Consider the following 60,049-nt stretch of genomic DNA (forward strand, 5'->3'; position numbering starts at 1 on the left):
GGTTCAGTATTTGGGTTATTTAACTGATACCAGAGGGGAGAAATGACTCCAGGATTGTAGAAATCTTGTGAGGCACGAGTTGTTTGGTGGGACCGCAGTTAAAACAGATCCACAATGACAGTGAAGGGTCTGGAGTCACAGACGGCCATACAGCTGTTGCACATTGTGGAAACTGCAAACGTGTGAGCCTCAGTAGAATGACAGGGCCGGTTCAAAGCAAATCACACCAATATGGTTTTAATAATGAGAAATCGCCAAAAGAGGATGTGATAGAACCACAATGTGGGCAACAGCGGTCTGCTGTCTTACCATGTGACAAGGATAAATCAAAGTCCTTTAGCTGTTTCCGTGGAAGAGATAGAGACTAAAAGAATTCAGGACATTTGGAGGAACAAATCTGCTGTAAAGGACTCGGTAAACAGACCCAAATATTTACAGCCTCAGAGCGAACATTCCTGCTGACACTCGCCTGTGTGAGTTTCTGCTTCTTGCTCTGAGACAAATTAGTTTCAACTGGAAAGACACTCTTACCTCCCACCTGCAGATCACACTTTGAAACTTTAAGTACCTACAGTATGTTGGTATGATTCTCTTTCTGCTCCCTCTTTACCTCGACTGAAATGTTTGTTTGAACTTTTCTTTCTCTCAGGGAATATTTTTCTCCTAATCTTTAGCCATATTTGACATTTCTTTAAAAACTTAAAACATTCCACAACAACATAACTTGCTGCCCTATCAGCTGCAATCAATGATGTAACCCCAAACACAGCCAAAACCTTTCATGTTATTTCCTCATATTTATAAGTATCCTTTACAAGAATCTCTCATTTATATCTGATCAATCGTCTGATCAATCTTGAGGAAACAGGCCAAACTGTTTTTACTATTCATAACGTAGAATTTATCAATTCAAAATTCTGCCTTTACAAACATGGTTCTTAAAGTGGAATTTGCAGAAAGACATTGGTAAATATGGACCAATTTGATCTTTACAAACAATATAGAAAATAGTGTAATGTAAAGCTGCAATAAGTCATTTTGTAATGTCTTGGACAGCGCATAACAAGCTGAAAATACAACATGAACAAAAATAAGTTAAAAGGAAATGTTAGTTAGCGTAAGTTGCTAATTTTCTCAACCTCTAGTTAGGAGCAACATTAGCATCTTTATGTGGTCGTGTTGGTGGCCACCTAATAAATGTTTCACCAATTTTCACTTTCCTTTTAGCGCTAGTTTGGTCTTCTTAAACTCTGGAGGAAAAATGTCTGCCTCTTTAGCTTGCTAGCTTCTCTGCTACGTCAAACAGCTAGTCGCTAACTGTGAGCTAGCTGTGGATATTTTTAGCTCTTTTGCTAAGCGCAACTGCTTACATTGTCAATAATAAGTGTTTTACTAAGTATCATTTTCATTTGCCCCTTGGAATGGAATCTTACTAACACAACAAACTAAAATGTCCTTCAAGTCACCCGAAAATCTCCCAGTTGAAAAATGTAAAGCATGCTACTCTGATAATCATGTTCTTTTCCTCTTGTATCCAAGTAAACAGATCCATGATCCACAGAGTCAGGGCTGAGGGGCACCTGAGTCCTGCATGGAATGTTCTGGAATGTTCCGGAATGTTATCACCACAGTTCTCTGCTCCAGAGAACTCACAATGGACCCGCCTACGGCTACAAGGTGGTTGCCAGGTAACGAAGAAGCCTTGATAACGGCCACAGAGTGGTGTGTGTTAACTAAAGAGTGGAATCCAGGCAATGTGTGTGTTTGTACGCACATGCGTGCATTTGTTTGTGCATTTGTGGGTGTTTGGGTGTGTTTTCATTTACCCCAGCTCCCCCAACACAACAAAAAGCATTCATGCCAGTGAGTTACAACCAGGCTGGAAAGTAGTTGTTTAGATGAGTTCAGTATAGGTGTTTATTTGAGTGTTTCTCTTTGTATTCCGTCCTTTTATTGAGTTAATCAGCTCTGTAATTTGTGGCTCAAGATGTTTTCATCCTGAAGCAACAGGAGATGAACCAGATGCAGCTTTAACCACAGCGCTGAGAGGCTGCCAGGTCTCTCTCCACTATGCTGTTAGCGTCAGATGCTAATCCTCACAGTAACATGCAGTATTCATTTGGTGACACTGCTCACCAACAACACACAACAGCAGTGTTAATAATCACTGTCAGACTCCCGCTGTAGGCTTTTCCAAGGCTCAATGCTAAACAACTTGTCCTTGAACAAAGACAAACAATGTCATCTTTTTCAGCCAGACACACCATGCCAAAAAAATTATTTAGGTTCTTAACAAAGGCGGAGATGTCAGTGCATGTGTGGAGCTGCTACTGCATTCCCTCAGTGAAATTAAAGCACTTTTTCACAGCTCACCTCTTCCCTGCAGAAATCTTCAACAGGGCTTTTTTAATAGTCGTAACTCTGCCAGAGAGTGCAAGTGAATAAGAAGCTGAGCGGCCAAATACTGGGAGGTTTTTATGGAAATGAAAAACATGGTAGAAGGAAGAGAACGTGGCTCCTCTCGCTGCATTCTTTCCTTTATCAGGAATTCACTGAGGTTTGGCCATGCGCTTTTTACTGGAGCCTTTTCCTGTTCGCCTGGGAATAACAAGGCCATCCATTTGTTGTCCCTGTGAGCTTTTTAAACAGAAGAGCCGCAGACTGGCCTTCAGAGCCTTCCAAGTGCTTAGGGCAACTGCACACTCACAGTTTAATCCTTTAAACGCTGCATATAACACAGAAACAAAGCGAGCCCCCACTCCCAGAGTCTGAAACCGACCCCTGAAAGCCGTGGAGCTCATTTTCCTGACAATAATCTTTATGCATATCAGCCACAAGCTCGGGTTGAGGGTTTTGTCCCCTTGACTGGTTCTCTTTTCAGCTGTGGACAGATTGATGAAGCTACGACGCTCATAACTGAACTCCTGCACGGCACATCTCAGCTCTGTGCTCAGCTGGAGCTTATTGTTTTTCACCGGCATTTAATCCATGGCTGATTGGGGTCTATAAATTCAACAGACAGGAGATGGGACAGAGATTTACAGCTCCAAACACACATCAGGGCTGTGACAAAACATTCCAGCGACAAGTGTTTAATTGTAGACTTCTATCTAAAGGTTATCCACAGCCAGAAAAACAAAACCCCGGAGGGCAGGAGTGCCTGAGAATCTTGGATAATCACAAAAGCTTTGCAAACGCATGTCTGTTTATAATAAGCCGTAGAATCCAAAATACCACATGCAAAGCCAAAGAAAACTTGGAGAAAACATCAACTGTGTCTGACACCAGGGATCCAGTTAGAGGAGACTCAGAAAGAGACGTCCTGTACCAGCAAAACCAGTACAAACAGTTCATAAAAGTCTTGGCCTTCTCCTTTCCTCAACTGAAAAAGACACATTAACGTCTGCTTTTACTGTCCTCTCCCAACTCACTCATTAACTTGTTAGTGACATAATGATTATGTAACCTTGATAAAAATTACAACCAGTTATAATCACTTCACAGAGTCAAAGCATCTGTCATCAATTGTTCCTGTTTTTCCCCGAAGCAGGAATGTCTGGTGGCTCAGTGCAGGCAGCAGGACGGTGATAACAGTCTGTTATCACACCGAGAAAAGGAGGGGGAACATGAGGCGTCTGAGGCGGCCAAGGTCTGATCTCAGTACAGAAGAGGCTGAGCTGCTGAGCTGCAGCTGTGTGTCCTCATGCTCAACTCCCATCTACATCCAGATTAGTAACACAGTAACTCAGCCAAGACCTGCTCCCACTGATACTGTGACATAAGTACATGGGATAATACAATAACACAAGGTGGAGCTTTTTATCAATCCATCTTTTAAATCAGTCGTTCTCAAAGTGCGGTCCTGGAACCCTTTGGGGTCTGCGAACTATAGCTGGGGGTCTGCGATATAATTATAATGATTTCATAATACATTATAAAATTGTGCTGTATCATCAAAAACTGCATGTCTACAGATGAGGACCATTTAGGACCACAGTATAAATGCTGCTACAAGAATTTTGGATAAAATGGATGGATGTTTTAAAGTGTATTAGTGGTATTAGCATGATTCAGTTTGAAATGTTTGTCTGTTTATCACTATGAAACAGGTCTGAAGTATATAGGTTTTACAATACAAATAGTTCCAATGGCATCTAAGAGTGCAAATAATTGTAAGCATGCTTTATCTGTGTTACGATTATGAAGGGGTCCTTGGAAAATGTTCTCTCCTGTTAGGGGTCCTTGGCCCCTAAAAGGTTGAGAATCCCTGTTTTAAATGATACACCTACAGTTTATCTATTCACTATGCATAAACAGCTGTATTAACTGACCATGTGTTTGCTAATGCGGGTCACAAAGAGTCAAATTGAGACTGATTATAATTGGCTAAAACTCTCCAAACTACATTTGTAAGTACCTTAATTAGCTGGTAAAGTTTGTGTTTCAATCATAGACTGTATAAAAAGATGGACGACATGACAGCTCCCTAAAAGTGAAGCCAAAACATTTCGCAGCTGACTGGCTGCAGTATAGGTGATAAAGCCCGCCTCCTCCATGTTAACAGGTGGGACATGAGTCAACTATAAAATCAAAATACACATCCAATTAATTTTTCTCAAACATGGTTTCTGTCATTATAGCTAGTTATTATCATGCTGATTTACGTCCAATTGTTCATTTTTCTTACAAGTTTATTTTTAATTAGTTATTTGATGCTGTCAAAATGATGATTGACAGCTCTGTTGACTAATTAGGCTCCTGCAGCCAATCAGTTCCGGGTGAGCAGAGCGGAGGACGATCCGTGAGTAGAACCGTAACTAAAACAATCACTACAGTCATTGAAGTTTCCATACCTGTGAACGTTAACCTCAGACCAACACAGAGAAGCTGTTCTGCTGTTAAACACGCCGGCGTGCGGGATCCTTGCTGATTTTCAGTAAGTTCAGTGTTTGTTTTGGTTAGCCGAAGTGGCTACGGCCGCTTCACTCGCCGATCTCCACTGCGCAGTCCCTGACTCCATATATCACAGGGACCATTTTGGCATCAATTTCGTACAATGTGTGAAGGGTTTTGTCTGTTTTAAATACGAATAATAATTCTCTGCAATATGATTCAGCTTGATTTGAATGTGTCAGTTAAAGATATTTCAATTACTTGACTTTTCGGGTTCCTAAGCGCCTCCTACTGGCGATTATTGGTAATTACAACAGCACTCCTTCGTTATTCAAGCAGACGTCAACGGCTGGCTCCCTTTGTCATGGTTCTAACATCTTGCTTTTCCTGTTTGCCTTCATCTGAGCGTCGAATTTGTTTATCTTTCTTTGGATTTTGGCTTATTTTTGAAGTTGTATCTGCAGTCATCGAGCTTCTCTTTGATTACCGTTTCCTCGCAATGCTTACAGAAACCGGAAGTGCAGCCACTTAGCTCCGCCTACACTGTCTGGCAGACCAACCACTGCTGGGTGATGGAAAAGGCATCACTAACTTTGCACCACTTGTTTTTTCCCCCCGCGAATGTCGCCACAGACATCCAGCCCATAAAAATACGATATACTGTAAATGCAAAGGCTTTTCATCAGTGGGCCATAGGCTCAATCACCATTGTGTTACCTCATTCGGTGATAGATAGAGACTTAACAGACATTTATTTACATGAAAAACTTTGAGATTGTTATTTTAAGTCTTTGTGGTAAAAACTATAGCAGGGTGTCTTTACTTAATTCTGTTTTCTTAATGTTTGACATCACATAAAGGCCACTGTATTTATGTCTGCTAGCTTCGGTCCTGTTCACAGTATGTCTCAGTCACTCTCTCCTCTTATGCAGGGGCCATGTCACCACAAGGTGCTGATGAATTATGAGCCGGTGACTTGGCAGGGTGTTGAATGACTGTCAGCTTAAAGAGCGCCCGTTCATGAACTCCACCGCAGATTCAAAGGAACTCCACTCAGCTGCTAAGTCCCAGATGCCCTCTAGTCACCCACAACAAACACCCTGAGGACACATGGAAACCTCAGAGGGTGTAACCTGAGCTGGTCTGTCATTAGTCTCCCTAATAGTTAGATTTTTTTATTGCTTTGCACTAAAAGATTGCATAACCAGTTATGCATTTTGCACGAAATCACCTCATAAAAACTTGACCATGAATGTGCGTTCTTTCCCAGCAGCCTGTTTCACAGTCGACGACAGCTGCCTGTTATGGCTCCCACGTGTACCAAGAAGCTTCACTGCAGCATGGCCTCAGTCAAGGTCATTTCACTCTTCCTTGTAATGACAAGGATACAAAGCAGCAACTTTAGCACCTCAACCTGGTCCTTTATGTAAGTATACCTGAAACGATTAGTTGATTAAGTGATTTATTCAACCACAGAAAATTGTTTGCTATTTTGATCGTGACTTCATTTTTGGGAATTTTTCACTTCCTTTGACATTTTATGAACAAACCCTAACCCATCTAAATCATATTTCTCTCATCTTGTCTATAAAACAAAGATATAGAAACAGTGAGCGAGTAAGGGCACCACAAACACTGTGAACCTGCTGCCCATAAATCAGAGACCTGACAGCTCTATAACAATGGACTCCACCTGACCTTGCGTTGTTACTGCTCTCAGCACCAGGGCTGCTGCTGCTCCACAGCAGAGCTGCAAGAGAGAGCGCCGCTGTTTCAACAACATACAGGAATCAAATCTAACTACATGCCGGAGTATGATTTATCACGTGGCTGTTTAAATTGTCGTTATTGTAGAGAGGATGCAGGGAAGCACTCCCCCAAGACATAAGACAGCAAAACAAACACAAACAAGGCGTTAGACGAAGAGGAGGAGGCTTTGGTGTTGATTTTGTGCGGTTACTGATCCGTGTTTCTTTTAAAGAGTCGCCCAGACGCCATGTGACAGACAGATGGAGCATTAAGTCTCACTCAGACACTTGGTTTAGCATCTAAGTGTTGGGCATGATGAAAGTTTAAAGAAGAGAGAACAGAGACCCAACAGAGACACTTCATAATTTTTATAATATCTCGATAAAAGGACTGTTTTTCTCCTCTCCCGCAGCTTTTCCTCACTCCTCTCTTTGTGAGGCCTCCACAAAAAGATGTGGGACTTTTTCCACCCTCATCTCTTTAATAATCCTCCAAGTTTTTTCACTCTGTCCTCTTTCTTCTTCTTTGGCTGTAACACAGGGAAACTCCAAAACATTTCCAACAATGTCTTTCTAAGTCAAGCAGGGTAGAAAGTTAACATTCAGCGCCGTCTCTCCGGACCTGAGTGGCTCCCAGATCTCCTTCATCTGATACTCTCTCATTGAGTTGCAGGCGGTGTCGGATTCAAACGGGTCAAGGCGTGGAAACACCGAAAAGCTGCAACTGTGCACAGAGAGTCTGAATATGAGATTCCTGACAATGTGCGTGTGAACATGTATAAATCAACATCCAAACACAGGTTTCTTTACAGGTTTATTTAAGTATCTAAGGATGTAAAGTTTGCTGCTGCAGTCTCAGCATGTGCAACATATTTTCTGCGCCCCACATGGTAAACGGCGCGTGGGAGCGAGGCCAGGTATCTTAATCCCCATCACCCTTGGGATTCCCCACCAAGAGATCCCATTAGTGAGGATAAAAGCTGTAATGTAGTCCGGAGAGGCTCGGTGGACTTGCGGTGCGATGCAACCCCCACAGGCCAGCGGTGACCTCCATCTGATCCCTCACTAACTGGAATTACAGCTCCGGCTCCAGCAGGCAGTGTAGAAGAGCAATGAACTGTAAAGCATTTTGATGTCTTAATGAACAACATACACACAGCAACAAGTCCAATAAAGGGCACCTATAAATCTGGAAAGAGCAGCAGCATTTACAGATGCTGTAAAAACCGCTTCAGAAACTGGCAGTGTGTGGGGGAAGAGGACTAACACTCAGAAAGAGTTTTAATAATAATGTCAGTTTTTTGGAACAAAGCCACGTGACACCAGTGTTATAAAATGTCATATATAGAAGCTCTGTTTTCCTAAATGTGTTTTAAAGAGAGGAAAACTTTGTCTCGCAAGTTGAAACCGAGGAATTTAATGGGAGAAAATGTGTCTTCATTCCTCTCAGACATAAAGTGCTGCACATAGCACTGGGTCAGCATCTGGTGTCACTGAGCAATAATCACACACAACATGAACACGTGAAATAATTCCACAACTGGATCCGGAGATCAGGAAATTGATTCACTTTAATGATGTCTGGGAGAGCGATCAGAGCGGGTGTCGGAGCGTGAAAGCGGAGAAATCAGAGACACCTGAACATAAATCGGAAACAAGGATGAAAAGAAACAGACTGATCACGTGACGGAGTCAGCTAATGATCCCTTTTCAGGTTGGTGTAATATAAAATAATAGCCTGAGATCTTCAGTAGAAAAACATTGATTACATTAAATATAATGATCGCTGCAATAAGGTCCAAGTTGTTACATCATCGCAGGTAAACAAACTAAACAGGTCTGTAATCAGTTGGAGTTTCTCTGTAATGACTCAATTTCTCTGGACTGCACTCACCACGCTTTGGCCTCCATTTTTTTGAGTAATTACTTTAGTATGTTTTCCTTCATAGTTTATTGTCTGCTTTTCCTTTTAAAGTTAAACTGGAGGACAAAAGCTCTTCAAGAGGCCACTCGTCCTAACTAAACACTGAAGAAACAGCCAGTATATTACAGAATAATGTGACTGTAAAAGAAAAGACATGTGAATGTTCAACATAAGTGAGCTTTGTGTCCAATCAGAAGTTACTTACAATCATTAAAGATTTACTGTTGTATTTATAATGATGTGTGTATTGTCAACTCAATATTTCAGTGCTGCTCTTGTTTAACCCTTTGGGCTCATGTTAGGCTTTCACTTGGATCATTATTTTTGTAAAATTTAAGATTTCAAAAGACACTAATTATTTAGTACATTCAGTACTAAAAATAAAGTACTTCAACTGTGACAAATACAGTATGAATCAGTGGAAGACAGTGGGGGGTTAGGGAATAAAGAGAGAATAAAAACATTGTAATTAAGATGACTTAAATAACACTCTTTAATTAGTCTGCATCTATCTAATTATAAAGAAGTACAGTAGTATTATTACTGGAAACAGGACAATGGGGGAAATGATATGGAACTATAATGAAGTAATTGATATGTGTGATTTATATTATAATTAAAAAGAAAGCATTAGCTTTAAGTGGTTAAGCTATTGCTAAAGGGTACTTCTGAGAACTGTAATGATTTATTAAGTTCTGGTTTATAAAGTTATGTGTAATAACAAAGTATTTACAATACAGTTTATCTCCAGCCAAACACCCTCCTCCCCTCTAAATGCAAAGTAATTATCCTCTTATTCCCTGTATTCTAGCCTCTGATATATGCTTAGTATCTAGTTTTGCGGTGAGATTAGGGCAGGCTCAACTTGGAAGTTGGAAGCTGAAAGTGGGGAGGGAAGGCTCAATTTGGAAGTTAGGGTTAGGGTTAGGGTTAACCCCAATCTTGGATCCCATCGGCTTCTGGGGACACCGGTGAACATGCCGGGCCGTAAGCCATAAACGACTTCCCGTCAAGACTTTCATCCGCGTGCTGCACTGTTACAGAAAGAGAACCCGTTTTCTTGTGATTTACTTGTTATTAACAGGTCTTACTTTTGCCGAAATTTCAACATCTTGATGCAGATTTGTAAGAAGTACAAATTCAATCTTTGTCAGGCCTGTCCTCAAGAGGAGAAGAAAACTTTTAAAATGCTCGTTTGTTGAACGGAGGTCCGATAGATATGATGCATTCGAGGAAGTCGGGAAATCTGAAAGCTCAATGGCTTTGGTGACACAGCGTCAAGGGAATTCACCTCAAGTAAAATCTTAGATCTAGCACAGATTGTTAGCTGAACTTACATGCAGATGTCTGTTTATAGAGATTAATAAGAAGCTAAATCGTCGTCAGATCACGCTGATGGGAGTCGGGATGTCATGACAGATACGTTCCGCCTGCTTTTGCTCTCCTCACGGACTGTTTTTCCTGCATACGCTGCAGCCTGCTGATACGTGATTGGTCAATATTACTCGGACTACAAGCGTAGTTCAAACACTTGCCGTCCCGGAAATTCAAAAATCTCATCCTCCATCCTTCGAACCGTCAAACACATCACTTACTGAGAATCTTTTATGTGGAAAATGTAAACAAAGGCATTTCTGGTTTGCACACTGTTAATTACTTTGTCTGAAATTGACCTGGTAGCAGAAGTGACAGGCATTAAAAATCACTACATAGAAATAATCTGTCTTATTCCTGATGGTCTCGTTTGCTCTTGTAGGTCATAAAGAGGCATCGGTATTAATTTCAGTATGTTTAATAACCAGGTGGAAACTCTCCAATATGTTTAACTGCTCCAAAGTATATACATTTTTCTTCATTTAGATATTAGATTTAGTGGCGATTAGGTAAATAAAGTATTGATCTTTCATGTCTACAATGTAAAAATACAGACACAAACAGAAATGCTGCAAAATATGTGTGTCTTCATCTTGTAAATGATTTCTGGACGTTTCTACATGTCTTTTGTGCCCAAATCTGATATTGTGGTCAAAGCTACACAAGCGGCAAATTACAAGGAACTGGGGACCATCAAATAAAGTGTCAAATAAAAATAGATGAATTGATCCTGCCTTCAGGCCTCTGTTACAACTTGGTTGTGGAAACACTTGTTCCTCCTGTACAAACAAACACACCTGGTCAAAAGTCCACGTCCTCTGCGTTCCCGGTTATGATCCCTTCATCCGGAAAGAAAGAGTGGCAGAAACCGGTGTCGTTTTTCCAATTAGGAGAAGAAAGGAGGTCTGGGGATGAAGAGAGACAGCAGCAGCTTCTGGAGTCAGCATGAAAGCTGCTCATTTGTGAAACGCCCTGCTGGGTTAATTCAACCCCTGCATGAGTGTGTATGTTTTCACACTGGCCTACTGAACTCTTTCATTTCAGGCCATTGCCGGACCTCTGGTGTGGACAAATAGACTCAAAGGGATGCACACATGATAACACATCACGACCACACATTCACACTCGACATGAACTCTGAGTGAAGACGCTCCTTTATAGCAACTTTCTGTTTTAGTTCAAATGTCCTGTAATGTCAAATGACAAGAGTCAGTGGTATTTGTAGCCTCCTTTCACTGCATGTGTGTGCTTTGTGTGTGTGTTCACAGCTGGTTTTAATAAAGGAGGAGCTGGCAGATAAGAATAAGGCCAGGAGCAGTGGAGGGAAAAGAGGATTTAGAGGCCATAAAAGAAAATAACACATATACCACCAACCCCCTGTTGACTCAAACATTCAAGTACTTTGCTATAATCAGTCTGACACATGAACCTGGTAAAGCAGAGAGAAGAGCAGCTGTGAAGCAGAAGAACATTTTAAAAGGCAACACTGAGGTTTAGTACACCCATCAGCTGGTTTCCATTCATCTCTGTACAGTAACAAAATCAATCAGGAGCTTTACTTTTGAAACCTGCTCCCTGAGTCATGAACAAACCACAATAAACATCAAATCTAGATTAATTTAGAGGTTTTGGGAAACACGTTTAAATGCTTTCTTGCAGAGTTACAAACAAATGGAAGAAAGTAATTGGTATATTTTCACGTGGAAAATGTCTCAATGTACAGTATGTTGAAATTTCAAGTTGGGAAATGATGCAATTTGATTTCTAACATTTAACAAAATGGTCTGCTCTGATGGAGACTTTTTCTGATTTACATTAAATGATTTAATAAATACAAATATACAAATGTACTTGATTAAAGATTTTAGTTTCTTGTACCTCAGTTGTCAGATCTCTACTGTATTAATTTGGGAGCTATTATAACTTACACAACACTTACAGATGCCAGGTTCGGATACAGGCTGAGCAGATGTTAAATTTAGATGATGTGATGTGTGGCTTAATATTTCAATAACAATGTACCATATAACTTAGCAGTAAAAGACCAGCTTTTATAACGCTCTTAAAGGGGATGTTCTAAATAATACATTAATAAAATCATTTTACACGAGTTATTTTAACAACATGAATACTTACTTTTACATTCTCACATCTTAGAAATCCGTGACCCAAACTCAGACCCCATAAGAGCTTTGGTTCTTGAGTAGGATTCTTTCTCTAAACGGTGGGACGTCCTGCTCCCGCATGCAGTGGGAGTTCATCTCTGTATCTGCATTACATGGTGGCTCGTCTGAGAGTGAAGACGTCTCTCCAGGGATGCTAGTTGGACCGCAGCACATTCAACAAACTGGCTACACGCGTGCTTTGAATCATGTCGACCGCAGAAAAGTAATCCATCCTGCGGCAGCTCTGACAGAGGTGGACTTAAGTAGCAAAGATTTCAACAGACGGCCTCCCCGGACACTCATGCAAACTGCTGATCACCTCTGTAGTCAGCTGCTGTTTAGACGTGACTTTCCAGTAAATTGTGGAAAATGAAGGGAGATATTGCATGACAAGTGGTTTCAACACAAACGCAGGTTTGTGTGAAGAGTATGTTGAGAATGATGTGGGTTGACTGCTCTTTTCCTAACGTACTCTGCCAGTGTAAACTGGAAACCTGGACTTCTTGCAGCTACACGTCAGGAGCAGATTCCTGAGGAGACGGGAGGAAAGCTGCTGAGAATCAACTCAACACAGAAATTATGACCCAATTAGAGCAACAGAAACACTCTTTCAGGTTCATTCACGTTGTCAGATGTCCAGACTGTTCTCATGTGTAGCTACTGTGTTTTTAATATGTCTCTGTCAGGTGCTTCAATCTGTGAATAACTGGAGGCTCATTTGAAAAAGTCGTTAACAAATTATTTACTTATTGTGCTACTGTCACATTGATCAATGCACAACAAGAATATTAATAAATGCCAACACATCCATCCACTCCATCAGCCTCACTCTTTAGGCCTCAGAGGAATGCCGCCACCCAGAGGTGAAGAGATAAAACTGCGTGCAGGGTGCAACCTGCTGTCATGTAACTAAAACTCAGTACTTCAGTCGTGTGGTAACAAATACATAATCTACATCACAACTGAGCAACTTCCAACCTGTGATAAAAGGACACGGGGCGTGGCTGAAAGCTCTTAAATATTAACATAAGAATGTTTTTAGTTTGTCTGCTGTGTCACAGTTAGAAGTGTGTTTACACTGGGACAAGTGTCAAAAGTTCCCCTTCAATACAGTCTAATAGGAACACTGTTGGCCGGCCACAGTTCACACAGTATAAGACAAAACAAAACGACAACACGGTGGAGGACACCCTGGTTGAAGCTGTGTGTTTGTTGTGTGTCGAGGATTTCATGATAATAACAGAGTGGGAAAGGAGATGTTCAAATTTAGACTTCACTGTCAGACTTTTTAAGCTGTCACAAGTTTTTAATCAGTAACTGAAGCTGCATTGGCTCATGTGTACAAAAACTTTCTGATGAATCAACGTACATTATAACCTCCAAGGTTCCCCTTCGGCTGGGAGGGTAGCTACATTATAATAGGAGCTAAAAAAGCTTCTGAAGGATGGTCTAACACTGCATTCATTATGCTTCAGAATTAGTTACGACAGGGAATGTTTTTGTGAAGGCTTCATCAAGTCGGAACAACCAAATCTGAGAAAATATGGGAACATGACTTAATGAGTCGACAGACTTGACATCATATTAGGCAGAAGCTTGACAGGCAGAAGCTAATGTTGGTTTGATGGGCAAAGCTTTTGTTTAATTCATGTATTGCATATCGATTTTTAGTTAGTACATAATTTGTAACATGGTTTAATGTGAATTTTAAGGCAACGTAAAGCTCATGAACACACCAAAGTCAGAAGAACGACTCTACAACTTGGGGAACAGGACCAATGGAGGAGCGTGTGAATGCAGAGTAAGAACTACAATCGTTTCAAGTAGTAGCAGAGCAAACAGGAGAGACGAGGCAGGATCCACCAGCTGTTCTGACAAGCGTGAAAACGTCTCTTCTTACTTCATATAAAAGTTTGATCCTCAGTGCAAAGTCCGCCACTCGAGTCTCTCTGTGTTTACCTTCAGAATTATGTTAAGACATGTAGGAGAGGATTTGTGACAACAAAGCTACCACAGTTCATTTACAGCAGGGCTCCAGAGCACGTGCTCAGAGAGGAGGAACCTGTAGTCCACAAATGTTCTGAAAATGTTCAGATTCTGTTTTGTTCAATAAAGGGGCAGTAGGTTAGATCCAATTTTATGACATTTGAGTGGGATAATTGTAACTTTATTGTGTCAAACGTTACCGTAATTATCACTCAAAATTGATTGTTTCATATGTCTGGAAGATTTAATCCACCGACAAAACGAGTAAAATAAAGAGTAAATAAAAGAAAACAAAACTAAGTATATTTTTGCTAAAACATATTGTTTCCCTTCGTGAAGTTTATCTCACATTGTTACTTAAGTATCACCGGTTATGGTTTTTGATTTAGGCTATATTAACTACAAAAAGGGTCAACTGTGGAATCTATTGTACTCTGTGAATATACACGACAGTTGGATATATTCGTTAATCAATTAGTTAGTTGACAAAAAATCAGTAACTATTTTGATTACATACTGATTATTAAAAGTAAAAAGACCTGGGGCGCTGGTTTAGCTCAGGAGTTAAATCACACGTCCCAAATACAGGGGCCCCGGGTCTAACTCCCCCCTCTGCCCTCTGCCGCCTGTCATCCCCTCTCTCTCCTCCCCTGCTTCCGACACGATCCACTGTCCCCTCTCTCTGAATAAAGGCTTTGTATTGAGTTCTTAATGACGGCGAATTAAATCTATTTGTGTTTTGGACTGCATGTCCTTGACCTCTGGGAGACTTTTTATATTCTGACAATTTTAGGACTAAAATTCGGTCAATCCTTAGTTGTAAATCTATCCATATCCTCCATCTTTTGCTGCCATGTGAGAAACATTGAAATGAATCAGAAGAAGTTGCCTTATTAAAGATTTATTAATTTATAATACAAGCTTTTATGTAGACCACATTGTATTTTAGTTTTTTACATTTATTCATACTGAGCTAAACTTCATAGCAGTGACATTGATTGACATAAACACAAAGGACACTCAATGGAAGGAATCAAAAGGTTTCCGACTGTTTCTGGAGAAACCGCAGCCCGTCAACACTCCCAGTGCACCAACTCTGTTTAAGACCACATGCCCTCACTAGTCCTCATTCAGTATGCCACGTGCATCACACACCCTCAGACACACTCATACACAAACTCACCCACACTAAAATTCAACAAATACCTATACACAAGATACAAATCGATATATTTATATTTCAATATTAATGATATTACTGAATTCCACAATAAAAGGCAAACAAGAAGTAAAGACAGCATCCAAATGAAAAAGGAGGTGAAACACCGCCCAAATTTTTCCTTTTCACTTCTCCATCCGAGCGGGAGAGACTCTCCCGCTGCCTCCTCCTCAGTGTCCAGTAGGGGGGTCTCACAGCGACAACGCTCCTCCCTCTCATCTTCAGCCGCTCCTCCTGTCTGCGTTTAACTGGCCTGCCGTGTTTCCTCCCTTTGTGAGGGAACATCCGACAGTCTAGTCCTTTAAAGTCAAAGCCGGAGACGCATGATTAATCCGCCGAATCCTCTGACTCCATCTTTACACACCTCGCTGGGAGTCTGTTCCTGTTTCTCGTGAACTCTGCACGTCCCCTCAGGTGTTTATGCAGCTCCTCCAAAATAAAAGTCCTTTCTCTATTGGTCCAGTTTCCAGGAACAAACAGCCTTTAAGGTCATGGCACAAACGCCACCGGTGATACAGACCGAACAGTTCAGTCAGTGAGAGGCAGATTCCGTCTCATGAGGACGATGGCACGTTTTCTACCACGTAAGAGAATTAAGGTCAGTTCCTCCGACCAAAAACAACAAAACAAAAGCCTTAGGGGAAAGGAAGATGAGGATGAAACACAGTAAACACTTCTGAATTAACAAACTGGTTAAGTGCAGAGAGGGTTAACACCATTCAGTAAGACCTGGGGAAACATCCATGTGACTTAGTAGGGAAGGGTAATAGCCCACATATCCTTTTTAACAATTCTGTGTCCATGAAGAGCGACGAGTTCCTGACAGCACGTAAAACGTGTCCAGGAGCAAACATGTCCGTGAGGGAGCGCAGGTTCTGCTTAACGTCATGATCTTCAAATAAAAAAAGGAATAACTGCAAATTCTGCCGAGACACTCAAAAGTTTTGGGGCAAGAAGTCAAAACATTGGCACAAAAAAAGCCTCAGTTAGGTGTTCAACCAAAGCGGGCGACACCCAAACCGGATTTCCTGTGATTTAATCCAAATCCAGAGCTGACAGGATGACAGGCAGGAGAGAACGGGTTGTATGTTACACGTGTATTATATGTGTCTGTGTGTTCTGAGTGTGTATATGTGTGCGTGTGTGTGTGTTTGTGTAAGGGGGAACTTGTGTTGCTTTACAAGAGGAGACAGCAGTTGCTCTCTGTGGTTTTTTCTCTGTTCCTTTGACCTGCAAACACAGAACCGCAGAGACGCAGAGGTGAGATAAACTCGAGCAGCTGCAACATGAAGAAAGCACAAATCGCTCTACTGAGTTTCTAATGTTCAGAAGTGAAAGTGAAGGTAATAAAAATAGCAGAGCATGAGAATGATCTATAAAATAACTTAATTTTGACCCACTACATAAGTTTGATGTTATTCTAACAGTAATTGTAGTGATAAAAAGAAAGATGCTCACCATGGGAGTTGGGCTCTGGAAGAGTCTCTCTGGCAACCAGGTGCATGACGGTGGTTCGGCCGGGAGGCAGCTTTAGAGCTTCAAACAAAGAAATCATTCATTGGTTTTTAGCTATGATATTATATTCACGGTATGATCCTTTATCGGCCAATCACATTTCACAGTTATAGTACAGCGACCCACAATATGAAGCCTGTTATGAAGGAGTCAGACTTTCCTGTTCAGATCTATGACACATTTGCTTCTGCTCACATTAAACCCTACCCAAACTACTTCCTGTCCCACCTTCATTTCACTAACAAATTTCCGTCTGAAAGCAGCTTCAGAAAAGACTGTTTGTTTGACAAAAAGTTGTTTGTTCACGAATCGCTGGCCCACTTTTGGGCCGATGATTCGATTTCCTCTTTTTTAAATGGGCCCTAATTGTACGTATTTTAGGATCCACATCACAAACAAGTACAAAAAGGTTTGTTTGTTTGCAGCAGCCGCACAAAAATAGAGCTGCAATGGGAGCAACCTAACCTTTGCAGTCAGATGTGCCTGATTATAATTTGTCCACTATCAGTGCCTGTTGTTGCCGCACACAGGCGCACATTATTCCAGATGAGCTACAACAAACTCCTCTTTCTAACTCTATCTTCTTCTTACTGCCGCATCTCAGAGGTTTGTAAAAAAAATAGATCCCAGGTTTAAAAATATTACATTTACCCTTTCATTTATTTTCTGCATACACTAGGCTGCTCATCTGTTAACTGTAAGAATAAGAAGACTGAGGTGAAAGGAAATAATTGACTCCACTTGCACCTGTCACCATGACAACAGATGTGTTCCTTTTGTCATGTCCTGAAAATGTGATGCTGATTAAGTCGTGATTTTGTGCCTGGAGTGAAGCTCTGTGAGTGCAGTCAGTGCTCCAGTGCAATTTAGACTTTCTCCATTCAGCATTTACTCTTCTATTTATTGATCACTTTATTTCCTCCAGTCCTGCAGCTGTACATGCAGCAGTGTTATAGCATTGTGGGCCGTTCGTCTGATGGCCGTGCGGGTATAAATGTACAAATGCAGATGTTATCTGTTTGTCTACTGAAGTGTTTTTATCAACATGTATACATGAAGTTGGCATAGACTGTGGTAAGACCATACACTTACCGGCCACTTCATTAGGTACACCTGTACAATCTAATGCAGTTCAATACAACAGCACTGCCATGGATTCTGCTTTTATCAAGTTTAGTTTTTGTTGACTTTTGTTTTGTTGAGAGTCAGAAGTGCGTAAATTTAATGATGTTTATTACTGAGGCCGTAGTTAAAGGTGATGTTGTACTGAAGTGGCTGGTGGGTGTATGTTGGTGTCTGTGTGCAGAGATGATCTTACCTCCCAGGGTAACGTTGCCATGAAGGAAGCGTCCCTGGAAGATGAGGCGCAGTATGCTGGGACTGCTCACTCTCTCCTCCTCCCATCCTGTCGCAGAGAAGACAAACAAGTGCATCACTTACTATGGTCCACCCAAACATGACTAATGATAGCTATATAGTGCTAAAACTTAATATCAGTGTATAATTACAGCTCATAGTGATCTTGAGTGCCTCCCACTGGCAATAATCAGTAATTGCGAGAGACGTCTACGTCTGGCTCTTTTTGTCATGGTTCTAACTCTTGATTTTCCTCGCTTTCGTTTGTTTCTTTTTCTTTGGATTGTGTTTTTGAAGTTGTATCTGTAGTTAACGATATTTTCTTCAGCCAGAGTAGATTACCGTTTCCTCGCAATGCTTACAAAAACTGGAAGTGCAGCCACTTAGCTCCACCTACCCTCTCTGACAGACCAACCACTGCTGGCTGATGGAAAACGCGTCACTAACTGGGCGCCACTTGTGATTTTTCTGTGAAAGTCGCCACAGACACCCAGTCCATAAAAATACGATATACTGCAAATGCAAAGGCTTTCATCAGTGGGCCATAGGCTCAATCACCATCATGTGAACTCATTTGGTGATAGATAGTGACTTAACACACATTTATTCAAATGAAAAAGTTCAAGATTGTTACTTTAACACAAAATAAATTAAAATCTTGACTCAAAATCACTTTGATTTGTTTGTTTTAAAAATTGATTTCAATCAAGATACAAAATGAGCAAATTTTTACAGTTAAAAAACAACTTTAAACTTTGAATGAGCTGTACCTCTGGCATAGTTTCCTATATGATTTCAAATATTGCAATTTTTTCTTACTTATGGACCAATACGGAGAGGCCAAGGTGTATGTAAGGTGCTCAGTGGAGGGAGAGAAAAACGTTTTTAATAATGCTTGAATTCTAAAAGAATTACGCATTTCTGCACATTTAATTTAAAACTAAATTGCAAGACAGAAAAATCACTCAGCCAAAAGCTACGAAAGTGAGGCGAATTAAACATCTTCCATTTACTGAACTGACTGACTCTCCTTTCACAGATAATACATGATAATACTTTTAGTACCCATCTGGTAGCTTAACACAAACTAGTTAATTATTGATATCAGATGAATATTACATTTAATGGTACCATTATTCATATGAACTAAATGCAGAAGCACCCAATAAAAACGTTGTGATAAAATAACATCTGTGAAATACAGAAACAAACCAAAAATAAACTGCTCAGTATTCAAACGTACCTGCGGGCCAGTTCTCAAACACGTGCTTTGCGATGTCTGTGGCCGAGTCATTCGGGGAGAAAGTGAAGTCTTGCGTTTTCCCACTGACCAGGATGAGGCGCAGGTGCACCTACAACGACAAACAAAAACAGATTATTGTCAGTCCGTAGAAACGTCGCCTCCGCCAACACAAACACCAAACCTCCATTAAAGTTGGTCTTAATTAGTTGTGGAGGAATCCCTCCACTTCCTCTAACCTCCTCAGACATGAGGTGACCTTCAGAGGGCTGTGAAGAGATGGGCATTCCAGTCTAATTAGATTTATCCACAGCAGATCTCCACCCTTTGACTGGGCGACTTCATTCACTGAGGGCTTACACTGAAGTGAGCCCCTGTTGCCAGAGACGACAACAGATAAGGGTGGGGCTGAGGGGGGAACACTGGCCCTTTAGTTTCAGGGCGCTGCGAGCGCCTCTCCGGGCTGTCGGCCTAATGCGATAACCCCAGGTGTCCCAGACAGCTCTGGGCCATGTTATTAAATTTACATGGCCAGTGCGTAGCCCCGAGGGGGACTGTGCATATGTGTGAGGGAGGGTCTTTCACAGCGGGGCTTCCTCCACATTTTATCCTCTAGGCAGCTACACAAACCAATCTGTTAAAAAAAACTGTTTCTTGTCCAAAATGCCTTAAAGGCCTAAAAATCACACTAACACCAGCAGCGGCACAACACCACGCTGTAGGAGCGCTGACACCAGTGAATGATTAAATGATTAACATAAAACTGGGACTATTCTGATAATTGTCATAAATTTTTCATGTAGAAATTTCCAAACAATACACCTGGTTCTAGCGTCTCAATTAGCATGATTTGCTGCTTTTCTTTGTCTAATGAGAAATATCTAATGTTGACTTTTGGAGAGAAAATTAAATACATTTTATACACCAAATAATTAGAGAAAATAATGTGCAGGATAATTAATACAGTCACAGTTTTTGGAAGCAAACAGTGGAAAGCTTCAGATCAAACAGCTGAAGATGGAGCAGCAGACTTCGCTGATGACAAGAATAGTGCCTGCTGCACATCGGCCTCATCCCAAGAATGTATTTAAACAGACAATACTACTGCCTGGACACGGGGATGGACATCCCACCCATCTAAAATACTGTACCAACAAGCTCATAGGCTCTATGATGGCGGGTATGGTTGACCATCCAACCTGCCCTATCATGATAAAGTCATTCACTGTTAGTGTATGGAAGAGACCAAATGAGATAAGATTTACTTTATTGATATCTAAAAGAATATTTGTTTGTTGCAGCAGCACAAGGGCAGAAATAAGTACAAATAAAAAGAGAAAGAATAAAAATATTCAGAGGTGATGAAAATATAAAAAAGATACAAAGGCAATTAAATAAATTACAGGGAAAGTGTGGGATGTAGTTAATAGCAGCAGCAGCAGCAGCAGCAGCAGCAGCAGCATACTTGTACATTTTATGAGTAAGTAATGATTATAATAAATAATGAGAAATACTTGACTGTGTGTATTAGTATGGAAATATAATATTCCTGGTAAACATTTTTTATTTCTTATCCTCATGTTCAGTTGTTTTATTTTTATTCTAATATAACAATTTCTGAAATCTGTGATGTACTTTTAATAAACGGGTTTAAGGCAGTGTGCATGCATAACTCTCAACACTGATGCTGATTTTCAGTTTAATTCAATTTAATTTAATTCATCAACTTGTCACACTGTATATCATCAGGTCGCAGTAAGGATTGAAATATCGCTCTGAACTGAATTATTGATCCATTTTGGACCTCAGTCATTTAATTTATGCTGCAGCAAGTACTGTTCCTTATTAATCCATTAATCCATCACCTCCAACCAATCACATAACTACTCCCAAAAATTACTTTGTGTGTAAATGAAACATCCCATCTAAATCTTTCTATCAGTTCATCTCTACTCTGGAGTCAGAATTGACAGATGGGATTAATTCCCAGCCCCCCCACATTTGCCCCTCTTAAAAAGGTGGCACATGAACTTTCTTTGGTTCACAAATCACAGAGGAGAGAACAAAGAGACTTAACCACGAGGTGTGACGTCAGGGAGGGACAGCCCCACTCTCTGATCTGTTTACAAATACAGTCCTCCCTTGGTGGTCCTCTGCCGTGCCCTCCCCCCCTTTGAACTGAATAACCTCAATGTGGGGTTACATACCCATGTCATCATTAACAGGCTTTGTCCCCATCCCCGTCCCCATCCCTTTCATCCCAACAATATAAAAACAAAGTCAAATCCGCTTGGTTTCACATCGCAGCATTCAGCGAGGAGCTCCTGTCCAAAGAAAGACATTAAATCCTTCAAAACTGTGAATCACCTGTTTTGAGGGTTAACTGAGCTACTGTAGGCTTATCCAGTCTTCATGTTGGTCAGGTATCCTAAAAACATTAAACCAACCACAAGCTTATGCTCTGGGGTAGCTGCCAAGAGAGATGATCCATTAAATCCCTCTCTACCTTGCTGAGGGCTTTCACCTGATGTTGGTGTTAAAGATAAAACCCTTGATTTTTATAATTAAATATTTATCTCTTTAATATTCTGACTCGAAGAATGTGTGCTACAAATACAAAGGTCCTTGTGTTTCATAGCATGCAACTAGTAATGCAACATTTCTGTCAATATGGAGAATACTCTGGTAATTGTTTTCTCAAATAGGGGAATGTTTGGTTTAAGAACTGTTTTTAAATATTTAAACATTTCCGAGAAGCAAAGGTGAGGTCTACAAAAAAGTTTGTCCAACCAACTGCTCAAAACCTGAAACAATTTGAACTACAATTATATAAAATAAAGCCAAGCTCCACATTGTGAGGTCATATCTAGCAAATATGAAATATCTGCATCAAGCAGCAACTTAACAAATAAAAGGTTTGCTAGCTTTTTTGTGAAATTTTACTACACAGTTATTTGCAAGTGAGTCAGCCAGGTATGACTTCTACTATCCTTTATGATCTGTTTCTAAATGAGTGTTGTCCATTCCTTTGGTGGGGGGAGGACTATGGCCAGGATTTATTAAGAGGGCACAATCAATTGGCGTCTAAACCTTGAAAGGAAAGTAGGGCAACGTTTTAACTGAGATTAGACAGATGGTGTTCACAGGAACAGCAGTCACTGTCCCAGCTAAGTGTTTGTGGACTGTGGCTAATCCATGACTCCCCCCTCCTACCCTCATCATCAAACCCTGAATTATTTTGACTTGGGTAAACATTAATGTAATGTTATCACCATGCTTATCAGAAATATAACTCATCTATCACCCAGCAGCAATAGTTGTAACAGACTACAATGCAGAGAACACCCATCAGCAAACAGGGATTAACACCTTATTAGCTTAGAGTTGCTGTTGGAAAATGACTTCAGAAAAGGTGGCAAACCGTCACTCACCATATCAAGATCCCTCTGGGTGGTCATGGCTCAGGAAGTGTGAAGGCCGTGGACGTGGATCAGAGAGGACAGGACTGGCGTGCTTCAGCTGCTGGAGACGGGGCCAGAGCCCTGACACAAACAACACAAACACTGTGAGGCTGCTTCCCACAGCCTGGCACCATAACTGCACTGCACATAATCCATTATCCTGCGAGCTAACATGTCGCTGAGGTTACAGCTAGCATCATAACATTGTCAATCAAACGTCAAACATGCACATGATTGATTATGTACCTTAAATGTTAGAAGTAGTGATCAAACAGGCTCACTTCACTACGACCAAGCTAATTAAAATAACAAACTTAGCTTGTCTGGCTACGGCAACGGCGAGCGAGCTTGATAGCGTAAGTCTCTCCAGGTTCTAACAGTTAACGATAAGTTAATAAGGCTAGCAGGCTAACGTCTGTTAAAATTGCTAGATTCAACCATTGTTCCTAATAAGCTGAATTCTAGTCATAAAACAGTAAATGTTGTGAAATAGCAGGAAGAAGTATCTAGCCCTTGCATCGAAACTAGCACCGATCTACATCCTGACAAATGTCGAAGCTGAGCCCTGCGAATAGATAAGGCTTTTGCTAACGTTAGCTCGAGCTGATGTGTTAGCCAATCCTGCTATCGCTGGTTAGCTGCGGGCTAGGTGGCCGTGCAACTGTTTGTCCTGTCGACCTTACCTGCATCTGATGAATATGATAAAATCTTGCATTCAGTTGAGTTGACGAATCAGCGGGGGGAGTTTTGATGAGGAAAATATCGAGTACAGATTGATATCGTTGCCTGTGGGTATCGGTGGCTAATGGACGGGAAGACGCCGGATGTCAGCTGGTTGTAAACACAGCGAACAACCGCAAGTTCCTCTGGGAGTTGTAGTACAAAGCTGGTAAGCGCAGCTCTGATACTTTATCAACAAAATAAACATGTTTAAAAAACGTCTGCTTAATGTACAGCATTCAGTTTCAAACGTGGTTACCAGTTTAATGTCTTTCTCATTTGTTAAGACTTAAAGCTAGTCTGTGAAAGGTTACATTTCAGAGTAATTGCCGAAATCATGTCATGCCTTGTCAAATAAATAAAAGCAGATAGATAACATTATTATTCTTTTTTTAAACTTTAGAATCACATCATCGTCATTATGTTAAACTATAGTAGTAACAATGAGTGTTCATTCCTTATATAATACTTAATAAAAACAATATATATATCAGCTCCATAGTTGAATGGTGATACAGGTATTCATCAGCTGATCAAGTTTGCAGTCTTGTCACAAAGATAATCACCATGACAACATGTCTTAAATCCTTGGATGTGGTAATACTTCCTGTTCAACTGGGTTATCAAATTCTAAGCTTTTGCAATACTGTCTGTGACAGTGGTTCATTGAATCAGAAGGATGAAATATTTCAGGATATTTAAGCAGGCAAACTTAAATAAAAAAATATAAAATGTAACATTCGTATAATTAATCATGAATCAAAACACAGGGGAGTGTTCGCCACTCCAACTTGAGCCTGTAGTTGATCACATTTTGACTTAAAACCTTTCATTTCATCCACGATTAAGATCCAAGGCCAAGCTCACCTATCATACACACTGACCAGCATTAAGACTAAAGGTGCAAAACCGAGGCTCATCAAAATATGAAAAAGTGTTGTACTGTGGTGGGTCTAGTCTTCACTCAGTACGGTTACCTGCAGACAGCACATGCTCTCTGGTTCCTGATGTTGATCCCACACCAGCGTGAGCCTTCAGGTGAGTCATGGACACCTGGAGACACAGCAGCGTTAGACAGGAAGCCAGTCTGTTCTCAGTCATGACTCAGCTAACAAGAAACAGTGCAGCATTTAATTACACAAACACACTGACTTAATTTATGTAAATCAAATATCTTAAGCACACTGTATATACTGTAAACTATCTATACGTGCATATACTGTACAGATCATGTTTATAGCGTAAGCTCTTAAAATCATTCTATATTTAGCAAACAGTCATTGCACTGCAGACACGGTCTGTCTGGTGTATGTTCATATGTGTTTATAGGCAATATGTGCTTCTCTCACATACTTGGATGTACATTATTATTATAGTTTTTTTTTTTTTTTTTTTACCTGTCTTTGTTCAACATCTATTTACTTGTTTGAGCTGTAACTATCTCTATAGTCATGAAAGTATTTTTTGGAACTGAGTGTAAGTGAGAAATAATAAAATGTAATTCCTTGTATACCTGCAAACTGTGATGTCACAGGCAGGTACATAATCTGTGCCACTGTGATTTAGCAGTGTGCTGTGGTGAAATACCTGTATTGTAGTGTGACTTTACAGTACAGTATTATTAGATCAATTGTGACAAAACAGAATGTTTTTCAAGTGTTACTGTTTTGAACAAAGATTTTAACAGTTAAAATATCCATTATTGTAGCATGTGGTGCAGAGTTTCTGTTCTGAACTGTGGTTTTACAGTAAAGATGACCATAGATTTTTTTGATTCAGCAGTATGTTGTCTGAGAGTAACTATGTTGAACTGTGAATTCAGGAAAAGAATGAACATTATATTTAGCACTATGATATACAGTTACTGTAGACCTCCTCTATTCACTATGCTTCATGTCACCTCAGAATAAGTCAATACCCTAGGCCAACCCAGTCAAGAGATTCTGGATGCACCACTGAATACTGGGTCTCTGTGTGTCTATTTAAACTATTTGGTTTACTTTTACTATTTGCTTAATAGCGATTTGGAGATGACAGTATATACAGGTAAATCCACGTTTCAGGAAGCTTATTAGCAACAACTGCTGTTTCTTGGGTCTTGGGATTGCAAATAAAATATAAATTAGGGAAATTATTAATATTTCTCAAATTGCAGACAAATAAAAAAACAATGTGTTGTTTTGTAGTTTCAGTTGTAGTCTATTATTATCCGTGTTCTAATTATCGGTAATAGGCCACCTTAAATGCACTTAGTGTGACGGGGACTTAACACACTTTTCAAACTGTTACATAATGACCCATTACAGGTACATGTTGCTCCTACAAATACTGTTTACGCCTGTACTATCACATGAATGACTCCGTTTCCCAGAAATCCTCTTCGCGCAGGCGCAGAACGCGTTGCCTGACAGTGGTAAACAGACGTCAGAAGGGAGTCTTCGCCTCGAGTCAAAACAAAACAAAACAAAACAAGTCAAAAAGATACACAAGGAGTGGATATTTGAACAGCCACAACGACAGGAAATTTTACAAAAGCCGTCGCTGAATTAAAACGAATACTTGGAGGAAGTTATCGGATACATTTCACGGACTTTTTCACGGATTGTAAACTCTGGAGTAGCAGGAGCTTAACCAGCTAACGTTACGGTGGCTATCGTGCTGTTTTCAAAGTGTGGCGAGTGGGAGCCGACAGACTTCCGAGGCGACCCAACTTCTCCCAACAGCCGGGAATTCGCCATCTAGTTCGTTTGCAGGGACTGCGGGCAGAAGATCGGCTGGGCTCCGGGCCTCGGTCGAAACGGTTTTATAAGCGCTTCTTCGAGCATCGTGTGCCGCGGCAGGAGTGTGGAGAAACATGGCAGATGGTGACATGCGCCTGGCCGCAATGTGGCGGATCGTGCAGACCTGAAGCACGGACTTTTCTTGAGCACATTTCTTACTTATCTCCCTGCTTGTATTAACGTAAACAACAATTAACCCTTAGCTGAATCTGCTCTCCCTTTCTTTTTTCATCGCTAGAGATTTATTTGGTTGTGAATTCACAGCTGCGTTCACGTACAGGCCAAAAAGACGGCGGCGGCCAACGTCTCAGTGCTGTTTTTTAAAAATATTTTTCAAGCGATCAAACACGTTGCTGGTGTAATTACCGGTTGTACGTTTTTACACTAGACTGTGATTTAATCGGACTTGTTTGCGACTGTTTTGGGTTTTTAGAAAAAGTTTTGGTCGGGGTTTTGTGGCTCGTGGAGAGCTTTGACATCACGTTGTTTACAAGTGGAGACGGACAGAGGCTGTCCTCAGAAGCTCTTTGTAACTATAGCCAGCTAATCCCTCCTGGTAGCTTCATATTTTTATTTTTGAATGACAAAATGTATGTATGAATTGACAAATTTGGTACGAAATTGAATTTGATCTATTCTTAAAACATTAAGTTACATTTACAAAACAATTTCAAGAATACTGTTTACAACATTAGCCCTTCAAACAACATTTTAATAGTGTTTTAATTAACAGGAATGGCATTTTTTTGTATCCATATACCTGTAAGACTTTGTCATTGATTTTCAGGGGAGCAAAAACCTCTGTAGACCCAGATGTTTTGTTGCTCATTGCAGCTCTGCCACTTTTGTTTTTATTTCATTCAAACAAAGGGACACTCATCCCAGCCCTCCTTCATTCTATATAAATCGCAAGGTTTATGATAGTTACTATTAAGGAGATTATTTGGGTTCCCTAATCTCCAATCTGAGGATTAACCGAGGCTATTGGTGTGTCCAGATTATTACGTCTCTTTTCTAGGCCCCTCTGTTTACACCCCCTCTGAGGCTGAAGCATATTGTTTTTGTCCAGGAAGTGTTCTTAACGCATCATCTGCTCAAAGTAAACTCTACATTTTAAAGGTAGATGCTTTAAGTGGTTCATCTCTTGAATTGAGTGGAAGTTAAGAGGACCGCCATGGAGGAGTCGTCGGTGCCCCCGATTGACCCAGATTTCGAGCCGCAGAGCAGACCCCGCTCCTGCACGTGGCCCCTGCCGAGACCGGACATCTCGGCTGTCAAACCGGAGGGGGCGGATGGCTCCGAGTCCGCCGCCGGGACCCCGCCCGCGGACGAGGACAAGCCCGAGCCACAGCAAATCACCTCCGAGCCCGAGAAGGCTGCAGCAGCGGCAGAGGGTGGGGTCGCGGCCGGCGTGGGCGGAGCCGGAGCGACGCCCCGCAAAGGATCATCCCGGCGCAACGCGTGGGGGAATCAGAGCTACGCAGATCTGATTAGTCAGGCCATCGAAAACTCACCTGAGAAGAGGCTGACCCTGGCGCAGATCTATGAGTGGATGGTGAAAACAGTGCCTTACTTCAGAGACAAAGGAGACAGCAACAGCTCAGCTGGCTGGAAGGTGAGTCAGTGGGTGGGGCTCATCTTTACTGCACCTTTTTACAATGTGGACTCTAATTAAGTCACAGGTGTACAGATTTATAGCTTTACTATTCCTGTTACATCATAGAGGCAAGATTGTGCAGATGAGCATCCAAATATTATGAACTGGGCAAAATTTTAAAAGAAATTTCCAGGAAACCACAGGAATCTTTCCCAACATTAAAGTATATCACGTTATATGTTTTGTAGGTAGAAAGAAACAGAAAGAAAGTTCCACCTACTTGGGACCCATGTTTAGAAACATAAAGAAAAATCATGTAAGATAGACTGAATTATCCAATACGTTACAAAAGAAAGTGCAGATTAGAGGAAAGTCTGAAAAAGAATAATGTGTAACAGAACAAGGCTTTAGTGCGAAAGTAAATAATATAAATAAAATATAATAATAATAATAATAATAATAACTTAATTTTATTTATTTTTTATTTTATATAGCACCTTTAAAAAAAATAAAAAAAATAGTACAGTGATGAATGAAATGAAGCCCCCCCCCTCCATCTGCATAACACATTTTTCATCCTTTTCCCTCTTTTTTGCAGAATTCCATTCGCCATAATCTATCACTCCACAACAAGTTCCTGAGGGTCCACAATGAGTCGACAGGAAAGAGCTCCTGGTGGATGCTCAACCCGGAGGGAGGGAAGACCGGGAAAGCTCCTCGCCGTCGCGCTGCCTCCATGGACAACAGCAGCAAACTGCTGAAGAGCCGCATGAGGGCCAAGCAGACCAAGAAGGCGGCGGGAGCTGCCGGTCTCGGGGGTGCTGGAGGGGCTGACGGCAGCACAGGCTCAGGCGGTGCAGACAGTCCTAATTCATCCCAACAGTTTCCCAAATGGGCGGTGAACAGCAGCCCGTCGTCCCGTGGCAGCCTAGACGACACCGACATGTGGACCACCTTCCGCCCGCGCACAAGCTCAAACGCCAGCACGCTGAGCGGGCGTCTGTCCCCCATCGCTCCCGGACAGGAGGACGACGATAACCTGCCTGAGGACTCTCTGCTGGGGAGATATGCAGCCAGCAGTCTGACCCCCACCCTCACCGAGACCCTGATGGAGGAGCTGGATCTGATCGACGGCCTCACCTTGATGACTGGACCGCAGGGAGGAGCCAGTCCCAGTACAGCCCCACCAGCACCTCCAACTCCCCTGCCCTCCGCCTCCACCCTGCTGCCCCGCGGCTCCAGCTTCTCCTCCTTTCATCAGCTGCAACCATCCAGCCTCCCGCAGGCCCCCACCCACACCGGGACCCAGGCCTCCATCTCTCAGTGTGGTCCCGGAAGCAAAGAGCCGTCGACCTTCAGCAACTCCCTCTTCAACCCCATGTCCTCCTCCGCCTCTCGTGGGAGTGGCCATTACAGCCCCCATGTGCCCTCCAGCCTGGAGGCGCTGCTCACCTCTGATTCCCCTCCACCCAGTGATGTCATGATGACCCAGGTGGACCCCCTTATGCCTAGTCCTGGAGGGGTGGGGCTGATGGGCCTGGGCAGCTCCGTGGTGGGCGTCAGGTCCAAACCCAACCAGCTGCTGATGGGTAAAGGCCTAGAGCCGAACACAGTGGCCCCCATGGCGCTGCAGGCTCAGATGCAGCCGCAGCAGCATCACCTCCACCACCAGCAGCAGCACCAGCAGCAGCACCAGCACCAGCAACAACCACAGCCACAGCAGCACCAGCATCACTCTCAGATGGGGTTGGGGATGATCCTCTCAGGTATGTCTCAGGACGGTATGTCGCAGCTCTCTGCCCTAAAAGCCCAGCATGGCGCGGGGCCGGCCGTGGGCTCACATCACGGAGCGCCGGTCGCCTCAGCCAATCCTAGCGTGAGTCTGCAGGGGATGAATCCGTTCGGAGTTCCGCCCTGCTTCCAGACCGGTCAGGACCGCCTGCCCACAGACCTGGACATAGACATGTTCACGGAGAACCTGGATTGTGACGTGGACTACATCATCAACAGTGACCTCATGGACGGAGACGGCATCGACTTCAACTTTGACCCCATCCTGCCCGGTGCCCAAGGCTACCCAGGCCCGGCCACCACGCAGGGCTCCGCCCACAGCTGGGTGCCCAGCTAATCCCTCAGCCAGGTATGATAAAGATTGTTCCAGAATTAATTGATCTATGAGCTATGTGTGGATTTTTTAGGCTATAAAATGTCCAAAAATGATGATAGAAGTTTCCTAGAGCCCAAAGTGACCACTTTAGATGTTTGTTTCAGTTTACGGTGAAACGTTACATTTTGGCACAATAACTTAAACTGATTGGTTGATTGCAAAAAACTAAACCTGCAACTGTTTTGATCATTTATTATTAGATATTTAGGAAGGAAGACGCTCAAAACGTGCAATTTTCAGCTTCTTAAACGTGACAATCTGCTTCATTTCATCTGATTAAAGTCCTTGTAAATGAAATATATTTGGTTTTGGTCGCCTATTTTAGACCAAACCATGATTATTCAAACGATTGATACTGAAATGTAAACGTTAGTTGCAGTCGCTAATCTACAGGTGCAAATAAATGACCTCATTTCACTGAGGTGGTTAAGTTTTTGATGGTTTGAAGCACAGTAATCTGTATGAGCTAACATCACAAGTGACCTTTTTATCATCCTGTCCTGTAGGAACTAATCTCCAATCAAGATAACCTCACAGAACGACAGATGCATTCCTCCTCCCTGCTGGCTGAAGATATCTATTTTCGAATACGATGCTTCTATCGGACTGTAAAGACAAAACCAGACCTCACCCATGTCATGTGCCAAGACATGCAGGGACAGGGAGGAGATTCAGGCTACTATGCACATTTTTATCTCCCTTTTCATTTTTGTAAAAAAAAAAAAATAACACTCGAAACAGTTTGGCTGCTAGCATTTTTTTCTTTTTAATCCAAACTGATGACTTTTAATGATGTGTGACGTTTTCAGAGTGAAAAGACAAATCATTAACTCCACGCTGCCAGGAGTTTTTATTTAGTAATGTTACACCTGAATAGCTTTAGGGTGGATATACGGTACTGGATGGCTTTGGTATTGAAGACTCAAAGGACTGTGTGTGTTTGGAGAAGTGGCCAGTTTTCCATCAACACCTGCAGAGCACGAACTGCCCAACCAAACCCTGCGTGATCGTCTGAGCGAGCCGCACAGAGAAACACGATTCATCTGAGGAGTCGGTGAAGACTTTGATGACTGTTTTTCGTGCTGCGAGCAGGAGGAAGATGGAGACAGGATGACTGGAGGTATTAAATGTTTGATTCACCGTCGGCTACACATCTTGCCCAATCGGACGATTATACGTACGATTTTTCGGTTTCTCACTTTAGACAAAGTGATGCTTTTCTCCCTATGAAATCTGGTGATCCAACAGTTAAAGAGGGGATGTTTTTGCAGTTTGGCATTTTTGGTGTTTAAGGTAGATGTCAGTTAGAGGGTGTGTTGTTTTTTTAATCCCTGATGTGCAGTTAAACTAACAAGTGAAGAAATGTGATTTGTGAATTTATACACAGGGCATTCAAGGGTTAATGTATTTGCCAACAGGTGATTGGTTGGCCAAGTATTATCACGTCTCAGACGGCAGTATGCCTCCACTGTCAAATGTTTTCTTCAAGCCTGTGCGTTTTTTAAAGCACTTAGGTTTCCTGCGACACAGGAAGCCCGAACTAGCGCGGAGAATAATCCACATTAGGTTAAACCATTTCATTACAAGAGTTTGAATCCTGTAAAACATGTAAAGCACATGTTGCACATGTACATGATGACACGCTATGCAGACCTTTCAGGACAACTAAATGAAATCTTGAAGGAATTTATTAAAAAAAATCACTTCTTGAAGGGTTTTGATATTTAACATTTTCCTGATATTTTGTTTAGTGGGGGGATTCGGGTGCTTCACATCAGAATATCCTCTCACACTTTAAATATTCAGTACTAAAATTATTCAGTTCAAGAACTTAATTCACTGTGTGACAAGTACAAAAAAGAATATATTTGATTATAGTTTTAATATACAATTTAGATGGAGGTAATAAATTAGATATTAATACATATGAATATATTACTAATGACAAGTGATGTTTTTTTACATTGGAAGAAGAATTTTCAGATAATTTCTAACGGTAATTTTCTATACTTTTATTTTTGTAAAGGATGAGATGCATGTAGATTTTTTTACATAACCAAAGGAACACTAATATTTGCATTTGCATGGCATTTAGGGAGCGCTTGGGCCTGACACAGAATCTCCGTGTACATACGCTTTGCAAAAGACGCCTGTAACGCAAAACTTTTGTAAGACGAGCAAGGCAAAGAGCATCTATACTTGACCATTTTATTGAAATTCCCAAATGATCTGCCTCGTCGTTCCTGCATTGATCGTGCATCCAAGTAAAAAAAACCTGCACTGAAATGTGGCACGACTAAAGGAAATCTCTTTTATCATCCCGCTTCTCAACACGCCTCTGAATTCTCATCTCAAAACGAGACTCGTACAACCGTTACCTCTCAGGGTCGCTCAGAAAGAAACAAGAGGAGACTAATTCTGCTCGGACGTAATCAGATCTCAAGACGAATAAGTTTGTATTTATTTCACACATTTTCTCTGTTACTGCAGACTGGAAACAAAAAAACTCCAATTCTTCTATTTTGTTTTCCTGGAGACGTTTCTGTCGAGTTGATCTCAGATTTGACTTCCCTTTTTAGAGACCTGTTTTCTACTCTACTCTCCAGCAGCCATGCATCAGTCCTAGCCTTTCCCTTCTTTGACTGCCAATATTTAAAACACTATAGCATGACGTTTCTCCGTACAAGATGGACTTTATTTTGTCATCTTACCCCCTTTACAATATTGTGTTACCTGTTTGTATTTAATGACTTTTTATGGTCAGGAATAACATCCCTGCAGTTTAAACTCTTAATATTCATCATTTCACTGTAGCTTTGTGAATATGTTAGCCGCTGATTTGTATAAAGCACTCTCTTTTTTTCCACAAATGTGTTTTTATTTTCTCGTTTGGAATGGTGCTAGATGTCATTTGTGACGTTCCCTGGTGTACACCATCATGCAAAATGGGTGCATATCAGGCCTTTTGAGTTTTCTGTATACAGCACAATGATCTGGATTTGGTGTTGACTGTTACCACACAATCAACAGTCCTTCCCCCTCTTTGTTTTTATGTTTTTATATATATGATCCCCCGCCCCCAACTGGTCACTTGAGAAGATCTGGAAACAGATGACCAGCGTGTTGAATCTGCATGATTTTTTTCTTATTACTCTAAATCATTACTTGTAACTATTTTAGAACGTTGTTTATACAACAACCCCCGCTGTTATAACTTCCTTTGTATTTCCCCCCCTATGTAATTACAGCTATCTACATATGTTCTCCTCACTTTTCTTGGACTAGCAGTTAGCCCCTGTATGTTTGTATTGACATTTAAAATTGCCCCATTTGATACAGCATTTTAGTATTTGGCAAAGGGTGGGTTTTTTTTATACTTTAATGATCCCATTGGGGAGGGTGGACAGGGAATGATGAGTTGTGCATAAGCCAATTATGTTTAAGGTTTTTTGATTAATGTTGATAGTTTTTCTTTATTTCTTTCCCCCCCTTCAGTCTTTTTTTCTTTCTGTACTCATTGTAAAGTCAGCCACAGATGACAAACAGTTCAGCAGAAATAAACTCAATAAACTGTTTAACCCACTTTGTCTGATTTAATAGTGAGAACATTTGTGAGCTGATTTTTTCAGAGGCAGTGGTGGAAGAGGTAATCAAGTCATTTACACAAGCAGAAATACTACTGACTGTGTTCTTTTGATTGATGATTTGACTGTAAAGCCTTTAATTGTGATTGTTTGAACTACTAAAAAACAACCTAAAGTAAATCTTAGGTACATTCATGTAAATGTAATTGGTTGCTTACTGTCTCTGACGTCAGACTGTGTTTAGGTGAGCAGTCTTGCCACTAGGGGCCACTGTTGTTCAGTTGTACTGCCACTCACTACCACTAATCCTGGAGCTACAAGTACAAGCAGACACCGTTCAATGTACTGTAATACAAGATTAAACAAATTAAATCATATAAATTTGAACTATATCTATGAAATCATTCATGTTTGTCTTCCAAACATGTGCTCTCAGTTTTGGGTTCATTGTTTCTTGAAATAATACTTGCATAACTGCAGCGAGTCGTCTTTTCACTGAAATCGTTCCTCCTCAGACTGTAAAGAAATCTGTGCCTAAAGTGCTCTAACTGTAAATAATGAGGCACAAAATCTACTTAAAACTTGATGGTATAATTACAATAACAATCACAATATGAATAAAGTCATACTACCAATAATTTGACAAATATGGTTGAGTAGAGACGCACTGTGAAGGATTCTGTCATACAGAAAATGGCTGCCCGAAAGGTACAAAGTAAAAATATTTTGTCATAATTAAGGTTTATATGGCTCAATAAAAAGAAAAAACACATGTATAAACAGGTTTGTTTATCTACAGACAATAGTAAAAAAGAAAACAGCAGACAATCATTATTTTCATAGAGTATCTTTATAGAAAACATTTCTTCACATTTTCAAAAAAACATTTTTTGTCTTTTTCTTGTTCTCTTTTTTTAAGGTTTTTCTTTTAAATTATTGTCCATTTTTTAATCTGCTCAAGTTGAACATTTTCACATCCATCTGTGTCAAAGGCTCTGGCTGAGTTGCTGGGGCTCATAGAAAGTGTCTGATAGAAAACACAGACTTCATGATGCTTATCAGAAACAGTGCTGACCAACAACAAGAAAAAAACAGTTTCCCATTCATGGGGGAGAAACCACGGGTCTCATACTCGTCAGCTGAGAGTATTTTCCATCTGCACAGCCCACACTCAGCCTCCAGTAGTCACACCCCTCCTCTTCAGCAGCACTCCAGTCAAAGCCTGAAGGCACCTGTGTTTACAGCGCTTTGCTTTTGTCGATATGCACTTCAGTTTCTTTTCTACATCCCAAAGTTACTAAAGCCTAACTCTAAACAGTCGGTCACACCTCTACATCTAGCCGGGCTGCAGCACGGCAAGCAGGTCCTACATCACACCCAGAAACTAAACAAAAGGACTCTAGAGTTTACAAAACTGTAAATATAAAAAGACAGAAATAAGGAGTTTTGACAAACGGTTTGCACATGGTTCTGCTCTGCAAATTGTACCATTGATTTTGACTTGATAGTCAGCTTTGATACAACTCCCCAAAAAAGCTTTAACACAAAGCTTCTTGGAAAAATCTGTACTTGACCTCAATTCATGACCAGTGCAGATCTGCAGACCTGCAGACCTGCCGCTCAGCACTTAGAATATATCCAATTCATCCTTTGATAGTTGAGTTTTTAAACGACCTTTGGTCTGAAATTCAGTCTCTCTTTTGATCATTTCTGATCTTTCTTTGATCATTGTACTAACAAGAAAACAATCAATTTGCGAATGGCTCAGCTTTAGAAAACAGCTCACTGACCTCTTTAGTTTAGTTAAAGGTTGTATTCTGCTTTGCAAACATCATTACCTTCAAAATCCTTTGAATAATTCTCTGAAATATCTTGGATCAGTCAGAAATCTGGGGCTGATAACAAAGTCCGAAAAGTTTGAAGACAAACTAAACATCTTCGTACAGTGGAGAAGAAAGGCGCCAGACCCAAACACTATGCACCGTCTTAATGTCTACTAACGAGCTACCTTGTATTATAAATATATAAAGTTTAAAAAAGTGCTTATTAAAAGAAACTATAGTGATGTGATAACTTCCAGCAGTGTCACTTTTTTTTGTTCTTGAACAGCATTAATACGAAATGTTAGGGAGAGCAAAACTGTCGTCCTTCGCTGTTGACCTAACACTGACAAGGATTGTCCAAAAAGAAACAGGCCCTTAAACTCTCCCAACAACATTCATTCAACTTGTACAATTTTTGGGGGTGAAAGCATAGTTAATACAAAAAGATCAAACTACAAAAGAGAGTATTGGCCACTGTAACACGCTGACTGAGCTGGAACACAAAACAGGTAAAAATTAAAACAACGCTACTTAATAATTGCACATAACTTTTGAGAGCCGAGATGTTTGATAAGAGGACTTCACAACAATCTGCAGAAGGGTCAGGGAGGAGGATGTGGCACACTATGGTATAAATACATTGAATCTGAATAAAGAAAAGCACATTCATGAGGCACAGCTTCAAAAGGAGGGAGCTCTGTGTCCATAAAAGTGCTGCTCTCGTCCCGCTTCTGCTTTTTAGATTTCTTCATCCTCGTGTCTCGGGGTTCTCTGTACCGGCGGAAAGTTTTAGCTTCGTGACTCTCCGAGTGTTTAGGCGATCATGTACTGAGTGATGGCTCTCAGAGCGTACAGCAGCTCAGCCTGAAGCCGGGCCTCCATGATTAGTAAATTCACGTGTATCTAAGGAAGACAAAATTAAAGATGATTGAAACGGTCCCAAAAGAGGGCTGAGGTTTAACGAATGAGAAAAGTTAAAAGTTAAGGACTTCTTACCCGTTCTGAACTCTTTAGTGGAGCCCAGCTCAGCGGACACACTGGAGTTTTGGTGGCATCTGGAAAACAGGCCACAGCCTTGATGTACAGCTTTAAATCCCGCTCCAGCAGCTGGTTCACTTCTCCGTAATCATAATCATCGTACCTGTAAACACAAACAAACATATAATTCTCTACTTCACAAAAAAGTAGGGTTTCTGTGTGCGTAAAAAAAAAGGGAACAGTCGCTCACCGTATTCCTAACACACAGTGGATGTAGTTCCAGATTGCCCTCTTCAGGTCGGGGCTGTGCAATGAGGGCAGGGTGGTCACGCTCCTGAACCGGTCGTCCAGGAGGTGCCCGATGTCCGAATACAACCGGTTGACTAAAGAGAAGCCGTGGTCCTCCCATGAATAGTCCTGCAGAGCAAACACGACCAGGTTGTCCATTAAAGAGCAGTACAGTAACCGGCCACCAGAGAGAGCATCACGTGTTTCCCCCCTGTTGTTAACATAATGTAGAAGCAATTCTAGCTCTGAATTCTCTATGCTCCAAGCATAAGGGGTTGTAACATGACAGACATGTGAAATGGGTTATTAAAAAACACCCCACCTGAGATGTGTTTATCTAAAGAAGTGTCAGACCTGTGATATAAAGTTAAATCATACATGCCACTTTATTGCTGATTAGATAAACTTCTATTAAGAGCACTGTTCTAGCCTACAGTATTGTAAAGCTTAGGAAGCAGTCAAATAAAGAGATCAAAGCATTGATTTAAACAACTGTTATACTGGATGTGTGAGGTTTCCTGTTACACAGCTTTACATGCTGCCAGCCAATCAGAAACAAGTATTTCCTCTTGCCCTCACCACCTGCGCCCTGATACATTAACACCTTTAGTGTCCTCACCTGAACTCTAAACACTTGAAAGTGGTCCTCCTCCCTGCGAGCGAACTCGTGATAGCAGAAGTCGGGGTCTGTGATAAAACGTGTCGGTTCTGCAAAGCAAATCATCTCCTCCTCTTCCTCCATATCTAAAAAAAGATGTGGTGAAAGCGAAGCAGACGGGGGTGGGGGGTGGGGGGCAGAAAGAGTGAGTCAAGAAGTGTGGCTAACGAGTGGTAATCAAGTTTCCCACCACATGACCTAAATGTAACGCTGGAGATAACCATCAGAAGGACGGGAGCAGTGCTTGTGGGTTTGTAGGTTACCTGTTTGCTGGAGTGTGTGGGTCTGCAGCAGACGCTCTTCTCTCTTCTCACGCTCCTCCTGGGACTTCTGGATCCTCTCCTTTAGACACACCATCTCACAGCTGGAGTCCAGAGACTGTCGACGCAAACACCAGAAAAGTACAGATAAAGAATCTGACAGACACAACCTACAGCTCCTGTGAAGGAGCCTAAATGCTAATCTATTATATTGCTTTATAAGTCATTTCTCAAACAAAAAACCCCAATCATGCTCTTTTTCTGGCTTCTCAAATGTGATTATTTGCATCTTTTGTGTTTTACATCAGTGCAATGCAAGTATCTTTGACTTTAGGACTGTAGTTTGAAGACTTTACCTCTAAATATGTTTCCTACAGTTTGTAGATTTGATTATTTGTCAAAATATTTCTACAAATAACCAAAAACACAATAATGCATGCAAGTTGAAGCCCAAGAGCAAAATATGTATAATTATAAAGTCTGCAATATTTATGTTTGTCTTGCCAGATTATCTTTAATAAAACTAACTGTCATATCCATTTTCACAGCATATCTAAAAAGACACCATTTTAAATTAAGCAAATACCCTTTGAAAGCATTACAAATGTAAAGGAACATATTTTCAAAGCAGACTGAATTTTTGTAAACAAAAGGAGTTTGATTTGTTACCCGTCGCCTAGTGATGTATTCAGAGGGAGGGAGAAGTGACTGAGGCACGTTGGTGTTGCCGTTGGCAGCATCAAAGGGGCAGAAGGTCGGCGGGGTACCGTTGGGAGATTTGGAGAGAGGGACAAAGTCTGAGTCTGTATCACATCCAACCACAAAGCTGCAGAGGGAGTGGCAGTGAGCCAGGATCACCACAGCCTGCACCAGCTCAGCCAGCGACCAGCACTGCTCGCCGGACTTCAGCAGCTTCTGGAGGGACAGGAGACAGCTCAGGATCAGACGGGTCAAATGAACAGTGTACAATGAAGTCTGAATCCTGAGTTCTCTAAAATATAAATGATCCTATGTTCTGTATGTTATAAAGGGTTGATAAAAGGTGAACATTCTGGTTTGTGTGTGTTGTGCGTTACTGTACCTGGATGTCTGAGCAGGCAGTGAGCCAGGGTTGGTGGGCCAGCACCTTATTGATGTGGTCAAGGAGACGAAGGCGAGGGGGCGCTGCCTCCAAACCCTCCAGCCACATGGGGTCCCCGCCCATCCTCACAAACTGAGCAGAGTGCAGGTACACCAGGTAGTTGCAGTGATGGCGTGCAGCAGCCTGGAAGTCAGGAGAAGAGGAAGGTAAGATGACAGATGTGGGGAATTGACCAACTTGAGCATTAGAGCTTGTTTTTCTCTTATGTAGGAAAATATGAGTATGATTCCTGATAAATGAAGAACTTTCTACACCACTCTGTGTTTGTTAAGCTGCATGTGCAGTAAGGTGACTACTGGTGAGACGCATAAACAAGAACAGCTCGGCGACTGACCATGATGGCGATGTAATGGCGGTATGGCAGGGGCAGGGGGCCGTCCATGTGCAGGATGTAGTGCTGCGTGCGCAGGAAGCTCTCTAAGTACTGAGGGTGAGAGGCCATCTGCTGGGACACAGCGTCGACACTCCCCCTGCTGACCAGAGCCTTCATGAACAGCAGCGACACTCGCTCCTTCTCAGCGTTCACCATCACCTACAAAAACCAGGACAAAGAGGAAAATGGTGTTGGTTTGAAGCTGAGGAAAAAGCCACTGTAGCGGAAACAATGAGCTGAAAAGTCAATGAAGCAACTAATGTGAAAAATAACTAGTGCGGATAATCTACTAGTAGTTTCAGTATATTTCCAAGCAAAATAATCCCCAAATCAGCTGGAATATGATGAATTGAAAATAGGAAATAAAAATTATTTGGACCCATAGTGACAGCGATTAACTGTCCTTTGGTGGAAAAATTAGAGCTCATTTTGTAGCCAAAGCAGGTTGGCTGTGGATAAGGGCGTACTTGTCCACACCATGGGATGGCTCAGACTGTGCTTTGGACTGGAGTCATGTTCACCTCCTTAAATCAGCTGAAGACAGGCGGTCGTGGAAGACCGCCTGGCAGCCGCAATGCTGAGATACCGGCGCCACTGGCAAGTGAGTGCATTCCTTACATTATTCTTTCTCCAAATAAAACAAGCAAACAACGGTGCTCAGCTGGGAGCTCGACAGGCACACGGGTCTGATGCTTCTTCAGAGTCCACTACAGTATTATTAAAAGTACATGAACCGTGGATTTACAGGTGGCCACTTCTGTGAATTCAAAGTGGATGCAGTGAGTAAAAAACAAGAAAGAGCTCAATAACTTTACGCTGAAACAAGAAAAAAAACACCTAAAGTATCATTTCAAAAGGGGAATTTCATGCAGGGAGGAACCACAGATGAAGGAACTGAATTGAGAGTTGGGTTTTGGAGGCCTTGGAGAGGGAGCTGCAGCAGCAGAGCAGTGGATTAGACCAGACTCACAAACATGGGAGCGACAGGCTGAGGAGTCTGAAGCCAAGTGAAACAGACCCATGTGGAGAGGGAAGCTGGCAGACCCTAAGCCATTTATTACCTCTCTTGCCATCACACAATGGCCTCTAGGAAAAAGGTGTTTGGGAGTTTGGCATCAGACAAGATCAGTTCCCCTATATGTGAAACCCGAGTGCACAACGCTGATCAAAGCCAAATGCTTCACCGCAGTTTGAGCTGTGTGAATGCTGCCAGAGACTTCTGCTCTTAACGGGACAAACTGCCGTCTAGGATTATTACTGTCCTATCAAATTACAGGCACCTCCACTTGTGTCTCAGATAGTGGAAGTGAATGGAGAGACTAGCGGGCCTTCTTACTTAATTTTAGCCCCATAATGCTATTTGTAATTCTGCCGCATGTTTATGTGGCTGGTAGCTCCGTGTGGTATTTCGCTTCTCCCTGCAGCGGATGAGGGTTTTCTCCTGACCCTGCAAGAGGCTCCACCTCTTGACCTATATAGAGTCAGATATCCACAGACATGTTAACATACTACACATGAAACCAATCAATCTCAGCCTGATGTTTATATCGCACAAATACTATTGCTTATATTATGAGAGGGACAAAAGAGCTCAATAAAATAGGACTAAAAAAGCAGCGAGTGAAAAGGAGAACATGCTCGGACACAGACCCATTCTCGTCAGCCAACGTACACGGGGAAATGCAGAGTACTTAGAGCATACAGGTGCCAATCATAGACACACCGACAAGAGCACATTCACACAAGTATCTCTCTGCAAACACAAGAGCAATTGATTAGTATGCTGAGTTGCAGAATCTAGGTTACTGCTCCAACGAGCACTGGCTGGCTTGGTCAATGAAAGGAATGGGTATTTATTTCAGAGGCCTACATCATACAGAAAACATGCTTTCAGTACAACTTGTCAAGGACTTAACATGAAGGTAGAACACACAGTGAAGTTATTTCCAGCTAGGATTGCAACATCTAGTAATGAATGAGCCAACTGTTCAAAACCTGCTCTCTGATCAGTTCCGAATACAAACAACACAACATCCGAAACCCCCTGAATCAGAAGTGTAAGAAATAAAGGTTAGGGTTAACCTAACCCTAACCCTTAGCCTTTACCAGACCTTTACAAAACCTTATCTAAGTGCGACATCATGAGCAGCAACACAGGTGTTCACCCTGCTGTAATGCTCCTCAGCAAGGCACAGACAGCTCCAGGAGGGCTGTCCTGCTGTAGTTGCTTTTGCACAGAGTAAGGACAATTAAAATGTCTGTATAAGGATTAATTTAGCAAAAGGTTAGTTGGCCAGTTAAAGCTGAATTTACAGGAGTATCAAAGAGATCGGCTGGTTACTCCACTGCCCAAACTGGGCTTTACTTGACAGCACAGCCAGGTGATAAACCCACTGATTCTCACCTAAGTGTACAACGAGTAGAATTTAAAAAAGGACACACACATCAAATATTCAACAAACAAATGCCCTTTAACTGACTGGTTCTGCCAGGTTTTTTTTTTGTCAAGTCCATGGCTGCGTCAAAAACAGTAAAAAAAGATGACAACAATTACTCTTGTGTAAAGTGGGGAGACAGGATTTGACATTTCTGGCATCAACCGATAAAAAAAAAGGAAAGTGGCGCTTTGTGCAACCTCATGAACATGTCTGGACAAATATGACAAAGACAAAGTCAGATTGAAACAGGAACTACAGCTGTTGTGTGTGTGTTGCACAGCAGGAAATGACACATCCTATAGCCTTAGCCAAGTCTGCTGACTCTTTAACATGAAAGCAAAATTAAAACTCAGCTTATTCTACAGTTTGAGACAATATTCAAGTACTTAATGTTTAATGACATTTTTGGATTTTAATTCCCAGATTTTTAACTACTATAACAAATGGCCAGGTCCACATCAAGGGACATACGTATATACCAAGCAGGTAAAGCAATCTCTATTACAGTATTTTCCCACGCTAGTGATCCATCACACATTATGCTAACATTTCCATCAGAACTTATTAATAACTATCAAACACTAGGGGGAAAGGGTTTAGGTAATCGTTTTTTTTTTTTAGCTGTGTTCAGAAAAACATCCACACAGCCTCGTCTTAACTGCCTGAAAAAAGAGCCACAAAAGCAGCTCACAGCAGTACTTCTATTACGGCGATACACTCCTTATTGTCCACCCACATGAAAAAAAAGGCTTGAAAATAAAAGAAATCTGGTAACAAGCGTGTGGGTGGACTTTATAAAACAAAATGGAACAAATCATCATTAAGGCAACTGTGTGTGGTATTACAAAGCATATTTTGATCCAAACAGTCTGATCGAGCACATGCATAGTGAGGCTTTGTGCACACAAACCTATTGATTCTGCTACAGTACGCCCAGCAGCAACTGATTTGGAAACAAAGCCATTTCTTCCTAGTCAACAACAAGCTTCAGGGTGACAAAACAAGATGGCAATGTTGGTATTAGAGTATTCAAATCACAAGACCAATTCAAACTTGTGGCTCGGCTGAAAAAGATACGGCAAATAAACAACGAACACCGGGCTAGTTGTTGGAACAAATTCACAGGTGCAGATCATTTGGCATTCAAAAAAAGAAGAAAAAAATGCCTTCCTGACACAGGAGAGGTCATTTGTTTATTGATCAGAGAGGAGCAAGAGGCATGGGTGAAATGAAAAACAGGGGTGACGTCACTGAGAGGAGGAAAGGTAAAGGGAGACAAAGACAGGCTTTGATAACAGGCTGACAAACAAAACAGCAGCACTGTACAGGCAGGAGAAAGAAGGAGATGAGACAAAGAAGTGAGAAAATAATGCTAGCAGTCTTCCAAGGGTAAATATGTCAGCCTGAGATGAGACGTGCATGTGCGCATGTAGTGTCTGCATGTGTGCATGGTGTTAGTGGGCTGCAGGAGGGGGGCTGCAGCAGATACAGGAGGAGGACATTCAATCTGCATTCCGATTCAGCCTGGAGGGGGGTCCGTCCTTATGCACCGGCGTCCTGGCCGGAAACACAAGCAGCCGGGGGACGATTTTGTCTTTGCAACCTGAACTCAGGGAGTAGCGCAAAAACAAACCAGCTGCAGCCCAAAGATGTTTGGAGAGGGGAGGAGAGGAGAGGGGAGGGTAAGGAGCTGCTGGGCAGGACAGCACATACAACACAAGACAAACAAAACACTGTGCTGCAGGATGGAAAAAAAAGACAGACAGAGAGCCGAGCCCACATACAGCCAATGAGTGACTGAACCTGACAGAAAACATGGCAGGCAGGTAAAGCAAGGAGGAGACGCAGTTACAAAAGACTTCCAATGATAACACAGAAATTCACAAACAAGCCAGGGGCGTGTGGATTACCATATCAAAGTTAGGTGCTCAAATTTGCTGGAGCTGAAATGCCTGCAAAATATTTGTTACTGTTACTGTAACAGGCAGCTTTGAGATGCAATCACTTTAATTAGCTGTAAACTTGTGGGGTTATTTATTGCAACAGCATTGGTCTCAAAACAAACACTGATAGTTTGTATTTACTTATACACAATTAAGAGGCCAAAAACATGTACAGAAGACAATGCCAGATGAATTACAATGTAGATAACCATCAAACATGGAGAGGGTGGTGAAACGTTACACAAATTGGACTTGAAACCAGAGTGAAGGGGTTTGAATCCCTTGCTGCTCACATTCCTGCCTGTTTTGCTCCTTTCTGGACTCTAATCTGCAGCAAACATGTCTTTTTGGACTGCACTACTTGAGACAGCGCCCCCCTTCTGTTGCAAAGTGAAAAAGCAGCGACACAGGAGAAAAACAACTTTGATTGGCAGTCCTGTTCAGCCAGCAAGAAAACAGCACAATAAAAAAGTCGGCTTACAGTTACAGGCACCACAAGCAACTAAACCTCAACAATCCCCGCAGATTGAAAAGTATTTATATAGCTGTGTCCTTTCAAAGCCGTCCTCATATCTTATTTATGTTGAATAAATGGCACTGCATTACTTCACAGCCACCTAGCTAATTGACTGACACTTTCTTCAAATCCTCAGATGATGTCATCGTCAGGTTTCTCCTCGTACTGCATCACTCAACCGTTACTGCATCTAAACGTTTGTATTTCACTAAATCCACATTAAAGTTAAATATAACCACATAACCACATGCATAGGTACTTAAACAACCCTATTGAACCAACAAAGGTAGAGCCATCGTTACATTGAGGTAAAAACACATAATGAACGGCTAAAGGCTTATTTTAAGTTCATAATTAACGGTAGCTAACGTAAATTTACTAACGGTCGCTTAAGGTTTAAAACAAGGACGAATGTAACTAGCTTTAACGTTAACGCTACGTGACATTACGTCAACGGCTGGCGATGAAAATGTTTCTAAATATTGTGAGTAAATATACAAGCTCTTAACCCCGAATTCAACCTTCTGCCCCGTTCAGTTGTAATATCTCTCTATGATCATAAAGCGGAGTCAGCTAGCTAACGAGAAGTTTGGCACGGCTATTTTTGTTCACTAGCTAACTACAGCCGTTGGTTGAAACTGTAAAAAAAAGTTTAGATTGAAAGAGCTGTTAACGGTCACCTTTATCTTACACGACTGCTTTCAGCTGCACAAACAAGTCATTTAAAGCTAACACAGTCAGTAACGATAAGAGTTGAATGTAAGAGCCGGTTAAGAGAGGAGCTATTTAAAAAAATATGAAATAGTCCTTTCGGCAAATGAATGAACGTTACTCGGGCTATCCAGTTAGCCACTAGCTTACTTATTTTAAAACTAACTATTTTCTTCTATTGTCAGCTTAACATACCTGTTTCTGAACTCGCTGGCACTGGGTTCTTAGTGGGCACTCCATTTTATTCGTACAGATGATCATTTTCCAAAAAAAGTGTGCAACTGCATGGATGCGGCTCTTGTCTCTTTTCCTTGGTGCTTTCCAAGCTAGCGAACAAAAGGCAGCAGAAAGCCTGCGCTGCCTGCGAGTCAGTCGGTGTAGTTAGCTGAAGAGTGGGCTGACTGAGAGAGAGAGAGAGAGAGAGAGAGGAGAAAACCTTCCCGGAGCCGAGCTGACAGCTCCAGTAACAGTGTGCCCAATCACAGCTCAGGAGGCGGAGCTGGCTCACAGAGGCTCACATCCAAATGCTAATGAACATCTGCAAACAACAGCGCAGAGGGCAAGAAGAACAGGCAGCAGCAGAGACACAGGGTCAGACTAACTTCTTATTACTGACTACTCGGAGGAAAGATTTGTTAGGAAGCAGCATTTTATTATTTTGTTCACGCCCTTGTTTTGTGTTAGCTATTTTATCAACAATACACCAACTCTTTAAAGCTCCTGTGAGGAGTTTTTCGCTGGTTATGAAACACACTGAAATTAATTCTGATTACTCTATATGACTTACAAAAGCAAACAAGATCATCAGCGACAAGACTGATTATTTCTATTTCGTTATTTTTGATGCCTGAAACTGCTGCCGGGGGAGGGGTAGGTGTCAGACGAAGCAATTAACTGCACACTGCTTTTGTTGACATTTTCCAGGGCAAATATTTAAAGTGAGTGATACATATGACTGTTAAAGAAAGCGAGTGAGATTTAAAAAATAATAATAAAACCATCACTGAAGTGTGTACAGGACAAAATCAGCAAAGAGATAAGAGGTACGGCTTTGTCCACAGGGGGCGCCAAATTCAACACAAACCGAAAGTTCCTAACAGGAGCTTTAATAAGAAAAAGTTAACATCAGGTCTCACAAAGAAGAATTAGCTTACTGAGTTACCTACATATATTGAGTCCTGAAATCTACAGCCTGTACCAAATGTCTCGTGTCTTGCAAAGCAAATATATGAGCTGCTTGGTGGGACAGAGGATAGACACTTACACTACATGATCAAATGTAGGCTTTATGGGCACTCTTGTCCACTTACTTCTGTGTATTTTTTGTCTGGGATTGTTTTAAGGGTGTGGATAAAGAAAATCTTTAAGGGGCTCTTAATAAATTGGATGCAGCAGAGAATGAAGATAAACACATTTTTATTTAATGCCACATCATACCATGATATCTTGAAATAAGATGTCCAACAATGACAGGGGGGTATAAAGTTCAGGTGTCCACATGCCTCTGTTCATATAGAGTACGATTAAACACCTAGACAGGAAATGCAAATTGCAATCAAACCTTAGATATATCTCATAGATAAGTTGCGCAAGACATAAAAGGTCAGACAGTAAATCATCTCACTACCATACGTCCAGTCATGTCAACATCCCAAAGTCAAAAACAATATGTCTCTTTCATGGTATCTAAACACACAAAAAGCATTGATTACAGCTGACCACTGCATTCATGCTGATTTGATTGACCCTCTGCTTTGACCCAGTTGCTTCTTTTTTAAATAGACCTATTCAGTGCTCTCTTGTCTGAATGATGAATGGGAAGTTTGTTCTTTCTCACGTATCGTGGAATTGAATTGGTTCAAATTAAGATGTTTTTCTGTGTGAGTGCAGGAATCACGACTTTCATATCAATTAGTTTCACTCAGAGTTGTCTCTGTGTGATTTTGTACTTGTTATTCTGCGCTTAGATAATCTAATGAGTGAAGCGTCACATGCTTTATATATACTTCTTCCTTTTTGCAAATGTTTGATTGAAAAAAGGTTTCACTTTACCAGTTTTACACCGATTAATCTATTTGTAAATGTATATCCTGATTTAGGGTTTGATTTACACCCACAAAGGAGCCACATTCACTCTAAAACCAGATCTAATGTGTGCATGAAATGATGCACGTGTGCTGAGGCCTTGTGCAGAGAGGACTGATGTACAAGACCACATGAAGACATATTTTAAACTACACTAAATAAGAGCTCTGATGCTTCTCTTACATACTGATGTACAAGTTTGAGTAAAACCAAAGCTGACAGAAATGCCCTCGTGGGACAACAAGTGACAGTGGACTTGAGTGTCCGTCTCTATTAGATAAACATGAAGTTTCCACAAACATCATGTGAATCACATTAGAGTGGCAGGCAGAACCGGTCTCAACCAGATGTCTAAACAACATGTTAAATTGATTTAGAGGAAACTTAAAGGTTGTGACTTTACCCAGAAAATCTGCAATAAGGAGGTTTCACATTCTGGGATTAATCTTAGTCCTGGATTTAAAACAATATTGAACTGTTTTCATAATTGATGACAGCATCTCAGTAAGGTGATTTTGAGCGTCTTTACTGCTAAAATTCACCGTGGGCTTTATTTTTTTTTTCACTGTTTGTCAAAATTTACCACTTCCTCTATTCAGCTGATGCGGTCAAACAGCTGTTTGGTTTAACCATATTCAGACACTAAACATATTGAGCCTCATTTGATGCACTTTACAGAAGGAGATATTTTAAAATGTCAGCTGTGACACCTTGCACTGAAGAGAAGAACTGAAAGAAGTGCCACTGAAAGTTCCCCTTTTTCCTCAGAAATTGTTGTAGAAACAAAGATGAGGGACTTTCCTAATAAGAAACCGGCTTTCTGTTTAATTTTACTTATAACACTGATATAAACTTTGACACCTAAACTATTTTGTGTCAAGCTGCCTGAAAAAAGAACTATACCTCAGGGAAAATTGGATTGAACACCTGTAGTATTATGACAGAATACTGGTGGAATTAACCAGTTACAAGTCATAATTAAAATGTTTGTATCAGGTTAACACGTATGGGTCTTTTAACTTATGTTGCTGCAAAAACGTTCTGCGTCTGCAGCCTCTGTGGCAGAAAGTGGACAACATGCTCAGAGGTTAAATAGCTGTATGAGACTACGTGATACTGTTCACCCATCACTTCCTGTCTAGCAAAACCTCTCCGATTAAGAAATGATGAATCAGCACTGTTACACCAACAACAAGATTCCCTTAAATGTTCTGTATGTCTTTTATTTGCAGTTGCAAAATAACCTCGAGCGGAGTTCCCTTTTCGATTTCAGTTCCCATCAAACTCTGTATATGTCTCCACACGACACACACTCAAGCAAACAGATCTTGTTCCTGTAGTAGATGCAGGGACAGGTTGAGGTAAGAAAAGCTTGTCACATCATATTAAAATATTAACAACAGGACTGAATATCTCATCAAAAACCCTTTGTTAAAATGTCTTCAGATTTAAAAAGTCATCAAACTGTTCCTGCCAGTTTGCAAAGAGGTGAAGAGTTTAGTCCACAATGTGCTGCTGGGAGGACAAACTATGCCCTTCCTGCAAGATCACGATGATTTTAAACATCATCTCACCCTTGTGGCAAGAATTAGTACAAATTGCCCTCTGTGATACAACATTTGGTGTAAACTGACAGCACACAGGGTTTTTGTCTACCCTTAAGATAAGTGGAAATTAATATGAATGAATACTAAAAGAAAGAAAAAAAGAAGTATAATCTAAAGCACAGTCGCTCTGATAATGATGAGCTTGGCTCTCAGGCTGTAGATCATTTTGGTCAATAGTTGAAAGGGATCCTGATATCTTTTAGGAGGTTTGAAGATGACTCATTTTTCTATCTGTGCTGCTGTGAACCAACGCAGCCTTTGTTCCTCAAAGTGCAGCTATGCCCAGAGCTTTCTAAAAAACAAAATCTGTAAAACATAAAGAAATAGCTCAGCACACATGAAGATTTGAATTTAGAGATATATTATTATGGCATACAAAAATATAAAACACTCAAATGTCCAAACTGTATAATTACAATGTAGGAACCAAGTATCATAATCTACAACATGAATAACTCCAGAGTAACAGATAATGAGCAGTCCCGTTTAAAATCAAAGCTTCACTGAAGTCCCAGGGCTTTGTCCAGGAAGTTTGCAAAATGCTTCGGCTCTCCGCGCAGGTAGGGCTGCAGAACAGAGAGATCCATGGTCCTCAGTGTTTCTGTCAGGGTGCTGAAAGGTTTAAAAAGCTGGTTACTTTTTTTGTGCTCAATAACCTCACATGTATTACTGTCCATGTGAGAGAGACACATACCTGCATGTGCAGTACAACAAGTGGGAGTCCATGTGGAGCTGACGGGCCAGCTCCAGCTGGTGGTTGTCCATCAGCTTGTCATTTACTACGACCAGCAGAGGCTTGCCTGCTCCCAGCGTCTCCAAACAACTTCCTGCCCCTGAGGAGAAAAACAAGATCCTTATTCATGACTGGAACTTAAGTCTGTCTGTGTGTGTGAAACTGCTGCGTTCTTATCACAGAGTAAACAACAACATGACATGGATATGACTGAAAAACATGTTACATCATCGTTTTTTTGTTTGTACGTAGTTTAGCTCATATAAAGGTTCATTTTGATGTTTGGTGTAGCAAAATGCTAAAATGTTTTTGCAAAATGTTGACTCACTAAAGCAAGCTTTTAAAATTAGTCAGTAATGGCGTGAGGGTTATAAATATTTGTAGAGCAAAGGTCTGCACGACGATGAATATGTGGTTATTAGTGCAGACCCTGTAGACTGGGTCAAACAGCAAAAACACTTAATAATCCTCCGGTACATATGAGTCACCTCTTCAGGTAAGAGGAGACGACTAATACTCCATTAAACAAACAGACAGTCCTCAGTCACTTTACTGCTTCAGTCTGTAATTGTAAATATTGGCCTTTGGCCATCTAACCACCTGATCCTCTGTTCTCGTACAGCAATCCAACTAACTGTCCTTCCCTATTAATAACGGGAGCTTTTGTAGTTCAGCTTTTAAAGTGACATGGCATTATTGTCTTAGTGTATGACAGCATGAAAACAAAGTTGTTCTACGAAGCAAGTTCAGCATAGCCCGACTCTCTTCCTGTTATCTGGCTTTACCGACCATAACAACCAAAATCAGAGATAATTGATAGAGTGGTTGTCCACTTTTTGTGTTACCCCCGGGGTAATAAAAGGCAGTTTACATAAAAGTGGGCATTCATGCATCATTTGACTTCTTCACGCACATTAACGTGTCACCGACTTCAGGCAAGAGAAATCATTTGGTGTAATAGAAGTGATAAAGAATAAACACAGTGTTTCAGCAAAAAGCAACACTGCTTCAGATGAGGAAGGAGAGGATGCTAACAGAGAATTACTACTCATATTTATGAGTAAATGATTGCCACTTAATGCCCTCTCAATGCTTTTATTTATTTTTAAAGTAATCCCTGCACGTTTAATCGTGGTGCATATTATTTAAACAAGAGTTACATGTAGGTCTTAAACTTTCCCATAATTAAGGCTACTAGGAAAAACTAAAGTTTTGGGCAAATCAAACGCAGAATTTATTAATTGGACTCAGACTTGAAGCTGGGTTTTTTTTAACTGTCAGATGTACATCACTTTGGAGAAAATAATTTACTAAATAAAATTGTAATACTGTAACATTGTAATTAAATTGGTTTTGTGATACTAACAAGTACCAATAGTCCAACCAATTTTCTAATCTTAACAAAACCTTCTCCAGATCAGGTAAGGTATGCAGCATGGCCATCTAGCTACGCTGAAAGTCACATTCAGGCTTTAGGCTCAACAGACCTTGCTAACCCATTACTTTTGCTTTGTCTCAGCTCAGACAAAAACACAATAAAGCAAACTTCTGGTTGAAGGTCCTCTGGAATTATCCTCTTTATCTCTACAACCCCGACATGTTCTCAACAAAGCTCTCAGTGACACCTGAACATGTAAACATTCACAAGATTTCATCAGACAGACAACATGGGCCAGCTAGATTTTTGTCTGCATGTCATCCTGTGTTTAATAGTTTGCTCTCTGACCTCCGATGCCCTCATGTCAGAAGTATGTGTTGTTGGTGCTCTGCTGTATTAATCATCACTTTTCTGTTTGCACACTGCTCACATACATGTATTTGCTTTGGCTTGGAATTCTACTGAGTCACTAATGTTGTCTGGGCGGGCAATGAACACGGAGACTTCCTGTTTTGGCAAACTCCTATAAACATTTCTTGATGCGCATTATGATTTAAACAAAACACTAGTATAACAGTCGGTGTGCAGGAGCTGAGTGTGATGAAACACAAACAATGTTGAACATGTAGCTACTATTTACTGATGTAGGAGATAACACTGAGCGGAGTGTGCTGAGAGTAGGAGGTGAACTTGAGGTGTTTGATATCTTACTCACCTGCATGGCTTACTACAAGGTCCGCCTGTTTTATATCTTCTGCTATCGAGTTTTTGAATCGAAAAGCCTGGAGACTGATGTGTGGACAGCTGTCAGCCTCTGGAAGAAGAGATCCTCTTCCAACCTGAAGAACCAGACGCTCATATCCCCGAGCCTTTAGAGCCTGCAGGGAGAAAAAACGTAAAAAGAAAGAAAAACGGGAATATTTTCTATTGTCTTCCGTTTGTATGTTCAAAACTCTGATGCTATCTTGGACCTTCACCTAAACAGGAGAGGAAACCACAATTCTGGTCTTAAACTGTATACGTGTCTGCGTTTACATTTAAACTCTAGTCTGTAAAGTTCCTCGTGCTTTTGCCCCATTTTATGAAATGTGATCATTAGATAACTTAGATCTTAGCTTGGTAATATCTGTGTTTTTGCTTTTAGCTTCAAAAAAAACAACTTCACCCACCTGCACGGACTCTGGGCACGTGATGGTTTCGATGAGCTCATCAAAGCTCGTGGTGCCAACTGTTACAAACACCGTCTTCATGACGGCTCCACTAAACCTGTCAGTTTTAAGGTCAGTAAATGTTTTTAAATACTTTGCACCCTCCTCTTACGGTTCATCTTCAGCCGACAACCGCAGAACATGACACTTCCGCTTCAGCTTAGTGACGTCAGCGTCCAGACCGTGACACACGTCATGCTGCCACCTAGAGGTCTGGAGCTGTAACTGCTTTACACACACAGTGGAAAAATACCAGTTTAATAGTCATTTTTGTTGTCCTTGAGCTTAGTTTCTTCACGCATTAAATATGAGGGTAAAATAATATAATCGCTTTCTTAAAATAAAAATATATATATACAATATTATAATATAATATCATAGAATAGAAAATTCAAATGTCTGTTCTCAGCTTCCGTACATACCTGCACCAGTTTACATGGTCTCTACATTACAAAGGAACCCAATATGATGAAACAATAAACGATAAAAATCAAAATATCATAAAATATAGGAGCACTATTTTCTACTTATAAGATAGATAATCTGCCAATAATCGATGATAATAATCTGCCAATGATAATCTACTTCTAGATGATCTGCCAATGTACTGTTATCCTGAAAACAAGATTGATTACATTTGGTTTCACTTTATGGTCAAAAATACAAAACAAAAAAGTTGATGTTGAAAAGTTGGTATTGTTTAGTGTTTATCAAGACTCTTGACTTGGGAATGAAGGTTGTATGACGTTAGTAATTATTGCTATACAATAATCAATACACATAACCCTATCATCTTCCTTTAACTTTTTTTAATTGCACATATATTTATTTCTCTCTGCAACTATGTGAGTATATTTACGGCAACTTAAAACTACAGTCACATTCTGTAAATAAAGCTTAATGTGGTTCTGTTAAAGAGACGTAAATACATTTCAATGTCAACAGAGTATAGTGGTTGGCAAATCTGCAGAGCTCTTGCAGAGTTCTTATTCACACAACACCTACATGAAAAGCACACCAACAGGATGAAGTACAACGTTTTTGCAGTGTTAGTTTATAAGTATGACTTATAAGTAAGACATGAAGCTGAACAACCAGGGAAAGTTTGTGCCGTTACTTTGTGGCAGTAAGATAAGGAATGGAGGGCCTTGTGTGTTTTTAATGTGCTCATGCGGTCGATCATCCTTGATCTTTTTTTTTGTTTAATCAAATAATCACAAACTAACTTAATCAAAGCAAACTGAGACAGAAAGTTCTCCAGGGTAGGAGAACTGTGTAGTGTCCAGAGCTGAAGGAAAAATAAAATCTGTCTGCTCTGTGATCTGTTCTGTACTGGTCCTTGGTTCCTCATTTATAGGACATCTAGGGGGAAAAGCTTAAGGAAAAAGAAGGACATTTCAGGACATTAATGAAGTTATTCAAAAATATGAAATAATTAGGAAGAGCTCCTGCTGTGGTGGAGGTTAAACTTGCAGATTCAGCTGCAAAAATAGCAATGACAAGCAGATTAATGAGACATGTTAGATTGTGCTCCCTATTCTGAGCCCAGGCCCTCAGATGGGACAGTGAATAACTCACTTTCAAAGAGGTGCTGTCCTCTTAAGCAGTCCTGTAAACAAGAGCAGCTATCAGGACGGTGTGAGTAAAGACTTCCTGCTCCTGGATGCAGGTGTACAGCAGCAAACCTGCTGACGGAGCTCCACAGAGGAATCAGGGCATTGAAGTTTCTATGTGATGCTGACAGCTGGGCTCCAGGGGGACATTATCACTGCTGCCGGTCATGTTTTCACTTCACACGCCTTTGATGCCTCATGTGAACCCAGAGGGTAGGTCAGAGGAGGTCTCTGTCACTGAAGGACAAATTAGGTCACATGTGAGATACAATTTTGAGATACTTGTATTTTAATGTAACTCCATTTTCAGCTACTTTAGTGATACACCTCTACATTTAAGAGGGAAACAGTGAAACAAGGAAATAGTATTCTTTTTTAATCCTTTAGATGTATATAACTTTAAAATGACTGTAGCATCAGCCTGTTTTCTTATCTCAGTCAGCTAATCTCAGATAAAGCTACATCCAGTAAAGTAAATCTGAACAATTCAATTAAGTGTGTGTACAATGATCACTCAGCTTCTTTTGTTTGAAGATGCTTCTACCCTTTTGTGGTGTGGACAGAGATGACACCAGCAGGAACCAGGACAAGATGCTCAAATTGAGATATTTCTCCCTCAAGGAGCTTGGAGGAGTTGCGGTGACCCCGCTGATTCAGAGTTGTCACTGCTACACCCCTCTTCCTCCTCCACATCACACAGCAGCAGCTGCCAGCTCGGTGCAGGAAGCAGAAGCTCAGCGAGCACCGAGCAGCTTCACACAACTACCACAGAGGAAGAGGAGCCCACTTTGTGCTCGGTGGGAGATGTGGAAACTACAGCAGAACGCTGTGTGACAAATACAATAAAAGAAAAACTCGCAAAGCCGCTGAACGCTGCGGCACAGAGCAGTGGAAAGTGTAGCCTGAGAGGTATTTTTAGACATTATAGCTTCATTTTGGGGTCAAGCTACTCTACATGAGGCAATTACTTAACAAAAAGTCTTTAACTTTCAGTTTGTACACACAATCTAACATACCCTTAGTTATATTAAAAGCATTACAGGTATAAATCATGGGCTGGGACCATCTAAAACTGACAAAAATAAGGTTTATGGAAAGTTTCATGTTAGTGAAGTCTGTATAAACCAACACTCACATGACAACAGGTCAAGTTATTGATCTCTGTACTTTCTCTCCCGTACACACTGGCTTTGAGCTGATTGTAAAATTACATGCGTCATGTTTAGTGTGAAAATATATTTAAGAAGCTGGAATCTGAGAGTTTTTACTTTTTTAATCACTCAAACCGATTAATCAATGATCAAAATAGTTGGTTGTTTTATTCAGTAGTTGACAACTAATCGATTGATTGTCGCAGCTCTACAAGGACTGACATCCTTGAGTGGAACTGAGGCAGTGCACACGACCAGTAGGAACAACTTGCCTTGTTTTGTTACCAGTTTATGAAGCTGAAATAAGAAATTAGACTAGCATTGGTCACACAATGCTGTTTCTTATCTGTCAAAGATTGTTGAAGTAAAACTACAACAGTGCCACAACACAAAGTCAGAAAGGCCAACATGTTTATTACCAAACGATGACAGCGGTTTATCTTTGAGAACAAAAAGAGAACATGAGACCAGGGTGCAACAGAAATTATTTAAGGCTCTGTTAAATCCTCAGCTTCAAAAAACAATGTACCATGAATCCTGAAAAGTCACAAAAAGCCAAAACTAGTATAAAATCAAAAGGTTAAAACTGGCTACCCATGTCATTAGTTCTTAATAAATAGGTTACTATAAGAAAAAGAAAAATACAAAGTTAAATCTGATTAACTGTGCCAGAACTTTTATCAAACCACATCGCAGCGAGAGTTATTTGATGAGAAGTAAATCAGCGTCTCCTGAATTTAAAGCAACACACGTCATATAGTCAAACACAAATATGCAAAATATGCACTGTGAGCTTCCTTTGGTCGTTCCAAAATCATTCTCCCACAGAGACTCCTCGAGAAAACTGAAGATGGAAGACCTGCGTCTGCGCGGTTCATGCCTTGTAGAGACTGTGACAGAATTCAGGCTAAAAACAGTAACATGGCTCTTCCTTTTCACGTCAAGTTGATTTAGTAGAACATTTTTCAATTTTGAGCATGCATGTTTTCAGATGAGTTTAGCTGCTTCAGGCTGCTGTGTTCATAAGAAGGTAAATGAAGGGGCAGCAGAGGGGGCTGGTGGATTAAGTGTCCCCTGATGTAAATGTTAGAGGTTTAATCCACAGAGTCGCACATCCTGTCTTAGTTTCCTAAATCTAAAAATGTCACTGTAGCACACGCTGCTGTAATTTGTGTCAGTATTAAAACCTATTTAAGACAAGATTTTCAAAATAAAATGAGTAGTGTACCTGGGCAGCAAACCGCTTGAAGCATGCATGCTTAAAAGTCAAAATGTTTCAATATTATGAAATACTTTGTCAAATTCAAAACTTGAGACAGAATACAAGTAATATTAAAGTATATAATAGTGATTAAAGCAGCTTTAAAAAGAAGCTGCAACCTCACAAACACTCCTGCTTATTATTTCAGGGATATTTCCGACTAAAAGGATAAAAAAAAAAAAAGACTGAAATTCACAGATGGCCGTTCTCGCTCATTACAAGTCCGTCTGTCTGACTCCATCCTGGGTCATCGCCAAGGCCGTAAAGGTTGCAGCAGAAACGTCTCAACAGTTATGATATCAAAAATAGGACCGACGTCTTTCCTGTCAGATGCTCTGAGACAGACGGTCAGAAACCACCTTGAACAGAAACTTTACCCGCTGCGGTAAGTTATGTCAGTAGCATCAAATGTCATGTTGTCCCAGTTTCATGGTTCTTCAAAATCCTTGTGGTGGTCCAGACAAAAGATGCATCTACAAACAAAACAAAACAGCTCATTAAGAAGTTTCGGTGCTTAGATCTGTGTGGTTATCTGTGTGGTCAGAGGGTAACACAAGCAACATCTGGCGCTGAATCTAAAGTGAACTTCCTGTTTTGGAACTGAATTTTTTTCTTCAGGATGCCACATTTTCCTCTCGCTCACAGGCCTGTCTGCTCTGTTCGTCTCTACTCTTCAGGCTCTTTTTCCTCCCATGCTGCTCATACAGTTGTGTTCTTCATGCCACATACTTTCTGCTTTCCTATGATAACAAGCTAAACCAACGGTTTGCGCACCACCCACTCGTCGTTCTCACTTCCAACCGAACCTCTCCTCTGCCTTACACTGCACTGGTACGACACACAGTCATCCATGTGACACATTTCTCCTCAGCTTGTGAACTGTTTTTACACAGACACTGCAGGGACATTTTAGCACATTTTGTAAAATTAGCGAGCGGCCAACTGTGCTGTGCTTGTGAGCTCTGTGGTGCAGCCTGAATAAGAACGCAGCCATGCAAAAGGAGAATAAGAATGGCAGTACTTATACCTCTTCCTCACTGCACCACACAGGCTGTGCAGCACTGCTCCTGCTTCTCCGGCAGTGTGGAATAATTCATCTGTCGGACGATCTCCGCGAACAGCTCGTCCACCATAGTCTTGCTCTTTGCAGAAGTTTCAATAAAAGGGCAGCCCCACTCTTGAGCCAGAGCTCGTCCGTCTGACCCGGCAACCTCACGCTCAGACTCCAGGTCGACTTTGTTCCCGACCAGGATCAATGGCACCTTCTCGAAGCGCTTCACTCGCACTATTTGGTCTCGCATTGGTCTGATGTCCTGAAAGATGAAGAGGATATGAGTGTGTGGTTCCTCTTGTAGCCCTTGTACAATTCATCAGTATGCCAGTATAGTCGTTTTATAAGTCCACTTCTCAGCAATGTTTTAATATGCAGTGCATTCAATAAAAGTCAGTATGCATGCTAAAAAAAACCTGTTGATTTTTGAGTGTGCTGTAAATGTAAATTCAACCCAGTGCCATAACCAATGCAGACAAGGCTGCAACAATGTTACAATCAGTGAATGAATATGGATGTATTTAACATTTTCTTTCTTTGTAAAAAGTGTCTGCATTTCATTTACCAGATGTATAAGGACACTACTTTTGTTGTATGTAAATATGTAGTGTGGATATATTCGGCAAGATACATTCCCTTTCATAACGCCATCATAACAAGCAATGCTGTCTTTCTGCTAGTTTTGTGTAGTTGGTGGAGAGTAAGTCATTACTTAGGCCTACTGTTTTCTAGAAACACAGTCTGGCTCAATGTTTGGTTTTGGACTTTATGTGGCAAACATGTTCCCTTTTGCTGCATCTACTAGCTTAAGCTGTGAGGTTTATGGCTGTTTAACATTCAAATGATGGCACAATTACATGTTTTCTATGTATAAAATTGCTTTAAACTGAATGCTACATTTTGCAGCAAATAAAGTATTGATTTATTTTCTTTACAATTTTCCAACTCTGATGTTTTGATTCTTTACAGTGACAAATATATTATATTCATAATTGTTTTTAATTACACCAGGTATTACAGAACTCCTGATGTAATGAGAGCAATGTGTGTTATTCTAGGGTGACTTCAGAACCACTGGCTTTGAATGTCACTTGATTAAATGTTTGCATCTTTGAAGAGATATATGTCCATATATAGTAAACCTGGATTGTGTAGGCTTTGTAATTGGCAGCTCTCTCTACCTGGTATGAATCACACCCCAATAAAGCGTCTAAGTGCCCAGACTAAATGCCTTGCTTTGAAGAGTTGCCACCTGTGTGGGGGTTAAGGTGTGTCTGGTGACTGTCAGTTCAGGTACCTGGAATGACTGCTGGTTGACCAGGCTGTAGACCAGGATGAAGCCCTGTCCGTTCTTTATGTACAGATCTCTCATGGAGGCAAACTGCTCCGTCCCCGCTGTGTCGAGGATCTCCAGCACGGAGGGAGACGAGTCCACCTCGATCTCCTTTCGGTAAAAGTCCTCGATGGTCGGGTCGTATTTCTCGATGAATGTGCCGGTGACAAACTGGACGGTCAGCGCGGACTTGCCGACGCCGCCGCTGCCCAGCACGACCACTTTGTATTCTTTCATTGAGGCGATCGAGGCAGGCTAACTTAGCAGCTAACGACTTAGCTACACTGCTATACTTGCACCAGAAACATTTATCAGGCCTTTTAAGAGCTAACACGCGAACTGAAAAATTTGAGCGATATAAAATGACTCCTCGCCCTTCACACAAACCAACATGAAGCGCTCATATTCGTCGGATTTTCTTCCGTTTTCTAGCTAGTGAGCGAGGAAAAGTTGAAGTCCGTTTACGTTAACTATGGTGTTAGCTAACGTTAAAGCTAGCTCGCTTCTGGCTATATTCACGCTGTCCCATGCTCGAGACTCAAGCCCTAACATCCGATTTGATAAACCAGAAGTATCGGGGACTCATCGGCGAACTTGCTGTCTAGCTACCGACAGCAAGTCACGGCGATACACACTACTCTCCCCCTCCAGACAGCATGCCAGTTCCCCCCCACACACAGCAGCCCGCCGGTGTCGCAAAACGCAGCGGTGGTTACTGTCCGTCCGTCCGGGCCTGGTTCTGGTTCCGGCCCGGCCCGGCGCCTCGGCACCCTGGCGTGCTATCGACGGACAAACCCCAAATCAAATATTACCATCCGAGGGTCCATCGGCTACAGTTTACTGCCGCTCCAGTGTATGTTTGACTCTGTGCTGGGCAGGTTTGATAACAGAAAGGATACCTTTTTCCACCAACTGATTTCCTGAAGCTAACAGTCTCGTTTCCGCTAACGACAACAAGACTTCCTGTGAGACTGTTTTCAAAATAAAAGCTTTTTCTCAATAACAGATTAAGACTCAAGAACTACAAATTGCAAAGCTATTACTGGATGAATATGGAAATAATACTTGAAGATAACTGTTTTAGAATAATTCATTTGCATATATTAAATGTACAATTTAGAAGTGTCCAAGTGGGCTAGTTGTTAAAACACATAACTGCCATTTTCTTGGTTCAATTTTTGCTGGGTAAACTTTGTTGCATGCCTTACCAATAGTATCTCACAACATGTTTCCTGTTTACATTAAATGTAATTTTATCACTACATAACTAAACGATAAATGTGAAATATACGCCTCTCTATTGCAAAGCTATTTTTGTTAATGACTTAACCCATTTTTGTTTATGAGAGATTAAATGTTCTGAAGGAAGCATTCACATCCACCACTCCACTGGATTAAACCACACAAAACCACCACCTGAAAAGGTTTTGCACCTTCCAGAGGATTAACTTCTCTCACCTTGAGACAGTAATGTAGAAGCTTCACCAGGGTGTATTAGGAAACTAGGTCATCACGGTTTGAAGCGGTTATAATGCTACACACTTGAAACAAAGAGACCAGGGAAGTGGATGGATGATTAACTTTAAGCATGGGATACAAACAAAAACTAAATACATGTATTTGGGTGTTTTGTTTTTGTTTTCGGCATAAATTACTTACAATTATTTGTCAAAAACAAGTTGTTCATGTTGGTGTAAAATGCAAATATACAAGTGCTAAATCTAAACATTGTAGGCTGAAATGTCTTATAAGGTGTTCATAAGGTCTACA

The 60,049-nt window shown here is 41.2% G+C and overlaps 5 protein-coding genes across 5 annotated transcripts; 1 reads left to right on the top strand and 4 right to left on the bottom strand.

Moving 5' to 3' along the window:
* Positions 1 to 15,189: 15,189 nt before the first annotated feature.
* On the bottom strand, positions 15,190 to 23,706 carry ubl3b (ubiquitin-like 3b). The gene is made up of 6 exons (XM_069669771.1): positions 23,565 to 23,706; positions 22,852 to 22,962; positions 19,424 to 19,532; positions 18,143 to 18,229; positions 16,768 to 16,845; positions 15,190 to 16,539 (listed from the first exon to the last, which is right to left on the bottom strand). Exons 2-6 carry the CDS (start codon positions 22,876 to 22,878, stop codon positions 16,487 to 16,489), a joined length of 354 nt encoding a protein of 117 aa, XP_069525872.1. The 5' UTR covers positions 22,879 to 22,962; positions 23,565 to 23,706; the 3' UTR covers positions 15,190 to 16,486.
* Positions 23,707 to 26,012: 2,306 nt separating this feature from the next.
* Positions 26,013 to 33,723, top strand: foxo4 (forkhead box O4). The gene is made up of 3 exons (XM_069670328.1): positions 26,013 to 27,996; positions 28,577 to 30,118; positions 30,652 to 33,723. The coding sequence occupies exons 1-2, from the start codon at positions 27,556 to 27,558 to the stop codon at positions 30,104 to 30,106; spliced, it is 1,971 nt and encodes a 656-aa protein (XP_069526429.1). The 5' UTR covers positions 26,013 to 27,555; the 3' UTR covers positions 30,107 to 30,118; positions 30,652 to 33,723.
* Positions 33,724 to 34,649: 926 nt separating this feature from the next.
* On the bottom strand, positions 34,650 to 45,249 carry sesn4 (sestrin 4). The gene is made up of 9 exons (XM_069670543.1): positions 45,055 to 45,249; positions 39,212 to 39,409; positions 38,818 to 39,000; positions 38,406 to 38,651; positions 37,740 to 37,854; positions 37,438 to 37,562; positions 36,781 to 36,947; positions 36,549 to 36,693; positions 34,650 to 36,455 (listed from the first exon to the last, which is right to left on the bottom strand). The coding sequence occupies exons 1-9, from the start codon at positions 45,118 to 45,120 to the stop codon at positions 36,366 to 36,368; spliced, it is 1,335 nt and encodes a 444-aa protein (XP_069526644.1). The 5' UTR covers positions 45,121 to 45,249; the 3' UTR covers positions 34,650 to 36,365.
* A 1,041-nt stretch (positions 45,250 to 46,290) lies between these two features.
* LOC138598168 (UDP-N-acetylglucosamine transferase subunit ALG13) lies at positions 46,291 to 51,994 on the bottom strand. Its single transcript, XM_069669881.1, has 4 exons — positions 51,832 to 51,994; positions 51,378 to 51,540; positions 49,246 to 49,384; positions 46,291 to 49,163 (listed from the first exon to the last, which is right to left on the bottom strand). The coding sequence occupies exons 1-4, from the start codon at positions 51,910 to 51,912 to the stop codon at positions 49,052 to 49,054; spliced, it is 495 nt and encodes a 164-aa protein (XP_069525982.1). The 5' UTR covers positions 51,913 to 51,994; the 3' UTR covers positions 46,291 to 49,051.
* Positions 51,995 to 55,027: 3,033 nt separating this feature from the next.
* rap2c (RAP2C, member of RAS oncogene family) lies at positions 55,028 to 59,216 on the bottom strand. Its single transcript, XM_069669807.1, has 3 exons — positions 58,244 to 59,216; positions 56,923 to 57,208; positions 55,028 to 56,368 (listed from the first exon to the last, which is right to left on the bottom strand). Exons 1-2 carry the CDS (start codon positions 58,514 to 58,516, stop codon positions 56,930 to 56,932), a joined length of 552 nt encoding a protein of 183 aa, XP_069525908.1. The 5' UTR covers positions 58,517 to 59,216; the 3' UTR covers positions 55,028 to 56,368; positions 56,923 to 56,929.
* Positions 59,217 to 60,049: the final 833 nt, after the last annotated feature.

Source organism: Semicossyphus pulcher, unplaced genomic scaffold (assembly GCF_022749685.1).
Source record: "Semicossyphus pulcher isolate SPU_LCO1_2020_fin unplaced genomic scaffold, fSemPul1.0.p SCAF_2, whole genome shotgun sequence".
Lineage (NCBI taxonomy): Eukaryota > Metazoa > Chordata > Actinopteri > Labriformes > Labridae > Semicossyphus > Semicossyphus pulcher.

Coding starts and splice junctions, on each gene's coding strand:
- ubl3b (XM_069669771.1), bottom strand. CDS start 22,878: ATGACCACCCAGAGGGATCTTGATATG. Junction 18,230..19,423: donor GTTTGAGAACTGGCCCGCAG/GTACGTTTGAAT, acceptor TCTCTGCGACAG/GATGGGAGGAGGAGAGAGTG. Junction 16,540..16,767: donor TCCAGAGCCCAACTCCCATG/GTGAGCATCTTT, acceptor CTGTGTTTGCAG/GTCAAAGGAACAGAGAAAAA.
- foxo4 (XM_069670328.1), top strand. CDS start 27,556: ATGGAGGAGTCGTCGGTGCCCCCGATTGACCCAGATTTCGAGCCGCAG. Junction 27,997..28,576: donor ACAGCTCAGCTGGCTGGAAG/GTGAGTCAGTGG, acceptor TCTTTTTTGCAG/AATTCCATTCGCCATAATCT.
- sesn4 (XM_069670543.1), bottom strand. CDS start 45,120: ATGATCATCTGTACGAATAAAATGGAGTGCCCACTAAGAACCCAGTGC. Junction 36,948..37,437: donor TTCAAGTGTTTAGAGTTCAG/GTGAGGACACTA, acceptor TTTGCTCTGCAG/GACTATTCATGGGAGGACCA. Junction 36,694..36,780: donor CACTGTGTGTTAGGAATACG/GTGAGCGACTGT, acceptor TTGTGTTTACAG/GTACGATGATTATGATTACG.
- LOC138598168 (XM_069669881.1), bottom strand. CDS start 51,912: ATGAAGACGGTGTTTGTAACAGTTGGCACCACGAGCTTTGATGAGCTC. Junction 49,385..51,377: donor CCTTGTAGTAAGCCATGCAG/GTGAGTAAGATA, acceptor TTTTCTCCTCAG/GGGCAGGAAGTTGTTTGGAG. Junction 49,164..49,245: donor TTGTTGTACTGCACATGCAG/GTATGTGTCTCT, acceptor TAAACCTTTCAG/CACCCTGACAGAAACACTGA.
- rap2c (XM_069669807.1), bottom strand. CDS start 58,516: ATGAAAGAATACAAAGTGGTCGTGCTGGGCAGCGGCGGCGTCGGCAAG. Junction 57,209..58,243: donor TCAACCAGCAGTCATTCCAG/GTACCTGAACTG, acceptor TTCATCTTTCAG/GACATCAGACCAATGCGAGA.